This window comes from Thermobia domestica, chromosome 15 (assembly GCF_964235325.1).
Source record: "Thermobia domestica chromosome 15, izTheDome1.hap1.1, whole genome shotgun sequence".
NCBI lineage: Eukaryota > Metazoa > Arthropoda > Insecta > Zygentoma > Lepismatidae > Thermobia > Thermobia domestica.
This window is the reverse complement of record NC_137468.1, coordinates 28,181,714-28,253,802: the sequence shown is the minus strand read 5'-3', so window position 1 is coordinate 28,253,802 and position 72,089 is coordinate 28,181,714. Positions and strand designations below refer to the sequence as shown.

General features: G+C 36.3%; 1 protein-coding gene and 1 non-coding gene across 2 annotated transcripts; one reads left to right on the top strand and one right to left on the bottom strand.

Annotated features, from left to right (window-relative positions):
* Window positions 1-47,539: 47,539 nt before the first annotated feature.
* Window positions 47,540-47,860, bottom strand: LOC145671447 (uncharacterized). The gene has a single exon (XM_081740636.1). It carries the CDS (start codon window positions 47,858-47,860, stop codon window positions 47,540-47,542), a length of 321 nt encoding a protein of 106 aa, XP_081596762.1.
* A 3,944-nt stretch (window positions 47,861-51,804) lies between these two features.
* Window positions 51,805-51,877, top strand: TRNAR-UCG (transfer RNA arginine (anticodon UCG)). The gene has a single exon. It is a non-coding gene; the product is annotated as a tRNA-Arg (tRNA).
* The last annotated feature ends 20,212 nt before the right edge of the window (window positions 51,878-72,089 follow it).

Here is a 72,089-nt window from a genome sequence, read left to right as displayed (position 1 = left end):
TGAGTTTACAATAAACTTTCAAAAATATATAAACAATACCTCCAATTATTTTTGTCACTCGAAAAAACTGCGGGACTAGGCCCCGAGCTACATTTGCCACTGAGACTATATACAGATTGATTCTGAATTTGTTCACCTATTTGGATAATGTTAATTGTCCCATTTCTACTTACGGGGTGAGCTGTAAAACTTAAACTATCATACTCACTGGCAGTGGCGTATTTACGATTTTGCTTGGGGAGGGGCTTTGCTAACTTTCGGGAGGGGCTTTGCCTGGAAATGTGAAAATTCTGCACGATATTTCATTTACTTTACTATACTAAAGTAAGATTTCGGGGGGGGGGCTTAAGCCCGGAAGACACCCCCCTAAATACGCCACTGCTCACCGGCATACCTTAATAAAATTTGATAGTGGATTAAATATTTACAGGAGGCACTTTAAAAATCCGGCACTTTGGAACCACGGCCGTGCCCAACTTGTGATTTTGCCGAATTATTGAACATGAGTATTTTTTAAAACGGAAATACCAAAGATAAATCTCTCTATATAAAATTACAAACAATTTTTTTTAAATCATGCATTTGATTTAATTTGAATTTAATTTCAGCAGCAAGTCTACATGAGACGTGGAACTACAGCTTAACGTGGAATTCGAACCACATGAGCTTCCGTCGAGAATCGAACTCGTCTCTCCCATGCAAAAGGCGAGAACTCTAACCACTTAGCCACGAGGGAGATCAAGATGCATTTAATGTATTTACCAGTGGCGTATTTACGATTTTCTTTCGGGAGGGGCTTTGCTAACTTTCGGGGAGGGCTTTGCCTGAAAATGTGAAAATTCTGCAAGATATTTCATATACTTTACTATAGTAAGTAAGATTTCGGGGGGGGGGCTTAAGCCCGGAAGCCCCCCCCTAAATACGCCACTGGTATTTACGCATGCTCTGAATGTGTGCAGACAATATAAATACCTTATTGTACAAATTATATTATAAACTATCGAAGAACCAATATTGAGTTGAGTTGATTTTGAATTTAACGCCCCTTTCAGCAGCGAAGCTATATGAAACGGGATCTACTGATTAACGTGGAATCCGAACCAAGTGAGCTCCCGCCGGGAATCGAACCCAAAGGCGAAGAACCAATATTGAAACCACGCATTATGGAGTTCCTGCTTTCGCCTTTCTCAACACAATTAGTTATCTGTAGTTTTTGCTATATGCTGAGAGTCACATGTTTACACTTGTTAGGTTCATTAGCACTTGAAGAACTCGAGGTGGGTTTCGAGGGCATTTTACAGCACAGTACGCTGTATGCATAAAGTTTTAATATTGCATAAACTTGACATGTAACCCGGCAGAAAAGAGGAAACATTGTAGTGCCTACTGGAATAAACACTAAGCAAACTAAAAATCCGGGCACCGTAGTCGACCTGACGCCCAGGGTCAACAAACGATTTAAAAAAAAAAAAAAACACGCGAGTGATTCAATCGGTGTTGTGCAAAATGTTCATTCAGAACCGTAGAATGGCGGATTAACGATCGTATATAGTGTACTTGAAATATTGGTGTCAAATCTAATATGGGATGCATGAAACTATATCTATGAAGCATTTTAAAAGCCATTAGAGACGAGTTTTTCATTCTCTCGGCGAAGAAAATAGGAACAGTTTGTAAATTAACTAATTAAACTACGTTTGTAATATTTCTTATTTGAATTCATTTCTCATATGTGGTTAATTAAAGTGCACGCTAGAGTCTAGACCGTAATCTAGTGGTTAGTGCGTTGGATTCATGTCCGCGTGGTCCCGGATTCGATTCCAGGCAGGCACTTCCCAATTCTCGGCGTCCACCCAGCGTCGTGAGGGAAACTGGGGAGCCACGTGAAAATAAGACGTGACGGCCACTAGGTCTAGAAAGCTCCTGATGCGCCTGTTAGAAACAGGGCGTCGCTGCGTGCTGACTACGTTCTCGCCACTAGGATGGACGTAGTTCAGCCGGTGGCTAGCAGATGGCGCTGGAGCAGGCTTAGGCCCATAAAATGTGCTGTTACGTCAAGTGCTTTGGGGTTTTCTTCCTAGGACATCTGTTGAATTGAAAAATTGCCTTTTTCATCACCATATAGTGAATATTCAAAACTGGAAATGTTCATTTCACATCCGATGTACTGTAACATTAACTATTTTTGTTGAATATTTCATGGTTAAAAAATACATCTCATGATAACGGTGTACATATGGCACACCTAAAAAAAAAAAAAAAAAGCAGTATCTTACTATATACCACGTGAAGAAGTTTGATTTGTTTTTTTTTGGTAAACAAAGTTATTAACAAGATAAATTTTACCAAAATAGACATAAATAAATAGTTAACTTCAAATTAAAGGAAGTGCACTCTAAGATAAATGAATAGAAGATAACTGAATCTTTAGATTTGTCTAGTGGAAAGTAATTTAGTTGCATTTTCATATTGTACCTACTCCACGGACAGATTAGTATTTTGCATCTTCAGCATTATACTAACCCGCTAATCTCAATAACATTGCGGGTAGTCTATCAAGTAAGGATGATATCCATAATTATTCCCAAAGAAATACGCGGGGAACTGATTTTTCTTGGTTGTTGTCCATTTGTTGGGATGAACTGGATGGATCACCTCCATTAACGGTGTCGATTCCTGACTTTCGATCAACTACATCCTGACTAAAATTCATGGTGATCCATCAAGTAATCTTTGAGATTTTGTATCTCCCGGACGGACACATTAAGTAATCTTGAGATTTTGTGTCTTCCGGACGGACACATTAAGTAATCTTGAGATTTTGAATCTCCCGGACGGACACATTAAGTAATCTTGAGATTTTGTGTCTTCCGGACGGACACATTAAGTAATCTTGAGATTTTGAATCTCCCGGACGGACACATTAAGTAATCTTGAGATTTTGTGTCTTCCGGACGGACACATTAAGTAATCTTGAGATTTTGTGTCTTCCGGACGGACACATTAAGTAATCTTGAGATTTTGTATCTTCTTCTCGACGGACACATCAAGTATATCTTGAGATTTTGTATCCTTTCCCGGACGGATACATCAAGTAATCTTGAGATTTTGTATCTTCTTCCGGACGACACATCAAGTAGTCTTGAGATTTTGTATCTCCCGAACGGATGCATTAAGTAATCTTGAGATTTTGTATCTCCCGGACGGATACATTGAGTAATCTTGAGATTTTGTATCTCCCGGACGGACACGTTAGGTAATCCTGAGATTTTCTAACTTCTTCCGGACTTACACATCAAGTAGTCTTGAGATTTTGTATCTTTTTTTCTGGACGGACACATAAAGTAGTCTTGAAATTTTGTATCTCCCACACGGACACATTAAGTAATCTTGAGATTTTGTATCTTCCGGACGGACAGAGTATGTTTAAAGGAACTTATGGTAAATCAAACCTATTAAAAATCAGTGTTGCCAGGTCAATAGCTCGAAAATTCGCTACTGTGCCGTCGAAATTCTGCCACGTTCCACTACCCTTTCTGAAATTCCCCTATTTTCCCTTGCATTATAAAATCAAACTTTAGAGCTTAAATAATACCACTTTTAACAAAACTTCAAAAAATTTAACACATTAATAATAGGCCTAAATTCCGAATGGAAAGCCCTGGTTTAGTGCTTCACTAAATGTTATGAATTGAAGAAAAGAATTTCAATCTTCATTGCATTGATATTATTAAAGTAAAAGTCACGGTCAATGCTTATCATTCTTTCATTATAATGGTCTTTATGAACATAAATTACAATTGTGTAACATTAGTTGTAATTGTAAACATTTTTTCTTTTAAAAATAATGATTAATGAATCACACATTCCCCTTCCTATTTAAAAATATTTGCAATATCCAATACGACAGAATCCAAAATGGCTGTCATGATGACGACACCCCCAATAAACAGTTTTTACATCAATACTCTCTTGCAACATTTGCTTTTCTTCCAGGCGTGCGTTTCGCATATAATGTCTCGATCTTGTAGTTGCAAGTCTTTTAGTTATTGGTATGACTATTTTGTACTAGTGCGTTATTTTATTTGACTGTTAGTAATCAGAGAGATACCAGGATATTGCGAAACAGGCTCTTAGAGTGATGACGACGATGATGATAATAATGATGTGTTGTCCTACAGCTTAACGTGAAATCCAATCCATCTGTGTCCCCACCGTGAATCGAACACGGCCCCTTGATTACAAGGCAACGGGTTTATCCGGATATTATAGGACTGGCCCTTAGTAGTCAGGGAGATAAGAGAACACTTTATAATTGGCCCTTATTAGTACTCAAAGAGATATGGTGAAATTTTAGGTTTGGCCCTAACATTTTAAAATTTCTATGACAGGAAATATTTATTATTTTTTATGACAGAAAATATTTATTAGATTTAATCTAAGTAGATTTTTAAAATTTTTATTAGAAATATCTCATGAATGCAACCCACCTTAAGATAATCCTTAAACATGGCTACGAACCACCTGCCAGCACATAATCTTCTTTTCAGAAGCACATTTCTTGAAAACAAGTATTAGCACATTGTTTCTCAAATACATATCCACTCTTGGGAAACTATTGTATGGAGTTAAATGTAAATAATTTAGGTCGATAGATATGGTAACTTCCATACAGGCGCGTATCCAGGAATTTTATTGGGAGTGATCTCTAAGTTCTTCAAATTAATTTAAATTCAGCCTGAACATACTGCAAATTGTATATTAACTCTATAAAAAACTCATGAAGTTATAGATAAAATTTTCATAGCAGTTTGAATTCCGGGTTATCTCTTGTCCTCGTACAGTGCGTACGTACATGTTTGCATAGTGCCTTGCATTTTTATAACATTTGACTTAAATAACTTAGGATTTAAATTAGAAAACTCTAAAGAACTTTAGCTTACTTCGTTGATTATATGGCTTCTTGTAGATGCTGTCTGCCAGTTACAACAACAAAAGGTGCACCTTATAGGTCAATTGCACTACCAAGTTTGAATGAAATTAGCAGCAGGAGGAGCAGGCGTGGACACTTCTGCAATTCTCCTTTTCTCCTACATACAGCGTTCTCGAAAATAGGACACCGTCGTTTATTGAAATTTCTATACTTTTCTTCTACAAAACTATAAGCATTTTAGAAAGAAATAAATGTTTTCTAACCTGATTTGTTCACTTCTTGAAAGCTATGGAGAAAAATTGGAAGGGTTAAGATCAGGGACGTAGTGTCCATTAAGGCTATAAGATTTAGCCTATCCATTTATTTATACATTAACCTCAAATGTTGCTTTTGGATACTGATACAATTAATTTTATTAAAATGGATATATTTTATAATACGCTGTTTAAACATCAAGCGAGTTGAAGCGAAGCTTCTGCAAGAACGCATTGAAGGCTATCGGCCGCTAGCCTTCCGCTTCTGTCATGGAATTAGGAGAATGGGGCGGTGACAATCACTTTCCCGCCACCCTTAGCAGACGAAAACTACTTAAGCTATACATAAATTCAACATGATGCAACGAAAGTGGACGAATGTTGACGAAAGGCTAGCCGTTGAAGTTAATGCACTGTACCGACATTAACAACTGTTGTAGTCTAAATGGCAATAAGATCCTAATGGAAGCTATAATTCGAGATTCCGGATGGTTTGGATTTAGTGATCTTAACTCATGATATGTAGATACTACAAATTCAGTAATACTCCGGTGTAATTTTGGATTGTAATGCTTCGTTCGCAAAACAGCATCTCTATTCGCTACCATAAAATCGTTTTCATAATTTGATAGAAGAGCATTCTTAAAATCTGAATATGTATGAAGACTACCCCTAATAGCTTTAAACCATGTTAAGCAGGGTGGTAACAAGATGTGCGGTAATAATTTTAAAAACTGAGACTCATCTACACCCATGAGCTCACATTCATCCTGAAATTTTTCGAGAAAAGCCCTAGCGGGTATATCTTCTGGCACACCACTAAATTTTGTAAGCGACTTAACTTCGCTGAATCGCAACTGTTTACCTGTGTACGTCTTCATACCTCTACTGGAGACGTGTTTGCGCCTGGATGTTTGCCTCACTCTTCTTTCTCTTTCACTACTCTCTGCACCACTCGAAGATCCATCATGTTCTAAAGTTGTTCTGGGAGAACGATCTGGTACCCAACCTGTGGCTGTAGGATGATTCGTGCATTCGTTATCCTGAAATGCAGTTCCTGGAATACATCTTTCCTTGATGAAATTTACTTCGTCTCGCAGTAATTTAATATGATTTTCATTGGCATTAATCGTTGATTCTAGAACATCCATTGACTTGAATTTCCGTGTTCCTTTGTACTACTTTTTCCATTTTCTCATCGTACTTCTCGAATTTTTCCACTACATGATGGTTCATCTGATTTAATTGATGTTGAACACGATCCCATCTGTCTTCATTGCATTGATTCAACTTCACTATTTTTCGTCAAAATCATTAGCTAACTGTATTATCTTCTGGTCCAATTTTTCTTCAAAGTGTTGAATTGGCTCTGACTGGTTTCTTATTTGTTGGGCCAAGTCTTTTAAAATGTCAGTCAAATTTTCACTAGGAGTCAATTCAGGATACACACTCTGTTCACCAATTATATTATTACTTGTTGTATTCATAGCTATATAGCTATATTTGATATCTTTATTTATCCATTATATGGGGATCTTTATTCATCAATTGATTAATAATCGTCACTCAACGTATGTTCATTATTTGTCATTGTGTATGTATGATGGGATGAAAGATGCAGGGCAAGTCAGACGCCACAACACAGTGATATTGGTTAGTTAGACAGATGAATGGTTACCTTCTTGTGCCGGGGCGACTCGACACATAATGAGAAACAATATGAAGCCCTTGTTAGTGCGAATTTAGGTGCAAACGATGGATAAATGTTGGGTGATAAATCTGGTGGTTGATATGCTAGTAGAAAGTCGTCTATGTGTTCGTCAGGATGTGTAAGAACATACATTGTAATTAAGTGCTGAAGTGGCGTAGGTTGTAGACGAGGTGGAACGTCTTGTTCAGCATCGATACGTATACTACTGCGAAGGATGGGATGGCCTTGCCTCCAAAGGGTAGTGATGTACCTGGTACGCAATTTTTCTAAATGAAGAAGGAGATGAGGAAATGGAATACGATCATAGAGTAGCCGCGTAGGACTAGGCAGTTTGATGCGATATGCCAGTCGTAATGCATGTCTTTCAATTAACTGGAGGCGGGTGTAGAATTTGTTATTGGCATTAAGCCATGCAATGTGTCCATGGAGTATAGATGGTCGTAAGAAGACTTTGTAAGTATTTAACACCGTATCTTGATGAAGGCCCCATGAAGTGCCGACTAATCGCTTTAGAAGATTTAGTTTATTTTGCGCCAGAGTTATGAGATGCTGAAGGTGTCCACGCCATGAAAGATGGTCATCAAAGATAACATCCAAATATCTCGCTGTACGTGTGACAGAAATGCGTGTGCCAGCTATAGTTAGATGTAAAAGAGACCTATTTCGTCGAACCCGACTGGTATGTCCAGATGGTATGATGACAAGTGCCTGTGTTTTAGTGGAGTTGATTCGGAGTCGCCAAGTATTACACCAGTCACAGAACTTATTTATTGCCTCTTGAAGTATAGCATTGATATGCTGAATAGATTTCCCACAGGCAAGGTAAGCAGCATCATCTGCAAAGGTAAAGGTGTGGATAGGGTCAGGAGGAACAGGCAAATCTCGAACATATAGTATATATAAGAGTGGCGATAACGCTTACAACGATAACGTTGTATGTAATATTAACAATCTGTGCCAATTTACAGAAAGGGATCAGAGGCGAATTTTTTGAGCAGTATTGTGTATAAAGAAAAGAAAGACATATAGAGATTTCGAGATATTTTTTGTAATCGGTAACTAAAAAGAGAGTTGTTACTATAGCAACGTCGTAAATAAATGTACATGTACGTAGATATCTTGTCGAGAAAATAAGTGTATGTATAAAGGTGTAGACATCTTGTTGTATATGCAGAAAGTTGATTATGTACGCTTCTCATGGTTTAGTATTAAAAACCAGCTAAGAAAGTGTTAAAACGTTTTGAATTATTTTGAAGATTACTAAATACCGTACGAACCAGGACAGACCCTTACACGCTGACCCTTGGGGTACACCACTAAGTGGGAAGATAGGAAAATATAAAGAATAATTAATGCAGACATATGCTATGCGATTGGTGAGGTAGTGATAAATTAATCTGATATATGCGAATGATAGTCGTAGAAGATGAAGTTTGTAAAGTAACCCATCATGCCAAACTAAATCGAAAGCCTTTTCCAAATCAAATAATAATAAACAGGAAGGTTTGATGCTATTGAAGTGGTTGGTAAGAATAGTGGTAAGTTTGAGTAGATTATCATTGAGACTGCAGTTAGGACGAAAACCAGTTTGGTGTAGAGGAATTTGATTATGGAAGAAGTGAGTATGTAGACGCCGAACTAAGATACGTTCGAGTATCTTTCCCAGTGTAGACGTAAGTTGTATTGGACGGTAAGACTCTGCCTTGGTGTTATCTTTATGCGGTTTCAGAAACATTAAGACTTTTGAAGTTTTCCAAGAAGCCGGATAGTCACCAGTTCGAAGTATAAGATTATAAATAGCAGAGAGTAAGAGCAGAACCACCAGTGGAGCTTCTTTAATATGGCGATAAGTTACACCATCAAACCCAGGAGCTGTATTCTTCTTGTTGGCTAAGACTGCGGTGATCTCCAAAGGTGTAATTGGACTAGTAAGAGGATGATCCAAATCTAAGTCGTGACTAGAACTAATACGAAGATGTGGTTGATGAGGATCTGTTACGTTGCTTATTCTAGTGCGTAAACGTTCAGGAGTGTAGGTGATGAGTGGTGGAGTAAAAATGCTTTGAAGTGATTGAGCAAACACATTAGCCTTCTCTGTATCAGTTTGTACTGAGGTCTGGTTGACGATGAGAGGATAAGAGAGAGAAGAGCGTGTCGCACAGAGCCTGTGAAAGGCATTCCAGAATTTGGTAGGATTATGTTCTTGATCAAGATGGTTAACTGTTTGGACCTACTTACGTCTTTTATAGGCAATGATATAATTATGAACTTGCCGTAAATATTGGCGCTGTAGTTGTAAAAGCCCTGGATCACGTGTGCGAATATATTCATGGTATGCCTGCCGTGCAAGAGCAACTAGAGTGCGATATTGTGGAGGAAGTGCGGGTCGAGTCTTAATCATGGGTATATGTTGATGGCTACTATGTTGTATAGCAGTAGTAAGTGCATCAAGCGTGTTATGTAAGTCAGAGTGATGTAACGGAGTAGGCACGTTAGATAAGGTAGTAGTGAAATCTTCTCGATATTTGTTCCAGTCGGCACGGTCATAACAGAGAGCGGTACGTGGTGGCGTGTCAAGAGCTTGACGGTGGTTTGGAAAATGTAATGTCAATTTAACTGGGTCGTGGTCACTACCAATGGAAGATAGAACATGACAGTTTACGAATGGTTGTAATGTAGAGGAGACAATGACTGCGTCAGGTGTTGTATTCGAGGAAGGCCGAGTATGTCTTGGTAATGCGCATAGTTCGGCATTTGTGTGCAGCATAAGAAATTGATAGAAATTCCGTCGTTGCGTAAGAGTGCGACTGGATAGATAGAGATCAGTCATAATAATATAATGACGAAACGAGGTGTCCATGTATTGGAAGAATGTCAAGGGAATTTGCACATTGGGTCTAACATATATAGCAGCAAAGGCAATAGTACGTGAGGGAAAATAAATCAGAGTGATGTAACTCAGATCTATTTCATTGAAATTTTATTTACAAATTTATATATTCATCCGTAACATCAACCGTGTGGTTATCATGCATTTAAGATATATGTCTTGGAGTAGAACATAGCTACCTGAGCTTACCCAAGTATTTTTTGAGTAAGAGAGGCAAGCAGCAATTTACATTAAATAAACATGACTTATGCATTTCCAAAGGTCAATTTTCAAAACAAATTACTAATTACCATCTAGTGAACATTTTTTCTAACTATAAAAATCCCGAAACAGTTTCTTCCAGGAATATCCCGTAACATTTTCTCTTGACACAGCGCAAAACACACTCACTTTAGGGAAGTTCCGAACTAATTCAACAAATTATGTGCATTTTCCATTCCCCAAATACTCACATAGTGTTTGTGTTTACTTTTCCACTTGAATGGAATGTCGCCTTGTCTGCAAGAACGAAGTTCGAGGAAAACTGACATTCTCAACCTTGAGTACTCAGCAGTGGCGTATATAAGGAGACTACTTCCGGGCTTAAGCCCAGCGCCGTAACTTAATTTTTTTTTTCTGGGGAGAAAGCATTAATACGCAGTATTTTGGGCCTCTAGAAAATGTTGTTTTTCTAATTCTTGGGAGCCCTCTTTCCATCTTTCTCTTACTCTTTATGGGCCCCCGGAGCCTGTGGGCCCTCCCGCACAGCAAGGTCTGCGGGGCCGTTATTTACGCCCCTGGCCCGTTCCATACATGATAAATTAATTAAGGGGACAATGTTGACAAATCTCAAAGCCATACGAATAAATATTATTTCTAGGGACCCTAATAGTAGACATTTTTTACTGAAATGGGTCCACGACTCATGTTTGTTTTATTTTCCTGTGTGCTGTTTTGTTTACGTAATGTAGTGAACCTCTTTGATACTTCATTTATAATTTCATGTTCGTATCGTATATGGAGTAAGAACATTTTGTCTTAAAGTGGGCCCCCCGAACGGCGGGGAACTCCCCTGGTGAGAAGTTGCTCCCTGCCCCCACAAGTTACGGCCCTGCTTAAGCCCCCCTCGAAATTTTATTTACTAAAGTAAATTAAATATCTTGCAGAATTTTCACATTTCCAGGACTAAAGTTAGCAAAGCCTTCCCCCGAAACAAAATCGTAAATACGCCACTGTGCATCAGTGTAGAACTTATCCCGTACACAACAGTCGTCGGATGTTAGCATCTGAATGGGACTTATTTGATATAGTGTCATAGACAGACATTCACATAGAATACACCATAATGTTGTGGATGGAGTTTCAAATTCTCAGGAACCATCATAATCGAATTCTTAGGACTCTGTAAGTGGTTACATGAACTCGCTCTAAAATATCTTCAAACATAGAAGGCCTACCACTGCATTTACCTTTGAAAATTAACCCCTTTCCTTGAACTGTGCCTACCACCTTGTAGTGGAATGGTCAGAGGTATTTCTCCCATAACTCGTACGAGAATGTTATAGTACAACTATAACGGACCTCGTTGTATGATTTTCAAGAACACAAAAGGGTTTCCCACGAATATCAGCCATAGCACACTACTGCAAAACTGTCGCCTAGCAGCCAGGGGCGGATCCAGGACCGACTTCTGGGGGGGGCGGTAGGTGGTCATACTGCTACTTTTAAGAGCTCCCAACTTTGGGATGAGTTTTATTTATATATATAAAATAAGAAAATTTCCTCTTCTGGGGGGGGGGAGAGCGATTGCCCCGATCGCCACTCCTGGATCGCCCCTGCAGCAGCAGAATCGGGTAAACTGCTGCAGATGGTGGCCCGAAAATACAAAATTTACGGAGAAATGAACAAAATCAGTCGAAATATGTGAATGAGAGTAACAAATGTAAGAAACGTCATCACTGTATAGTGATTAATAAGGGAGGAAACTTAAGTTAAATGGTGGACTATATATGTTCTCGGATTGATGCGATATGAGGTAAGGGGGCAGTACAGCATAATCTGACAGTGCTTCAAACCCACTGTCTTATTAACTAATTTAGAATGTGTGTATGCTGCTGTAATGGAGGTAAATACATAAATGCAGAGCGGGAAAACGTGTAATAAGTTAGAAGTAGAAAATAAAGTTTTCGTACACAACATTTTCGGAAATTAAAACTTGAAATTCAATACTCTGTATGGAAAAACATATTTATGAGAGAGAAATTTTTCTAGGCGAGAGAATAAAATACAAAGTAGCACACTTGTATTTTACGTTTACAAACTTTGGGTTACTAGTGTAAAATCATTACAAGTGTGTTATGGCGGAGAAAATAAGTGAGTACATATGAAAGATAAAGGTATTACATGCTATTTCCCACTGGCGGTGTATTTTAGCACAGTACCGGTATGCAGAAACCATATTTTGTTTACGAGTGCAGCGTTACTAATACCAAAGATGACAAGTGCTACTGAATCTCGTATCATTGCCCAAACCCATTCCTTTTCACTACCCTCGCTTACCCGTGTACCCACCGTGGCAGATGCACGCGCTCCCTAAGAACGCACCACCTCACTCCGCTCGAGCCACCCTGCTGCGGTCCTGCCCTGACACGGTTATATAGCATTCATGCTTTAGTGGCCACCTAGCACAGGTTGGTTTGTGTTTAAGGCACAGTAGTTCTTAAGCGAAGTGGATTTGTAACTAGTAAAGGAACTTCTCGGTAAAGATACACTTTTAAAGGCAATAAGGCAATATGTTATGCTGAAAGAAAATCATTGTTCAGGAATGGAAATATGCCTCCATTGAGTGCGTAGCACACAAGAATACGCAGTATTTCATTTCGCGTTTTGTAACTTGTAATGTGTAAGGAACCTGTCGCCTCTAAATAAAAGTTTAGATTCGTAATGCAGTATGAAGTAGAGCGTTTTTGTAGTGTTGGTTGGAAACATTGAAAGAAGGAGGAAAGAAGTGCAAACTGGCGGGAAAGTAAAGAGAGAAATGACTACTTGTGGAGGATGTTCTATTTCTATTTGGACATTTTACACTGAAATTTACGGAAGGGAAAGAAGACAATTAAGGTTTCTGGAGGAGCACGGAGTAATAAATTGTGCAACGAATTACAAAAGGTATAGTAAAGAAGTGAAGAAGCAGAAGAGGGTAATCATATACATTTAATTGCAACGGGAAAACGCTTGGGAAGAAGTGTCGGAAAAGAGTCTCAGCAGTGAAGGGTACATTTTTGGAAGGAACAAAATTGTCTGTGGAAAACGTGTTGAGTTTTATTGTGTATTGGTGTATGCTGAACAAGGACAGATGCAACGTAATTCAACACGAGCTGATGTGTTCTGGCGAAACGGTGTACGACTGGAGTAGCTATTGCCGTGAAGTTTGTATTTCATGGGTCATATGGAACTCCAGCCGAATCGGAAGCGTAGGGAAAATAGTAGAAATCGAGGAATCAAAGTTTGGAAAAAGGAAGTATAACAGGGAAAAACGTGCACAAGCATAGTGGGTTTTGGGGGATGTGCAGAGAGACGACAAAACGAAGTTCTTTTTTAGTTCCAGTGCAATGTCGAAGTAAAGAGCGTTTACTGCGTATTATAAAGGAGCGAATATTACCAGGAACAACAATAATTTCCGACTGCTGGAGGTCATATGACTTTTTAAATAACGAAGGATTTAAACACAGAGTGAAACATTCGCTAAAATTTCTGTGTACGGAAGGAAGTGGAGACATTCATTTTCAAAATCAGAGTGTGATGGGACAGAATGTGATACCAGTGAATACTCAATGAATTGAATTAACGAAGAGAACAGTTCGTAATTACATATCCACACAGGGCAAGAAGACGGAACACTTCAATGGATATTTAGAAGAGTATCTATTGAAACACGCAACAAAGAGGACAGATATTCATTAATTTTTATTAGCAGTTTCAAAGCTATATCCTCCATCGCAGTAAGAAGGTAAGGATACAGTTTTCTAGTAATATCTGAGTAGTGCGTAGTTTGTAACACTGAAAAGTTCAAGGGTACTAATTTTCCGCAGTAGTACTATATAGATGCATACGTATGTAAGAAAGAGCGAAGGAAGTATGCAAATAGGAAATATTTTAGATAAACAGTGAATAATGAAGGCTTGAAAGAAGACACGGCACACGTGTTATTGTAGGTAAGGTATATTAAAATAAGAAGAGAAAAGAACTAATAGAACTTTGAAAATAGGTTGCTGTATTTTCCGGGGCCGCCATCTGCAGCAGTTTAGCCACAGAATCTGAAACAGAAGTATCCTAACAAATGACGAAGAAAAAGCCTGTTCAGTCATGCTACATGCTTTGCGTCAGTTAATTGGTTGCGATTCAGTCAATCATCTAGATCTAATACAATAATGATGATACCCCGACAATAATTTTGAGAAAAAACTAAGTAGTGGTGGTTTTACAAATTGAGGAACGGCAATGATTTTCTCCAGGAAGCTCTGCATACATCCATGAGCAATACACAACGCGGCACTCCTTGTGGCTATTAAGATTGCCATTGACAAAATATGGGCGGCATTAAAAGAAGCATTTAATTTCAGTTCAGAAACTATTCGCCAACTAGGGTTGTCAAATTTTACGTTTCAGGCTTCCAAACTATGGTATGCACAAGTATTGAAAAGTCTTATAGAACGGGTATGTCCGTCGTCTGTCAACAAGTATCAGAGTAAAAATGGAAAGAGATATCGAGAAGCGCTCTTTCCGAATTGATTCATTGTCCCAGGTATAGGTTGTATCTCCTACGCAATCCTCTATTTAAATCAGGATTAGTAGAAGTTATCCATTTCCGGTTTCAACTTAATAATCATAGAACAAAAACGGAAACAGAAAGCAACAAGTGGATTTTAAAATCGATTCTACGTCTCAAGGAAATCTAATACCTTCAATTGCATACTAAAAACGGAAATGGCGAAATTTACTACTACAACTTCCGATTTCAATATTGATTTGCATAGAGCAAAAACGGTCAAGAGACAGCGACAAGAAGTTTTCTGCAATCGGTTAAGTGTACGAAGAATATGTTCCATTTCCGACTTCAGGGAGTTGCATAAATGGAGTTGGGTCATTGTTTGGACAATGAAAAAAGGTGCAAACTAGATCGTACTAAGCTTAACACTTCATCGCTAAAGGTGAAGCCTGAAGGTAGATCGTCAAGCAAGGCGAAACGTTCAGCATCAAAGAGAAAGAAGCTTTCGAAGACGCCAGCGGCTAAACGTCTAAAGAACATTGGCAAAAAGTAGGCTGCTACTTCCAAAGCTAAGAAATCACCATCTAAAGTGAAGAAGGCAAAAACTGCGAAGTAGCAAAAGACTCCAAAGCAAAAGAAGACTGGAACAAAACCGCAAAGTGCAAAACTGTATCAAAGAAGAAGTAAACGTATCAGTAAATCAATTGGAGGTTGTAGAAATCTACTCGCACTTTAGGTTTGAATATTAAAATCTTAGTCTTGTATCATAACTGCAAGATATAGATCATGTACGACCACTTTTAGTACAGAATTCGTATAGTTTGGAAGTTTACAGTAGTTTCACAATGCGAAACGAATACCATTTGTTTCTTGGACGTATTTATATGTGAAACTATATATAAATATCATTGTACATTGCTAAAAATATTCTTTTTTAAAATCTGAGTAACGTAGCAACCCTATCTCGCAAACTTCTGCACCAGCTTGATAATTGGTAAAATGTCGGACGATCGCTAAAGGGCCTTAGATTCAAGACCATACGATGTATCTGACTTGAGTTCGAGAAATTATAAATAATAAAGTAAGTTCTATCTATTGTAAATGTCGGTGTTTGAGGCTCTTAGCAGGCACACATAACGGGTTATTAGGAGAATAAGTTGGGAAACTGCCCTCCGTTTTGTCTTTTCAGTGTGTTCTAAAATGTGGCTAAATGTTCACTAAGATGAAAATTTACATAGAACTTCGTAAAATCTAAACCAAAAGTGTTTATTTCCATATGGGACATTTCTTTTATCTACAACTTCGGACCAAATTATGTAATTTGAAAACAGTTATGGGCCTAGTACCAAATATTCCTATCAAGTAAGCTTGTAACTAATTAATTTATTTATTGCAGAATCAATAGGAAAACATTTGTGTTTCAAATGTAGTATTTGTTCATGTGTAATTTCTCGAATCGCATACTTGTCAAACTAGGGTATTTCAATTAAAAAAAAAAAAGCTTTTAGTAGATTTTAGACGAAGTTTTTGTAATGCGGCCAGTGTTGCAAAACGATTAGAATTCTTATGTTTAATGACGGAAGTGACGTCTGCTCAGTCACTACAGGAAAGGCGAAAATTCAGCATTAGAGGATATGCAACACTCAATAGACTTAACTAATTTATCACGAGTTGAAGCTTGTAGTCGAACAAATGCAACAAAGTCCATTGATCAAATTGTGCAAGAGCGGCATTAATAGGTTTCAGCTAAATGTTCACCCCACCGGGCATATAGCCAGGATTTAGTGAAGGGGGGGTCCGTGACATGAAATACTGTGGTCATCACACCAGGGGATCAATCATTCTAAACAATTTTACTGGAACATATATTGGTTCGTTTAGGAGCGGGGGGGGGGGTAACTTGAAATTCTGAAGGCCCAGGAGCTCGATCAATCTAAACTACTTATATTGATTTGTGAGGATAAGTTGGTAAATATTTTAATAAACTATAAAGAAATCTCGAGCAAAATAATTAAAAAAGTATTGAAAAAGATTATACAATATTTACATCCTTCCTCTGTTTATTCAAGTGTAACAATTTTCCTTTCATTATGACCTCAACTATTATAAAAAGTATATACGGTATTCACTATTATAAAAAGTACATACTCAATAATGTCTTGTAAAATATTTTACAATATCTGCGTTCCTTTTCCTGTTGAATCAAATGTTAACAGAATTTTCTTTCCACATAAATTTTTGTTTATATTATTCCGCCAACTATTGTCTGTTTCAAATGACAGGTTAAAGGAGCAGTAGAAAATTATTTTTGAAATAACATGTTTGATATTGCAAGGATGCGATGATTAAAAATGTCCACTCTGTTACACAACGGCACTATGCTTTCGGAAGCTTGAAATCTCCCTGACTAGTAGCAGAAATTCTGAGAATTCCGTAACTTTTCTAGAAATTTCAAGTTCCCTTCCTCTTCTAGGATATATCGCTCACCTCGCAACCATGTAGGGCCTATGGCAAATAATACAAATTTCCTCATAAGAAAGAGTAACCAAGAGCTTCCTGTAGTTTATTTTTAACGCTGATCCTTCTTTTTCTCATTTCATTTCTGGTCTCGGAGGAAGGGAGGGTCCGGACCCCTTCCTTGGCTACGTGCCTGACCCCACCTAGGACAACAGTGAAGACCATTTAAAAGGCTTCAAATCCTTCTGCACCCACCTAGGACGACAGGAGAGGACATTTAAAAGGTTCAGTTCATTTCTTATCCATCTAGGATGACAAGAGAGGCCGTTTAAAAAGCTTTAGCTCACTTCTCACCTACCTAGGACGACAGGATAGCCAATGTTAAAAGTCTACAACTGATTTTGCACCTATCTAGGACGGTCTGTGTATATATCCCATTGTTTCGTTTAATTCCACACAAACAAAAAAGCTACATAATTGAAGACCTCGGGGGAAGGGGGGGGGGGAAGTGATATCCCACACTGATATTATTTTGGGATACACGGCTTTGAATGTTTGGGTACGTAGTGAACACTATTGAGAAACCTGTAAGAAATTCCCCATATCTCTGTCATCTGTTGAGCAAACTCGGTAATTCTTCCAGGGAAAAACAGACCCACCGGCGCCAAGCAGCATGGGCTGTTTTACTCATTTTTCACGATTTTGAGGCTTATCATTATTTTCCCCCGATGTCTTCATGTACTGACATTAGAATCTCTTATTTTTTTTCACCAATATTTCCAAGTTCCACTCACAATCCAAAGTTTTGTTGAAGTTGGCACTCATACAGTTGTTTGTCCGAAGGTTTCAAATGTTAATTATAATCTTACCTTTCACAACACACTTATGTTTAAATTATTCCATATTACAGTCTGGCATTTATGAAGAGAAATACAATTTTGCTACCTTATTACGGAATTTTGTTCCAAATTTGAAGGAAGATATCTTGGTTCCACTAACGTCATTTCAGGCAGTGGCGTACACAAGGGATGTTTTGGGGTTTAACGCTATCTTGAACAAGATATGGAAAATAAATATTTACTATGTTGTCCTTGCAGGATAAGAGATTGAATGCTTGAACCCCTCTTGTTGAAACTCTGCCTACGCCACTGATTTCAGGTTTTGCTTTTGCTAAAGATTCTTCGATAATAGTAGATTATCATGTTTTCTTTTCATTACTATATCTTAAGCTCAGGGGTAAGGAGCAATTTCTCCCTCCTGAGAGCCCCAACAACGTCACTATTTGGACTCTCGATGTTTCTATGTCAAATGTTTCAGTAACTTGCATATGCTTATAGTGAGAGATAATGCTACTCTGCATTTCACATATTTTTTTTTTCTTGTTTGAAGTATATTTCCAAGTATTTTCTTTCTAAGCACTATGTAAAGTGAGACATCCATTTCAGGGAACACATTATGATCTACGAACACTGAGTAGGCGGGATCTATGCTTTCTGTCTTTGTCACTTGCAATCTAAACCACATTTATACATTAACACACTTGCACATTAGCTCTTTCAAATTCTAAAGACAAAAGACAAAAAAAAAAAAAAAGTGAAAGATGCATTAGAGATGGATATGGTTGGCATTCTTAGCAATGTTTCTACCACACATATATAACATTAGGGTAATGTGTCGTTGCCGTCGAATACACGGATATATTCTTGAAGGAATAAATTACATATATCTAGTAAAATACTTATGATAATTTATGATCACACACATGTGTCATCCACGTACCTTTCATCTCTTAATTTGTCCATCTTTTGTACAGTCAGCAACAAAACTTCTTTTCGTTTGATGAAATTTGTTTCGTAAATAACTTCAGAATGGAAGAACAATTTGAGTACAGTTTTCAGTAAATTAAAAAGAATGGGATTTTATGTACGTTCCAACCATACTACAGTTGTACAGTCAGCGACAAAAATTCTTACAGTTTGGTAAAAATTTGTTTTGGGAATAACAATAGTATGCCTTGTACGCTGTTGGAACGTACAGAAAAGTACATTCTTTTTACTTTACTGAAAATTGTACTTAAATTGTCCATCCATTTTGAAGTTATTTACGTAACCAATTTCACCAAACGGAAGAAAAAACTTTTGTCGCTGACTGTACATTGCAGTCATACTACCATTATTCTCAAAATAAATTGTACCAACGGAAAGAAATTTTGTTGCTGAATGTACAGTGAATTGTTCAATCTGGATACATATCGAAGAGAGTGAGCACGTATATAATAGCAACTGTACATATCTTACTCAAAATCTTATTAAAAAAATTAATAAAACAAAAATTCAATTAGACAACCTATTCATTCATTCAGTAAAGAATTTTTTTTAAAAAAATTAAGAAACTAAAATAATTAAAAAATAAAATCAAAATTTCATAAAAGGTGTGAGTCACCGCAATTCCTTAAACTAAATCATGTTATGCTGAATTATGAACAAAATATTATAAGGCGCTGTCGGAAAACTTCCCTCGAAGAATACTTTTCCTCCCACCTAAAGTAAACTGCTCCTTGTTATTGAGGAAATAATGGAGCGAAAAATACTGAAATTGGGTTCATTATTCCTTCCCATAACCAAATCAGAATATCTTACTCTTGCTTGCAATGAAATGAGCTATAAGAATTTCTTATAAAGAAATGAATACTAGCGTGACAGACCTTCGCGAACCTGAACCTACTCCAATGCCCTCTGTTACTGATCATCGGAACTACGTTCAATCTAATGACGTACACGTGGTCAACATGCCGCATTTCCTTGCCTGTAATAACTATCAGGAGCTTTCTCAATCTAGTGGCTGTTACGTCTTTTATTCACATGACTGACCAATTTGGTTCATGACGATGGGTGGACGCCGAAAATTGTTGGTGCACAGGCTTGGAATCGAACTGTAGACCACGCGGACGTTAGTTCAACGCTCTAACAAGTACACTACCCAGCAAAAAACTGAGGTGTTCAAACAACACAAAATGACTGCCACTTTAGCGTGTTACTTGTGTGTCAATTCAACACCAAGACATCGGCTTCAGAGCATATCAAAAATACCTCGTTACTGGCTGTGAGTATTTGCATCGTTTTTTACTGTTTGGTATGAGTAAAGCTTTGCGAAATACATTTCGCATTTATGGTAAGTGACTAATAACATTCTATGTTTTCTGTAATCGGTCACAATAATATTGTAAACCTGTGAATCATTTGACAGCAGTTACAAAGAAAGCAGTGCTTCCATCCATTTCCTTTATTTGTTATTCTTGTGTCTTAGCACGTATGAACAGACGATAGCAGAACAGAAGATGTTTATGTAACTGTTTATTATATAATATTGTGATCGATAACAGGAAACATAGAACATTATTCGTTACTTGGCATAAGTGCCAAATATATTTCGCAAAGCTTTGCTCATATTAAACGATAAATACCAATGCAAATTCTCTCAGGTAGTAATGAGTTATTTCTGATATGCTCAGAAGGCGATGTGCTTGGTGCTGAATTAACACACAAGTAACACGCTAAAGTGGTAGGCATTTTGTGTTGTTTCAACACCTTATTTTTTTACAGTATATGGAGCCCGTCATAAGAATCCCTTAATTGGTTGTGTTGGTTTTTGACAATATATTTATCTAGACAAATAGTTGAAAGTTTTAGGGAGGGCTGGCAGTGTTTAAAAGGGGGGGCTCAGACCCCTGATCATGTCCTACTTACGGGTTCTAGTGTATATTGCCATTAAAGGAAACGCACCTGAAATTATTCAAGGATTGAATTGGGATGTAAGGTTCTCTTGACAGAATCTTCTGTCTATCGTATTATGGAACTAAATACTAAGTGCTATTCTGTCAGACACAGTGTGTGCCATATTATATTATTCTTGAAGTGAAATGTTGAAAATATATCCAACAACATTTACCTACTAATCAAAGAGTTATTTTTCATGGTAAAAATAAACTTGTTGGTGTTAATGAGAAAAAACAAAAGACGGGAAGAGTTGTAAGAAACTTGGAAGATGTATAGGGTTCGAAGGGTAAGAGCAAAGTTGCTTCTTTTCTCTCCAGAAGGAGCAAATAACAATGTTACCCCAGAGGACGAGTTCATCATAACTCATCTATCGAGAACTACAACAAGAAAAGGGAGAAAGTAGCTCTTGACATATGGGAGTCTGAACTAATCTCAAGTAAAGTACTAACAACTTTGGAAGATTTATAGCTGTTTCCTGCTACTTCAGGTTAGTTACTGAAGACAAACAATATTGAACCAACTCTTTCTGCTCCATTTGGTGTTCAATCTGATGTCTTTATTTCTGAGGTTTACTCGGCGACTAATCCAGTAGCAAAATGAAGCTTTAGGTGTTAGTTATGAACTGGAGTGGAGAAGTTCGTAAGTATTCTTCACCTTCAACGATATTACACTCTTAAAGTTAATTATGACAAGAAATACGTTTTATTTTACGATACAAATAATGCCTGTTTCTAATAGGAATAGGAAAAAAAAACTGTTTATATATATAACAGAAACAGGTATCTAGAAAACACAATATTTCGGTTTTCTCCAAAACCGGTTTCGTTTTCTAAAAAAAGGTTCTGTTTTCCTCCAAAAGTGGTTTCATTTTTTTAAAATAATAATTTAGTTTTCTCCGAAACCGATTTGATAGCAAAACTAGTTTTTTTTTTAAATAGAAAAGCTAACCAGTTTTTGGTAAAATAATAATAATAAAACGAATCAGTTTTAGGAAAAAACGAACTAGGTTAGAGAAACTAGTTTCGGCTTTTCTACAAAATAAATAAACAAATAAATAAACTGAAAAATCAATTTTTGTGTCCAACACTAATTTCGGCATTTGAAATTTCCAACTATGTTAAGCAAAGTCTTGAAAGTGTTACAGAATGGCTTTACTCATCTGTCCGTGAACAGTTACCAGAGCAAAAGGAGTAACAGATAACGAGAAACAGTTCCTGATATGAATTCAGAGTATTGAAGTACAGGTTCCACGTCCGTCCTTACTCCTCTGTTACAACTCGAAATTATGTAAATTAGAATTTCTGATTACATTATCAATCGCAATTAACAAATATGGTTAAAGATATCAAGACGCGGTTTATGATATGGATAGTGATGAGCAAATGCAAGACCATGACCAAAACCAGGTTGGTCTTGGTCTTGGTCTTGCACATCCAGTCTTGGTCTTGGTCTTGGTCTTGTAATGCAAGAGTCTTGCAAGTATTGCATTTAAGAAATCTCAAGCTTTTCATAGGTAAATTTTACTATGGATATAAGGGATAATAAACTCTGCAATGCGCCAATAGTAACGGAAATATAATGCATGTTTCTAAATGTAATATAGCTTAACTTTGTGTATCATGATAGTGTACAACATAGGTGATGACCTTTCCTTTTTTTTAAATGGCTGCCCACGCTTTACTACTTGTAAGATATGCCTAAATCACAACATTTCGTAATCTGTTTATATTTTTTAACAGATCTAACACTCCACTGGTTCCCAAACTAGGGAGGCTACCCCTAAGACGCATGAAAGAAAATCAAGGCGGCACAGATTATTAAAATACCATGAACTGCAAAATTATTTTTACACTCAAAAGGCGTCAGAGTTTTCTTTTCAACCACGATTAGCTAATTCTTGTTTTAATCATATTTCCAATTAAATATTGAGATTTTGTTTTACAGATTCCAATATGTACTCTATGAGGCAGAAACATTGACATTACGCAAAAGTGATTTTTAAAAAATTGCAGGCTTTCGATAAGAAAAACGGAGAGAATTAGCTGTGTTGAACGGACAATGAATGAGGTGTTAAAAAAATTAGCAGTAAGGAGAAAAAGAAGAATTTTAGATATTGTTAAAAGGAGGAAGAGGAACTGGTTAGAATGTTGGCTGAGGAGGAACTGTATTATGAGGGACTTGCTGGAGGGTACTGTGGGAGGAAAGAGAGGGAGGGAGCGAAGGAGACTAGTTGAAGGAAGGTATTAAAACATAAAATTGCACGTCAAGACGAAGAGACTAGCTGAGGACCACCGAACGTCGAAGCTTCTCAGTTGCAGCAAGTAACCTGACAATAATGACAGAATAGCTATTATGAAGATGACATATTTAGCAAAATTGACTAAAAAAAAGAGAGAAAATTAAAATAATAATTATTATAATCAAACTTCTTCATATTTTAGAATAATTTGAGTGAAAACTGAAAGCGATTCAACTGTCTATGTCTTTTGTGTAAATTCAATCTATATAAATACTTTTGATCTGTATTGGAAATACAAAATAACGGCATCAAACTCGAAGTTATTTGAAGTCTCACTTGTGAATATGGATTACTAGCATCAATTACCCACTTCGTTGGGTTAAACTTAATAATAATAATAATAATAATAATAATAATAATAATAATAATAATAATAATAATAATAATAATAATAATAATAATAATAATAATAATATATTTCGTTAGTCAGTCAGTTTTTACTATTAGTAAAGTGATCTCTGATATCGGTCATTTTCAATTATTTTTATATTTCTCTCCCCTCTTCCTCCACAAGTTGCGAGGCTGAATTTGAATTTAAACGGCATCAGAAGTGTCACTGTTCGTCTCAAAGACCCCCAAAACTAATAATTCGGCACTAATATCGGTCATTTTCAATAAACTTATGTATCTCCTTCACCCCCATGTTGCGAGGTACGGCATTCGAAGTGTCATTGTTCATCTCAATGACCTCGAAAACCATGAGTTCGACATTGATAATGGTAATTTTTGATAATTTTATATATCTTGTTCCTCCCACAAGTTGCAGTGCTGAATTTGCATTTAAACGGGATCGGAAGTATCACTGTTCACCTTAGCGACGCCGAAAACTATGGATTCGAAACTAATATTTGGTCATTTTTGATTATTAATATGTATCTCCCCCTCCCCAAATTACGAGGCTGAATTTGGTCGTAAACGGTATCGGAAGTGTCAGTATTCAACTCAGCGAACTGGAAAACTATGGATTCGACAATAATATTTGTCATTTTCGATCATTATATATCTTCTCTTGGCTGAACTTGGATTTAAATAGCATCGGAAGTGTCACTGTTTATATCGCGAGAAAACCCCTGAAAGGCATGAAATGAATTTCGGAATATAGTTATCATCTAATATGAAACTGGCTTTTCATCATTCAATTTGATTGAAATGTGTATATTAAGAGACGGTGGAACAGTAAGGAAGAGTTCATACGAAAAATTGAGTATGTCATGAGTCCGTCAAGATAAGAAAATGAAACTCCGTACATAAGATTTTTATTACAAATACGTTTCCCATGGAGTAACGACGCCATAGAGGTGCAAGGAGCGTTGGGTGCCCTCTAGTAGCTACGTCTGCCGTGAACTGTCCTTAGACATATTATAATGTAGGTCAAGTGGTGTAAAACTATTCTTTTTGTAATATTTTCCATAAGTAGAAGCTCTGCTTAGTATATAATTAAACACAAACAAACTATTTCCTGAGCAAAACAATATATTCACATTTAAAAAATACATACATGTGACAGTTCGCCAGCACTTTGGCTTCATCAGAAAGTGTCTGATGAAGCCAAAGTATTAGTTAGCGAAACTGTCACACGTATGTGTTTTTTAAATGTGAATATATTGTTTTGCTCAGCGAATTGTTGGTGCTTAACTATTCTTTTGGTATAGAAGAAAAAGCTGCTCCCTTTCTCAGCCCCTCCGATTACTCCCCGCCCAAAAAAAATTAATACTGGAGTCGTCACTTGGTACCATGTTTTCGAAAATCCGTGTTTTAGAGAAAGTGGGAGAAGAGAGGCTATTTATATTATACGCTTTTTTCACCACATTCAAAGAGAAGTTGTCTGTTGTTTGTGATCACATCACGTGAAAACGGGTAAACAGTTTGAAATGAACTTTGGAACATAGTGCCTACCTCGGGCAGGGTTTCTATCTTGTCAATTTGATTAAAATGTATTTTATAAGGGGAAAGCCGGAGCCACAATTTATTTAAAAAATTGAGTATGTCTTGAGTCCAAGACATGTTACGAAGTTGAAATTCAGTATATAATATTCTTACTACAAATAAATGGGGAAGTTTTCAAGCATCTTAAAAAGTTTCGGTTTTAAGTGTGTGTGTGTGTGCATGTGGAATGGTTCAATTTTCTATATTATTCGGCGTATTAAAATTGTTATTATCTCCTGTTTGTGATCGCATTACAGGAAAATTCCTGATTCTTTTGAAATGAATTTTGGAACGTAGCTACTATGAGGGTTACATTTTATAAAGGCCCGATTGTAAACTAGTAAAGATAATGGCATACATTTTTGGTTATTTCCTTTATAGACATTATGCGATCTTTCTACGTAGTTACCATGTTTGTTTATACAGTTATCATAGCGTTCGACAAATTTTTGTATGCCCACGTTGTCGTAGAAATCACCCGCCCATGACCAAAGCTAATCTTCAACCCTTTTCCACTACGGCTATTAGAATCTGTCTATTTTACCTGTGCCTTCGGAAAATATGTGAAACATACTTCTGCCCCACCCCCGCCGCCCTCTGACGGATGAAAACCCCCCATTGCTAGAGAAAAGAAGTGAATGACCTCAGCTGTGTTGCCAATTTGTCATTCATCCGTTTGGTCTTGCCGAGTGAAGATCGTAGTCTACTTAGAATGACTAACAAGACAGAGCACAGCAAAGTATGTGAAATAATTCATTATGGCAAGCTTTCGCATCCAACAATTGAAAGACCTTGGCCGCAGCAACTCCTCTTTCGAGGGAGGTACGGAAAATAACATATCGACATCAGCGCCAGAAGGGGCACAGTTGAAATATAAAGGCTCTAGTTATATTCGTTTCTGTTCAAATGCTAACGTGCACTGTCTCCTAGCATGCCTTGGACATGAAGCGACAACAGTTCCAGTTGTAAAGTCAGTGTGTGTAGTTGAAATTTTTCCTCATATTGAGCATCCCGCGATGTAGGCAATAAGGTCTGTGAGTAATTTTTGACAGCAAGGAACGTGGCAACAATGGAAATTCATCGCCAGATATGTGAGGTACGACCCGAAAGCAGTTACACATAGTAACAGCGTGCTTACGTAAATAGGTTGTAATGTGCTATTGCAATCAAAGTAATGAAATTTTTGTTTGGAGGTACCCAATACTATTTAAACGTATCGTGTACTGTAAATTCTTCAACACATAATTTTCGGTTCATGTAGTAAATTTATTTGTTCTTTACTTAAACCAAAATTATTCTGGGAGCTTCGGAATAATCTAGGAAATTATATTTCCGGAAATAATTTCTTTATCTGTATATTATTTAATTATAAACTCAGTATATGGGCATTTCAAATGGATTATTAATGAAATTATACATCTTAATGCGATCCAAAAACATAGGTCAGCAATTGGACGGAAATTTCTGAAATTATCCACCAATCTGTCAGAATAATTTAGACCCCTTCATCCCTCTGAGATGCCCATATCCTCCCAAAATCTGGTTTCATCCAATTTTTACTATTTTCTATTTGTTTTATACTCTTTGCCGCCAAAATTATTTGCTCTGATTGGAAACTATAATCTACCTCAGTATTCTAGGGCGAATGACTTCGTCTTTGGCTGGTAGCCGTTCCCGAAACAACATACATATCGAAGTGGTGCAGTAAAATTTATTAAAGGACTGGATTTTCCATGAGATAACCAAGTAAAATTAGTTCCAGATAAGAAATAAGTAATCCGAAAGCTGATGGAAGTCTTAGAATTTTGAAAGTATATCCAAAAACAGACAAAAACAGTGAGATAGGGATGTGCAAGTCGGGATCGCCATGTTTGATGCTGATATTGTTCTAAGACAGGCCTGAAGTACTAGTGATTCAATTTCTGAATTGTGTGATTTTTCAAACAAATGTTTAGTGATTTTGAACGTTTAGAATATCCTTTCACCCATAAAAAAAATTCCTGTTAGTTTACGATAGGCCTATCCTAATATAGCTTTTTCTGTATAAATTACGTAGTAAATGTGATTTTTTATACATAGCGATATTCATAGGTTCTGGTATAGTTAGGTTAGTTTTCACTATGTCAGTGTAAATTTCAACAGGGACTCACATTTACTACTAAATTGACCAAAGCTACAACAGAAATGGGTTGAATGACTTTTTTCGTGAGGGTTCTTTTCCCTTCAGGAAAGGGACCTTTTTCGTTAATAGTTTAAATATGTCCCTCCCGGGGCATTAATATAATCTTAAAATTGAAGAACCATAATTTAGTTAACAGAAGGGCCATTGGGCTCTGATTATTACATCTCCTTTTCCCAGTTCATAGAGCCGGTTTAGGATGTTGAAATTTAGTGATTGTTTGATTTACCTATAGTTGAGTTGTGTGAGAATATGATTTAACAAGTGTAGTGATATGTATTGATGTTTGTTTTCTTGGTTTATGTGGGATATAACATGTGTGTGTGTGTGTGTGTGTGTGTGTGTGTGTGTGTGTGTGTGTGTGTATAATTTAGTACATATATAGTAGGACTAATGTGTGAGTGAAAGTATGATTGATTTATTTACGGACAGTGAATTACTTGATTATTCATCTCTTTTGGTCCGTTGTAATAAGTACATTGATTCGTAATGAAAATTTATAGTAATTCCGTACTGTTATTCCATAGTATACTATTTATAACTAAACTATAACAGAGTACAAGGCGCGTTTAGTAGTGCAAAGTTTATTTTGATACTATCAATGCCATCTCATGTCGGGCGGGAGAACTATTTGCCGCTAAGTTTTTGTTAATCCGAGACTTAAGGATCTGGTCAACACGAAAATTACCCTTCTTTTGTAATTATTGGTGGTTAGATATTAATTCTGGTCCATATGAATAAATATGTAGACAAATTACATTATAAATTAACTTTCCTGAAAAGCACAATCATTTATATAGTCCAATATAATCAAATTATTATTAATAGTAAACTTCGCGCTTTTCTTTAAACTGAAGTTCGTCTATATGGCATTATTCTGCTGTCAGACTGTGGTTTCAAATTCTCTCTCTCTTCGTTGCTTTCCGTGAACGATCGCATTGTTGTCACTTTCAAAATATAATTGCACTGAGTTAAGAGGATGGTCAATGATATAGAATTCTCATTATATATAAAATTAATACGAAGCCGTAAAGTGAAATGTACTGTAGTCTGTACTGAAAGAATCTAGTATCAGTTCATACCAATTCGCACGTGTTGATTAGTGTACTATAGTATTTTGTTGATTTTAATATATATAATGGGACTGCTTCGAACAGTCTTGGGCATAATTGTAGAGCATAGGGTGTCTGAAAATAAGTCGATGTTATGAAAATGAATAGATATACAAATGAGTACTTCTGTAATAATAATGGTATATATATATATATACTATGTGATCAAAAGTATCCGGACACCCACAAAAACATATTTTTTCATATTAGGTGCATTGTGCTGCCACCTACTGCCAGGTACTCATTATCAGCGACCTCAGTAGTCATTAGACATCGCGAGAAAGCAGAATCGGGCGCTCTGCGAAACTCACTGACTTCGAACGTGGTCAGGTGATTGGGTGTCACTTGTGTCAGAAGTCTATACTCAAGATTTTCACACTCCTAAACATCCCTACGTCCACTGTGCCTGATGTGATAGTGAAGTGGAAACGTGAAGGGACACATACAACACAAAAGCGTACAGGCCGACCTCGTCTGTTGACTGACAGAGACCGCCGACTGTTATAGAGGGTCGTAAAGTGTAATAGGCAGACATCTATCCAGACCATCACACAGGAATTCCAAACTGTATCAGGAGGGGGCGCGGTGACTCAGTGGTAGAGCGTTCACCTACGGTGCTTGGGGGCCCAGGTTCGATCCCAGCTTGCGCTGTGTGCACTTTGTGGTGTACAAACATCGTACCAGTGGGTTTTCTCGGGGTTCTCCCGTTTCCTCCCACTTTCTTCATTCCACCGTTTTCACTCATCTCTCATCATCACCGTCTCCTTTAGCCTAACCAGCATAACAGTGGGACACAAAACTTAAATATTTCATTTCACTTTTCCAAACTGCATCAGGATCCACTTTAAGTACTATGACAGTAAGGCGTGAGCTGAGAAAACTTTGATTTCATGGTCGAGCGGCTGCTCATAAGCCACACATCACACAGGTACATTCTAAACGACGCTGCGCTTGGTGTAAGGAGCGTAAAGGTTGGACGATTGAACAGTGGAAAAACGTTGTGTGGAGTGACGAATCACGGTACACAATGTGGCGATCATATGGTAGGGTGTGGGTATGGCGAATGCCCGGTGAACGTCATCTGTCAGCGTGTGTAATGCCAACAGTAAAATTCGGAGGGGCACTCTCACAGCGCAGGCCTACATTGGTGTTTTAGCACCTTCTTGCTTCCCACTGTTGAAGAGAAATTCGGGGATGGCGATTGTCTTTCAACACGATCGATCACCTGTTCATACTGCACGCCCCATGGCGAAGTGATTACACGACCATAACATACCTGTAATGAACTGGCCTGCACAGAGTCCTGGTTTGAATCCTATAGTACACCTTTGGGATGTTTTGAAACGCCGACTTCGTGCCAGGCCTCATCGACTATATCGATACTTTTTCTGAGTTTAGCACTCCGTGAAGAATGGGCTGCCATTCTCCAAGAAACCTTCCAGCACCTGATTGAAAGTATGCCTGCGAGAATGGAAGCTGTCATCAAGGCTAAGGGTGGGCCAACACCGTATTGAATTCCAGCAGTACCGATGGAGGGTGCCACGAAGTTGTAAGTCATTTTCAGTCAGGTATCCGGATACTTTTGACCAAATAGTATATATATATATATATATATATTGTAATGAGTGTGAATAAATAATAGGACACCCGTGCATAGTGCCCAGTTGTAAATTTTGCTACAAGGTATTGATTGTATTTATATAATAATAAATATTTAGTACACTAACCATTACTTCAGATTTTTGTGTGAGGATAGTGTGTCTTGTAAAAATGAGGGATTGTCTTTTTACTTTGTGGCTTGACATTTAATAGTAAACATACATTCTGACTGCTCATCCTGCCTGACGATGAGAATAGTCGTCATGTAGCAAATGATTCCGGATAGTTTCCGATTAATTACAGAACATAATAACTGTTTGCAGAATTGGTACAGTTTAAATATTTGCGTTCAGCTTACATTGGCGGTACTACTCTGCAACTTTGAAATTTTTTCCACGTCACCTGATTAAGCTAAGTTGATTTCTGTTCGCTGAGGTGATGAAGTGGATAGGGTTGAATAATATAGAAAATTTATTACAGTAGAATCACGTCATACCGTACCAGAGCGTCCAAAAACCCCAATGTACATGAATTTTTATTTCTTATACTTCTAGTAGATATAGTGTTTTGAAATTAGTTGACGCCTCAAGAAGTAGACGGACCGGGAGGGACTAGTAAGGATTTGGCAGACAACTTACTAGTGTAAAATTTATTTTATTTATTTTTTTAATTTTGGAAGTCCCTGTTGATTTTAGTCTAGTCTGTTCCATACTTTACTCGCAACTTCTCTCAGTTTCTGAAGGGTCGGATATACATATTTTTTTGAAATTCTAAATTAAGAGATCACACTGACCTTCCGGTAGGGCCGGGTTCTTCAATGGCGTTTTGACAGAATACAGTGAGGAGTGGGATTTCCTTAAAGCCTCTGTCTTTATGAAAATCCCATTGAGGGCACAGACTTGTCACGCACTTGGAGATATATTTTTAGGCCACATATTTAGTAGGCCACCTGTTTCGGCACATATGAAAGTGTATTTGGCTGTGGATTGTCATATATCTAAATTCGACCACTTATCTTTGTAGTTTTAGTGTTCTTCTAGCTTATTCCTTTGGCGCACCGCTTTTTTTCTTTCTCTTCTCTATCTATCCCTCTATTCTCTTCTTCAAGATTTTTTTTTATTTTTTAACCTTCCTCCCAGTTTTGAACTTGACAAATAGCAACTATTTAACCTGAATTACCAACTGAGATATCGCGAGACACGATTCGTAGAGGTATTTGTTGATGTTGAATATTAAGGGACCATTTTCCATCACATTTCGACCCACTGCGATAGCGAATGATAGTTCAGTATACGATTAAATTGTGCTTTCGTTTATTTTTATCATTATCCGTTTGGAATTCTCTGTTGGATTATCAGTTATTTCTACTTTCGTTTCCATTGGTAACCATAAATGTGAATGTTGTCGTAGTTGTTTGGGCCCAAAAGCATTATTAACATTTTTATATATATTCTGTGTTTACGTGCCTGCCTCGGACATTAAATATCCACTATTTAAACAGAATGCTAGCGAATATGAATTTTATCATTATGTGCGGTTGACTAGTTAAATTTGTGAAATAGTCGGATTTTCTTATGTGAAGTGTTGCAACCTGAAACATTTATTTGTTGGGGTTATTGATTTGAAGATTAAATGATGATTTAGTATCTGTATGTTGAGATATAAATGCGAATTGGATATAAATATGATATTAAACTGAAATGTATAATGTTTAATTGAGTAGATAAATATGTGTAAAGGGTCTTGGTACCTTACCCCAAACGATTGTTGGTTACCATAGTTTCAAAATATCCGGCGAATGTCAAATGTAAGTCTTAAAATACTGCCGCATGTTAGATAATTTCCTTCTAGTATCGTAATTATTAAGTAATGTATGTAACGGTTAACATCTTCTGTCATTATCCTAACTGCATGTAGCATGGAAATAAGGCAGGTCATCGTAACCCTAATGTATTATTAAATCTAGCCTCAAGTTCCTAAACCTGAAATTCTTCTGTGAAAGTACATTTCAATTCCATCCCTCATACACGAATCCTCAAACCTGAAGAGGATTTCCACCTCAGTAATCGTGCTCTCGATGCAAAATAAAAATCCCTTTGGAACTGAAAAATTCTCATTTCTCTATACATTGTGCTAATATAACGACAAATGTGTACACCTTGTGATACAAGGTGATAGTGATTTCAAGATAATCAGTGAGTTGAATAATAAATGGAATGACCAGATAAGTGACGTAGTCACCGTGATATTAGTGACGAAACTTTGTTCCCTTAATCCCGGAAATGGGAAAAATGTGTAGATAAATACTTCAACAGACCGAATATGTGTCGTTTAAAATTCATAAACATGATCTCATGTGTGAAAAGTTGGATAAAATGAAGTTAGAGCATGGACATCGAAAAGGTGCTTTGATAATACGTGTTACTTCACATATCATCTGAAAGTACGAGCGAGAACTCGTTGGATTTTTTCCCTTTCTTTGAGTTTTTTTTTACGTGAGATACAGACTCATTCTAACCACCATTGTAAGTTTTTTTAAAAAAATTAATATTGTAGAAAAAATACCTCTTATTTAATCATTTAAATAATTATTTTTTCTTTAGTCTATCTGTTACTAACTGTTAAGCTGTACATAGCTGTCTACATAGCTGTAATTCAATATTATATGTGAAATGATTTATTTATATGTATACTCATTTGCATGTTCACAACATTTTTGCGTTTAATTTTTCAGTAGATGTAATAAATCTCCACAAATTGTAGTTAGATGATAGTTTCTTTAAAACCGATTCACCTATAACAATACATTGTCCTTTATGTATGTGCGTGTGTGTGAATGAATGACAATTTAGTCTTAAGTAATAACATTTAATCTCGATTTATGACGATAGTGTTTATAATAAGTGTGTAATAGCATGTTATATATATTGGTGTATGACGGAGGTCATGAAAGAACTAATTCTAAATTAGTCTAAATCGGCTCTGGGAGGAAAGCCGAAATAACAGGATAAGCCTCAATAACGACAGTCTTTTCAAGAATCTCAAAACTTCTATTTGTGAAAAATGTGTACATCACTTTGACTTTTTTTCTTTTCCTTGGCTAATTCAAATGTGTGTTTGATCTCTACCATGGATATTAAGACACTGGATAAAGGTTATTTAACGTGTGGAAATAACAGGCAAACGATCAAATTAAAACTTCTCGTCACCTGGGCTGGGTCAGGACAACTCCCACTTATGCAGTTGCCTGGATCCAGGTCGGGGTAGTATGAGGAACATATGTCTCTTCAGGATCATTTCAGAAATGTTCTTCAAGTAATAACATTTAAGTATGAATCACCTTTTCAATAACTATTCAAGGTCTTTTACCATATTTCCACAATTATCCAGTAATCCTTTATCTCTAGTTCCTTCTTCCTTTCTCCTTTTCCTCTTCCTCTTTTCCTCCTTTCTCCTACCTTCTTCTCTTCCTTCTCACTCTTTCTTTTCCACTTTGTAATAAAACTGAAGAGGGGTCGTGACTGGGAGTCGTCGCTATAGACACGGTCATTACATTGATGTTTCTCTTCGGAAGTCCGATGTGAATTAGTTAATCCTAAAACATACTCGTACATATGAAGCAAGAATTCCAAAATTCATTAATTTTTTATTTCATACTTACTAAATTTTCAAATTGAAGATTAAAATATAGCGACTATCACGTTCCCCACTCACGACGATACTATTTCAGTGGCAACAGTGGAAATTCATCGCCAGATATGTGAGGTGCAACCCAAAAGAAGTTACACGTAATAACAACGTGCGTACGTAAATAGGTTCAACGGTTGAAGAAGTCAAAACAACGGTTGAAAATTGGCTTCTGTCACTGGTGGGTGATTTGCACGGTGTGAACATATAAAAAATTGTTGAACAGTATGGTAAATGTTTAAGCAAACATGGTAAGTATAGAAAAATAATGTGTACAGGGGACAGAATCAAAATAATATGGCACTATCTTTAGTACTTGTGTTTCTATTGAAAATGGGCCTTACAAAATAGCCCTCGTAAAACCTTCGTTGCAGTCCAAAAGTATTGATTATCAAAATCGGAAAACGTAATTACATATATGAAATGATAATAGGATCTAACATACAAACGATCTTCACAGATACCTATTTTATTTGTCTTTACGTAGGTAAGGTTACTTACACCATTTTTATTGAGCAGTTCACTTAAATCTTAAGCTCGTAGCTAGATCTATTAACATACCATACGAAACTCTTTTACATTTTAATATATCTAATACAAACTTTTTGCAGCATCCATTAACTATAAAGAAAGCTGTGTACAGGAATGTCGATTATGAGTTTTGTGCTTGAAAATTACGTACCTAAATACTGTCTTAACACACTGTCACCTGTACTTCTTTCATACAACTGCATAGGCATTCAAAATTTGACGGATTATGTGTTAAAGGTCTAGTATTAAAGTTATATCTTATACCAGGGTTTTTCAACGTATTTAACATGCTCTTGATAGTTATCTCCGCCCGTTAGTAATTTCTAGTTTGTTTATAATACGGTTTTAAACTATTGTTGCTTACCGTTTGTGAAGCGTAGTGAAATCCCACTAGGCTCATGTGTCACACTACCTTTTTTTTTTTTTTGAATTGTAGTCCAATATGCACCTTTTGCTCCAGTTGTATTTTTCTTGTATTTTAAAATGGAGTTTTTCATCAATTTCATTATCCTTTATTACAATTGCTTTTTAGACTACTTATTATTTGTTTAATCTTCTCTGTTGTATTTGGCAATAAGTGTGGAAATAAAAAATAAGTAATTCAAAATAATTTTTAAAGAAAACTTTCTTTACTAAAGCCTAGTTAAATTTATATTTCCAATCTCTCTTTTGGCCCTCCAATATTCCTCTCGCGACCCTCCTAGGTGTTTCCAACCTAAGGTTGAGAAACTCCGCTTACGTAATATCTAAAGTTTCCAGATTTTGAGAATTATGGATTTCATGCACGGGAAGTAATTATACTTTTATAGACGTTAATAGATAACTAAGGTTCATATTATAGATGTTTCCTTTGTTGTAGCTCTGGATTTAAATAAACATTGGATAGCAGCGTGGTCTGAAACACATTATACAAAGCTAATAATTGCCATGTTGAAAAATCACACACACATATATACTAAGGGGTTCGTGGTGACTTAGTGATAAGGCGTTTACCTAAGATGTGTGAGGTTTTTAGTTCGATCCCAGTTCGCCCCAAGTAGGCTTTGTGGTGAACGACAAACACCCTGAGCACGAGTTTCCTCGGAGTTTTCCTGTTTTGTCCCACTTTCTTTGTCCCCCATTTCACTCATTCTCATCACCACCGGTCTCCTTTAGCCGTTACGTTATAATCATGGAACATAAAGTTGAGCGACTTTTAGTTTTACACTCACATACAGGCAGTGGCGGCGATTGGATGTTAAAAGTGGGGGAGCGGGTAACACGTGATCCGAATATTTTTGTATCAATGTTAGTTTCCCTACTTGCTTCTAACACTTTTTTGACGAAAGTTGTATAATTAATAGAATACTATGTTGTAAGGTTCCGCATGTCTTCACATCATGCTGTAACCATGTGTGTACTACAAGTGTTGACAGTAAACAAATACTGTGCAGACGACAGTACTGAAGAGGAGTCGCCCACAATCGCCAACAGTCAGCAAGACGGAGACCACCGAAGGTAGCCGACAATTTAGGATAAAAGACAGGAGCACGCCTCAACAAGCATCCAGGTTGATCTATCCAGGTTGATCAAACCACCTAAAGCCCCAAGGCACCCGGCCATTGAGTTCACCTTACTCTCTCACGACGCTCGGTCAGTTGATAGATACCTTTCCTTAAGCCCTACGACGCTCGGTCATTGGGTTCCTTTTCTCTCTCACGACGCCCGGTAAAGAGAGGAACCTCACCTACAAAAGCCCTACGATGCTTGATCATTGGGTTCCTTCCAATTTCTTACCTAAAATTATTAGAGGAACTACTTACTGTAATATATTTCTGTATTTAAGAATATCTTTTATAATAAAAGGCGATGGGAAAGTCCAAATTCCCGTGTACGATAATTGCTCTACCTTACATAAACTGAGAGAATTTTACATGGTAGGTGCGTCGGCATCTATTTACTGACATTTCTTAAGGACTTTCCTACGGGACGCTCTTTTTATTAACGGAAACGGACTTAGAAACTTTTTAAAGTACAGTGTATTAGTGTTGGTGTTAATAAGACAGGATTATATAAAAATAATATCCATGTTGTTCAGTTAAAATACCGTATACCGTATTTCATATTTTATTAAGTAAATTGACAAGAGCAACGGAAGTAAGTACTAGCTCTTTGTACTCTTAAACAACGAAGGTGTAAGAAGAGTTTTGATTCCTTGCTCATGAACATCTTAAAATTCTGTTTGGAAAATTGTGTGATAAGATCATTTAATAACAAATTTGCAAAACAAATAAATAGAAAGGATAATATTAATCATAGTAATGAATAATGAGGCTTGTTTTGCAAAAGTTATGTTGAAACTAGGGATTAATGAACGGTTTGGGTACAAAACCTCGCGGACCAAAACCTCGCCTGTCCAAAACCTCGCCGCCCAAAACCTTGTGGGTCAAAATCTCGCCGGGCCAAAACCTCGCCGCCTAAAACCTCGCGGGCCAAAATCTCGCCGGGCAGAAACCTCGCGGGTCAAAACCTCGCCCGGCCAAAACCTCGCCTTGGCAAAACCTCGCGTCCCAAAATCTCGCCTGCCAAAACCTCGCTGTCCTTATCTCTGGACACAGAATCTCGCCTGGTCAGTATAAATCCTCGTCACGACGATTTCTTCGATGTAGATTGCTCTATATATTGCTATATGTATATATTTTGTAATAACTCATAATTGCATTAAAATAATGAGAAGAAAATTCTAACGCTTGCTTTGAAAATCTGTATATATAAAAATGAAAATTACTATGTTTGTGACATCATACCTCTTGAGCCACCCGAACGATCTTGATCAAATTTTCAACATAGATATTGTTCGTGCCTGCGATGTCTCTTGTAATTTTACTTTGACGGCATAATGAAATGGAGGGGGAGATATATAAAAAATAAATAAAACTTAATAACTCTTGAACCAAGAGAATAATATCGATCGAATTTGCCAGAGAGATCAGATTACCGCCTGGGATGGTTTTTGTTATTTCCCTTTGATGGGAAGGCGGAGGGAAAGGGGGAAACATATAGAAATACATAAAAATTAAATTAAATAATGGCTTAAATTAAATAATAAATTAAATACATAAAAATACATAATAATTAAATTAAATTAAATTGAACCACCAGACCTGTCTCGATTAAACTTTCAATATAGATGGAGTTTGAGCCTGGGATGGTTTTTATTTCATTTTGACGGTGACCTTATGAAATTCTAACAAAATCGAATAATATTTATGAAAGTATGAAATAATATCTAAGTTTTTACGTACCCCGATTATGTCTTGTAGGTTAAAGGAGATGTAGGTGATCAGGATAAAGGAAATGATGGAATGAAGAAAGTGGGAGGAAACGGGAATACCCAAGGAAGCCCCCACACGTGATGTTTTGTATATTATTATTATTATTATTATTATTATTAGTAGTAGTAGTAGTAGTAGTAGTAGTAGTAGTAGTAGAAGTAGTAGTAGTAGTAGTAGTAGTAGTAGTAATAATAATATGGAATTGCATATTAAGAAACTCATTAGGTAAATTTTAAGAAAAGGTTTCATTTAGCAAATTTTTGGCCAAGCGAGATTTTGGTCTGCGAGGTTTTGGACGGCGAGGTTTTGAACAGGCGAGATTTTGGCTCACGGGGTTTTGGGCGGCGAAGTTTTGGTCACGCGAGAACGGCGAGATTTTGTTCACGCGAGGTTTTGGCCCGGACAGATTTTAGCCCGCGATGTTTCGAGCGGCGAGGTTTTGGCAACGCGAGGTTTTGGGCGGCGATGTTTCGGCCGCGAGATTTTGTCCGTATCCCTTAGTGAACAACCTTGGTCCGCGTCATCCGAATTGGCGTGTGGCATCAGCCAATAAGCTCGCAGTGCGCTGTCAGGTAAGAATCTAATCATTCATAATTGATTTTGTTCGTATTTTTGGACGATTATGAATGATTAGGTTCATCCCTGAAGGTTTAGTAACAACACACTGCTGTAAGCTTATTGGCTGATGCCACACGCCAATCCGAGTGACGCGGACTGTTATATTTTAAATTCCACGCATGCTATTATACGTATGTTATTATTCTTAGAAATACAGTAAATACCACAAGCAAATGCTACGACATAAAAAAAAAAATACTTTTGTAGTTTCCCGAAACATGTTCGTTGCCATTAGATACAGTTTTCACTTTCTATTCCTAAAACCTAGAATTATGTTGAATTCACTAAATTTAATTGTATATAAACTCGTAAACCCTAAACACAGCACTTCGCTCGTATATTATACTGCAAAACAATGGAAAGGGTGTAACTTGTTTCTTATTATTCTATTTTTAGTTAATACTCCTTACTAAGCTCTTTCGTGGTTAAGCGGTTAGCGTACGCGCCTTTGGCGTGGAAGACCGGGGTTCGATTCCCGGCGGGAGCTCATGTGATTCGGATTCCATGTTAAGCAGTAGATTCACGTCTCATATAGCCTTGCTACTGAACTTGATGTTAAACTCAAAAAAGCAAATCAAAGTATTCCTTACTAGTAGAAAGAAGAAAAGACATTTTAACAGCTGTGAATTTTTGTGCAATTAAAGAATAACTTGTGAAAGACATTTATTTTTGCGAAATGTTATGTCAATTAGTTTCAAAGCGGCAGACTAATGTATCGAGCACTTGTAAGAACAAATGAAAATACGCTCGAATTGTGGCGCTCCAATAGGTTAATTTTTGGCCCATTTTTCGTGGCAATTAACACGCGATTCCTGTAGCTTTCCTAACTCCACGGAAGACAACCAATACGTACACATGCAACGGCAAATATTATATAGCACCATTTTTTCTATGAACCATTAATACATACAAAAGCTTTACATTTCCAAATGAAACTATATATTTTATTGGATTATTTAAAAAATGTGGGGGGACAACTGCCCCCTTTGCCCCCTAATCACCGCCCATACATACAGATATTATACATATATATGGTAATATATTTTCAACCTGGGTTGTTACTTCTTTAAAACCTCAGTGGAATGTAGCCTTAATTTTGGTAGAGCGAATTTGAGCGAACCCAGATTGGTGACATTAACCTAAAGTAATCCTAAATTACCTTATCTTGTTACTGTTTTTTAAGAACGCACCTATAATGTGCTTATGACGTAGAGCTTGGGGTTTCTCCACCACTGTTTTGAGACGGCAAAACAGAATCGTCAAAAATGACACGTATTCTGTTAAAATTTAATGTGTAAAGTGTGTGTTTGTGTAGCGAAATCCAAGTTATGTAAATTTAAGTGGGTGATCAATTCTCAATGTATAAGTAGGAAAAGGTATATGGGTTCATACTTGCAACCTGATGAATTTTACCTCCAACTCACGAAAGATCCACTCTGCTTAATGCTGCAGTCTTTGGAGTATTTCAACACTAAATCCAGTTTACTAATTGTCGACGATACAGTTGTTAAACATTTCGCGGAGTTGCAATATCTCACCCCGTAATGCTATTTGTTGGCTTATTACGGTTATCTCTGTTGTCTCTTCTAACTCTTAAGGCGGCAAACTACTAAATATTTTTGAGAAACTAATATTTTTTTCTTTTGCTGTTTTTCGTAAGTGGAAAGAGATAATAAAATGTAATTTACCACAATAATAGATAATGTTATTCTACACCCGAAAATACGAATCGGAAAAATTTTCAGTGTTATCCATAGAAATTACAGCGTGACCAGAATTTGAATTACTCAAAAATCTAGGTTAAGGCAGCGACTAGAAAAATGAACTCAACGGTAATTGATGACTCATCATGCTACCTATGTTCCTTGTTTACTACTTTTTAAATAATATTTCTATTTATTTTATGAAACTTACACAAATTATTACAAAATAAATAAGTTAGTACAAAATAAATACAAATATTATTTAAAAAGTAGTAAACAAGGAACATAGGTAGCATGATAAGTCATCAATTACCGTTGAGTTCATTTTTCTAGTCATTGCATTTACCTAGATTTTTGAGTAATTCAAATTCTGGTCACATTGTAATTTCTACGGAGGGCAACACTTAAAATTCTTCCTATTCGTTTTTTCTGGTGCAGAATAACGTTATCTATTATTATGGAAAGTTACATTTTATTACCTCTTTCCACTTAAGAGAAACGACCAAAAGAATAATAATTATTTTTTTCAAAAATATTTAGTAGTCTTCCCAATTAACTTCTCACTCTTCACTGACTCTTGACCAAAAAGACTGGATTATTTATGCAACCAAAGATGCGTGCATTACAGCAGATGGCTTTCAAAATTCGGGTCAAAATCATACACGTGCATATGAGATTTCTCTGAAGACATTTGCGTTAACCAATTCCTCTTAAAATGGAGCGTCCTGTCAGCATTTACATAACTTACACAACGCTGTCCGATGCAATGTGTTGCTGTTAAACATGAATTTACCAAAAAAAAAAAAAAAAAAAAAAAATGCTTACAATCACATAGACAATTTACATTCTTTACATTCGCAGACTATGTTTTCAGACATCATACATACCATAACCAAAGCAAATAATCTTTGAGAATTACACTGTTCAACACATTTTGATCGGAAGTATGTAAATTCTTTGAAATTGCGATTTTTATGAAAGGAAATGATAATAGAAGAATTTTCTTAGCTCAGGTTGTGAAAAAAAACGCCCTTGTATAACAGTAGCTGTATATATACAAATGTATTAATATTTATAGAACATTTAAGCAAAATCCTTGTATAAACCTACATTTCACTTTTTTTTATCTATTTCACTGTGATGTGATAAGCTGGGGAGTTAAGAAGTACCCTAACCTATAGCTTTCTATACCCTTGTACTTCCTTTTTCAAAATTGCGCAAATACCAGTTTCATAGCGATACAGAAAATAAAGTAACCGTGGTCAAGTTAAACATTAACAATTTCGTATTAAAAATCAGTATTAACATCAAAACATGAAAAATATGTACAAATACCATTTTGTGCAAGAACTACACTGCAATGTAGACAAAAGTTTCAAGTGATCCCTTGTACAGGGTTCTGTTTATTTTATTTTGAGCGTCTTCGCTTGGCTTGCCTTTTGTAGGTTACATCTGGAGCATCCCTTGCAATAGTCCAACAGTAGTCGGCCAATATGTTAGAACTCCACTTTCCCTCATATCTCTTCTCCATGGCTGCAATATCTTGATGGAAACGCTCACCATGTACGTCACTTACTGCTCCACAATCTTCGGGAAAGAAGTCTAGATGTGAATGAAGAAAGTGGAGTTTCACAGACATATTGCAACCAAGATTTTCGTAGCACAATAACAACTTTGCTACCAGTTGTTTGTAATTTGTTGCTTGGTGTCTTCCCAAGAACTGTGAACAAACACTCTTCAAGCTTTCCCACGCAGCTTTCTCCTCACCTTGGAGAATTTCATCGAACTTGTGATCTTTGAATAGTTGCCTAATCTGTGGCCCTATGAAAACACCCTCTTGTGATGCTCCAGCTTTCGCTTTTACATCACAATTTTTCAGGTTATTTGTGTTTCAATGTTATTTGTTAGTTTAAATATATTTTGTATTAGTTGAGGTAATCTGAACCTGCACCGAAGGTTACAGAATAGTGATTGGCAATGTGAAATAATTTTGGTGCCAATGTATATTTATTAAAAGAAGAAGAAATTGTAATTATTAATAGAATATATGTGAAGTCTCCTACATGAAAAGGAAATTTAATAATTTAATTTTCAATCAAATTTCCTGGATTTTGAGAAGTTTCTTCCAGCCAGAAAACGAAAAAACTGTGAATAAGTATTTAAGATAATTAAAGTGACATTACTTTAATATTAGTTGGTACAAATAGAGTAATAATGAAACAGGAATAACTAGCTAATTCCGGCAGGATTATCCTGCCACAGCTTTCTCCCAAATGTTCTTCATAATGCATTAAGTTAAATCTTGAAGCCAAATCTAAATTTCTGTATACGTAAACTAATACTAATAATTCTCAAATGTGGGACATTTAATTGTGTTTACTAGTAATAAAAATGTCTAAATTTTGATATCAGTATTTCGTAAAAAAACATAGATATTTGTGTCTGACGTTACTTATAATTTTAGTCATGAAATGACGATTAAGGTAATTGTTGATTGGAGAATAAACGCCAAACCTTCTGAAGCGATGAGGATTTTTATAAATATGGATTTTATGAATTTTCATGAAAGGAAGTGCAATTCTAATTGTGTAATTGTAATCTGTAGCGATGAATAAAAATAAGTAATATGAAAATTGAGGTTAACGAATAAATATGAAGAATAAGATAAGAAAATAATAAATAAATAATTTATAAATAAATAATGAAGCTACGTACGAAGAAATGAATGTATAAATAATTGAAATGATAAAATAATTAAGAAATCTAAATAACACATATAATTGTTTTATATATATTAAGCTACAAGATAACAAACACAATTATTTTAATTTATAATTCATGAAAGTTAACTAACTGAAGTCAATACATCTGAAAAGTCATCGAAGAAAGAAGTCTAACCAATTATTTATGATCATGACCAACATCTATAGTTGAAGATTAATGACGATGATGGAAAATAATGAAATTATGACATAGTTTGAAATACGTTTGTCAGTTCAGGAAATGTTTTAGTTATTGTAATTGATCATTATTGGATCTTACTATTTTGGAAACAAAATATAAACCATAAAATTTGAAACTACTTTGTTGCTTGTTTTCAGTAGTTAAGTATGTTTGCATATAGAGAGTTCAGGTTTCATGTCATAATCCTTTAAATCAACTACAATTTTAAATCTATTACCTTCATATGCAAAGGTCTGGAAAATCTTAAGTTACGTCGACTCTCTGGGGTAAGGTCAACTCGTTCCACGAATCTGGATGCGTTAAAGTATATTTTTCTAGAACAATGTTTCTAGTGGCGACTCAAGGGCTTTAGTAAGTGTCACCTATCGATAGCGTGGCATTACAAATACTATCAAACCGTTGCATGAACAAAAGGGACTTTTCATAAGATCTAATTTAATATGTAGAGGGAGAAGCAAAATTCGGTTACGATCTACCAGTGGTTCATGCTGCACATTTTTCACTCCCGGCTGAAGAGTTTCTCTGGTACTCCAATCACTTTTGCGGTAATGAGATTTACGATCTCTACTGCCCCATTCACATATAAAGCAACAATACTTTGTATACCTTAACTGCATACCTAGCAACAGTAAGGTCACCACAAATGAGCCACTGAAAATCGTAATATTTAATGGCTTGAAATAAACGTTTCAAGTTTTCATAAGATTCCTTCATATGAACTGCGTAACCTACAGGAATTGAAGGAAGTTCATTTCCAATATGTAAAAGCACTGCCTTTAAACTCACCTTGGACGAATCTATAAAGAGCCTCCATTCCGTAGGTTCGTAATTAATTTTAAGTGCCCTCATGAGACCATTTACATCTGTACATGCCACAAGTGTGTCTTCCATAGTAAAAAATGAAGTGAACATCTCCTCCCTATTCCGATACACTGAAATATTTACTTTTTCCTGCAATAAATTCCATTGCTTTAAGCGTGACGCTAAAATTTCGGCTTTGCTTTTCGAGAGCTCCAAGTCTCTGATTAGATCACTTAGTTCCTCTTGAGTAAGTCTATGTGGTTCACATGGAGGTTCTTCTACAACAAACGTAGGGTACTTCGAAGTACTTGATTCAGGAGCTTCAACTTCTTGATCATCATCAGAAAAAAGATCATATTCTTTAGGTGGGTCAGGAACAGGTAGTCCTTCTCCATGTGGAACAGGGCGCATTGCAGAAGAAATGTTAGGATTGATCAAGGCCCGCTTCTTCTTCGTGGGAATTCCCTTCTTGACGGAAGGAACCATACAAAAATAACAGTCTCTGATGTGGTCGCTTGGCTCTTTCCAAATCATGGTCACTGCAAAAGGCATTGAGCGCCCCTTCCCATTTTAATTCAATTTCTTAGTTTGCTGGCACAAGTGTTACACACAATGTGGGGTCCCCAAGATTTATCTTGGTCTCCAATTTTACAACCAAAGTAATATTGATAGGCTTTTCTTATTAATGGTGTTATAGTTTGCTTTTGTGAGGAAAATGCCACTTCCCCACACACGTAGCAGAAGGTATCCGCACTGTTTACACAATTTCGCGGCATTTTTGTTTATTGAAATCCTCAAAATGTCACTTGAAATCGAAATACCAGTATTTTTGCGTACTTGTAGTTGTATTATTATGTCCTGCACTACACAAACGTCACACCCAAAACGCTGATAACTGCACTAAACCTGTCTTTTCTAACAATAGCAGAACACTACTGAGATAAGGAACACAATGAAACCAAGCGTTCATATAGTTTCTCCAGTGTTGCCGGATCAGTGTAACATTTTACCCCAAACGAAGCGAATATATTTATTTTTAAAGCGTTATTATTAGACATGCCTGTAAAACGAAAAGTAGAGCTAATATTCGAAAATAACTTTCAAATTCGTGATCAGCACCACAAAATCAATAAGAATTAGCTGATTTTGTTCAATTTACATTTTCGTTGTTTAACAGTGTTATTACAATTTAAAATTAAAATGAACAATGTTTTAAATTAAGAAAATGAATTACCAAGATCCCTTGACAATATATATTATATTATACATGTTGGTTTGTGTATGACAATTAGATTTTCTGTATTATTTATGTATTATTATTAGAATCTGTTAAGCCTTGTATTTTTTCCCTCATGGTCTTAGCCTTCATATATTCTTGTTCTTTTCACTTATTCACTAGTTTTCTGTACACATTATTGTCATTCTTTAATTATGATTATAATTAAACAATCTTTCTAATTGTTGAGCGTATTTATGTTTATACGTGTAAAAACATTTTAGAAGTCAACAGGAAATATATATGACCGCCTATGGTCGGCCAAGGTTAGTAATCAAGTGCTTGGATAAGTTTCTTGAGATCAGTGCTATACATTGGTGAATTACATTGAATGACTTGGTAAAAACTTTAGACATTACCTAATATCACTGCAAACTTGTATTGGTTGATTCATCACCGTTCGAAAGGATCGCGGCAATGTGTGAGACAACAGCAGGAGGCTGAAGAATTAAAGAAGAATCAAAATTTTCCATAATGCTGACGAAAGATGAGGAAAATGTAATTATAAAAAATGAAGTCATAACTTATTCAAACTTAGTGGTACAAGAAGCTTCTGTGGGATTAGTGGTTTAGTAGAATATTCGAAAATAAGGACATTCGTTTCTCTTGAGGCGAACAATGGGGTGGTCGATTACTGTATTCTTGCAAATGACCATTTTTTCTATAGTCAACCAGGGTGGTCGACTACTATCATTTTGTAGGTTTATTACAAATCAATTAGGCAGGTACATGTCTTTGAATGCCTGCAGTCAATATGCTGTTTACATCGTACGTAAAGTTAAAGCAAAAGAAACACTCTGCAGTTGCTGTCCTCAATCTGTTTCTACCTTGTGCCGTATCCGCTGTGACACCACACTGTACCATATCGTTCAAAGCATACTCTTCCCTACTTTTTCTTCTAGCCGGCATCGGGCACGTTTCCCACTCACTTCTATAGTATCTAATCTACTCGGCGCGATACGTATTCCAAACGTCTTCTTCTTACATGCCCAAACCATCTCAGTCTAATTTCTTGTAGTTTTTCTATCATTGGTCTTACCTTTACTGTTTCCCGGATCACTTCATTCTTAATTTTGCCCTTCCGCGTCACTCCACATATCCATCGCTACATCTTCATCTCCGCAACATACAACTTTTGTTTCTCTCTCTTCTTCGTCATCCAACATTCCGCTTTGTACAATATAGCAGGTCTCACACTAGTTATTACCCTACAGTCACACAATATTCCTGCTGCTTCTCTCCATTTCGTCCTAACGTTGCTAATTCTGCTGTGTACATCTTCTTCTCCTCCTGTATTTTCCTCCAAAATTGATCCCAAGTACTTGAATTTCTTCGTCCTTACCACCTCTTTTTCGCCAAGTTGTATTCTTGTATTCCTTTATTACATTTTTCGTGAAAGGACAATGTAAATATTCTGTCTTAGTTCTACTAATTCAAAGCCCTTTGCTCTTCAATGCTCCTCTCGAGGCTTCTAATTTCTCTTTCAGAGCCGCTTGGTCTTACTTATCTGTACGATATCATCTCAAAATAGCATATTCCAAGGTGCCAACCCTTGGATATCCTTTGTAAGCTCGCCCTTCACAATTGCAAAAAAAAGTATGTGCTAAGACTAGATCCCTAATGAAATCCCACTTTAACTGCGAACTCTTCTGTTATTTCGCACGCGATTTTCATTCCTGTCCTACAACCATTATACATATCTTGAATTCTACAAATGTATGCGTTCGGAATACATTTTTCTTCGTTGCACACCAAATAAGATCCCATGGCACTCTATAGCACGTTTTCTCTAGATCGATGAAAACCATATGAAGAATCCTCTGATATTCTCTGTACTTTTCCATTATCATACTAAGTACTGGCATGAAACCAAATTGGTTCTCTCTAATTCCGGTCTCTTCTCTCAATCTTGCTTCTATCTCTCTTCCAGAGCTCCATTGCATGGCTCGTAATTTTTATCCCTCTGTAGTTGCCGTATTCTTGCACTTCTCCTTTGTTTTTTTTTTAAAAACGACACAATGTGCTACTTCTCCACGATGCAATGAACCGTACATGCAATATATTTTTCTTTTGCCTCTTTCTTACCTTTGAAAGCTTGTATATAATCTTTTCTTCCTGTTTTGTTTTCAGGGTATCGTACAACTCATCGTAAACTTTGCTTTCGCTACACTACCTGCCTTCTTGGCATTCTTCTTCGCTTCTTTGTAATCGTTCAGGTCTAGTTGATTGCCAGAGTTATGCCATTTTTGTATCGTTCCTTCTTCTTCTTCTTATTCCTCTTCACAGCTGCCTGAACTTTGTCCCGGCGGGAGCTCATGTGGTTCGGATTCCACGTTAATCAGTATGTCCCGTTTCATTAGCCCCGCTGCTGAAAAGGATGTTAAACTCAAAATCAACTTAGCTCATTAACTGAACTTCTTCATTCCACCACCATGTTTCCTTGTTACTAAAGCCTCTTCTTTTTGTTTCTCCCATAATTTTTCTTGCTGTTTCCCTGAGTGCTACCGATGCTCAGCCCCATTTCTCTTCCACGAGCAATTCTTCTTCCTTTATTTGCAATACCTGAGAAGTGGTGAAATCTTTTCGAATCTTTTAAGCACTTGTCACATCTAATTTCCACCACTTCGTTTGAACAGGAACATTTTGCCGCCTTCTTTCCCCTTTTCTTTCATGAAGATATCAGGGACTACAAAGCAGTGTTAGGCAGTTATATTCTCACCTGGTATTACTTTGCAGTTCTTTGCAACTTGTAGGTTTTGTCTCCTTCATAAGATGAAGTCGACCTGAGACCTTGCGGTGCTACTCTTATGTGTGATAAGGTATTCTTCTTTCTTCTTGTGGAAGGTATTCAGGGTAGCCAGATCATATGTTTCTGCCACTTGTATGTTCTCGCCTTCCTTATTTTTCTTTTCCAATCCATATCCTCCATGTATTCTTTCATATCCTGATCTTGATCGTCCTACATGTCCATTTAGATCTCCTGCTTGAACAAGCTTCTCATGTAATGAACAATTCTGCGAAGTACTATCTAGTTCCATCCAAAAGTCTTGCTTCGTCTCTTCATCACAACCCAACTTGCGAGGCATAGGTGCTGATTGTATTCAGGGTTTCTCCTTATTCTAGCACAAGCTTGACTATAATAATTCAGTCGTTTACCCAGTTTACGCCTACAAATTTCTTCTTCATATTCTTATCCAAGACAAATTCAACGCCATTCTTTCTGTTGTTGTTTCCCGTATATATAATTTTGTGTTCATTTCTACTTCCTTTGGTCTTGAACTCTTCATTTAGTCTCTTGGATATATGCTATGTTCATTTTTTCCCGGTAATTCATAGCAACTACCTGTTAAGGTTCCAGCGTTCTACCTTCCTATTCTGATATTCTACTGTTCTTTGACTCGCTTCTTTAGCCATTTACGTCCATTGATAAGGGGTAGCTCTTGCTCACTCACGACCTTAAGACAATCGGTCGCTTCCGGGATACGCCCTAGTCTTTTTCTCACTCACATTCCTTTCTAGATCCGTGTTTGATTTAGCAAAATGTATTTACAATTGGCTGCTTACCTCACGTCAACCCCCAACCTGGAGCACCAGGATTTTGTGCCAGGGGTTTGTCCCCTAATTTAAAAGTACTACTATTACTAAAATTTACTTGATTACTGTTAAAATTACCAAGAATTATTAAAAGATACATATCTGCTAAAAGATAATTACTAAAACTACTACTAATAACACTAACATATAATTACTAAAAGATACTACTACTACTACTAATAATAATAATAATAAATCTAAAAATAAAATAATTATGTATCATCTTCAAGCCCCTACCTCTTTCTTTTTATCTATTTCACTTTCTCCGTGCACATTCTTTATCGTAGAATCTAGGTTTTCTTTGTGAATAAAATAACACAATGTGGTGTTCAATTTTATCTGTAAATTTTGCAAAATTTGGTGTTATTAAACTTCAGCTGCACCCTTGTAGATACAACATGCAAGCACTAACCTAACATAATCTACTCTACTCTAACATCGCAGAATTTATACCCAACTTTACTAACCTAACATACCCTATCCTACCCTACACTATTTTACTCTACTCTACTGTACCCTAGCACACGTTGGTGCCCGTTTATCGCATAAAAAATTGTTTTCATGGTGCCTCAGTTTGCACGCAATTATTTGAGCATGCGCCAGAAAAATTAATGTCTAGAATGTCTTAGAGCAGTGGTTCTTAACCTAATTTCTATCAGGACCCTCTAATTCCTATCACGTCTTCTTGCTAGCGATCCTCTCGTAATTTCTGGTTTGTAATAAGCTTGTGTGGGATTTTTAATATACCGGTATTATAGGGAGCTAGCTTTAATGCGAGGCTGAGGAATTCAGAGTTGATTGGCAGGTTCCCCACCCCGTCGCCAAGAAACGGCCACTCGACGATCCTGGGCAGGGTTGCCAGTGCGTTGTCATAAAATTCAGCTAATACTCACTTAATTTAAAGAGTTTATGCAATTATGAAATCCCTATCGAAGATCTCTGTATACGTGGACACACGCAAATTAGGCCGTGATAACAAATGCTTCAGTTTTTTCTCCCTCGCTTCTTCGTCGCACTGCACTATGGCCTTCCTTATTACTTCTCTAGTTTCGCTGTGCATAGTTTGCCCTCTCTTACGCAGTGAAGCCATTGTCAAGCAACAAAACCGCAACCACAACAGTACACAACAAATAACCAACTCCACTAACTCTTCAGAATGACATTCGTGTGACAAATTTTTAACCCTGGCAACGCTGACATATAGAAGGAAGGTAAGGGAGTATTGCAAGAGTCAGGCAGAAAACTTGTTGAAATTTTCCCCCCTTTACCTCAGCCCCCGCTGGTAAACAAGCTAGCTCCCTATATTACCTAGTGAGGAACTTTCACGATATCCATCTATTTCTGCAATAGTAGAATCCATTTCTTGTATATAGTGGATACAGTAACTTCCCTAAAAGCGAATGGATTAAAACCAAATTTGGTCAGTTCATTCATATTACAAATATCAAATCCGATACGTCATACTGTTTCAAAATGGAGGCCGTTAAAAAATTTTAAAACTTCATAACTCCCTTAATGTTGTGTCATATGATAAGAAAATAAAGTTTATTTCTAATTTTGGTTTAAAACTTCGACAGTTGTTAAGAAAAAAGTTATTGAATATTTTAATTTTCGAGATGCCGCCACTTTCAGTTACTTCATATTGTTGTGAATTTGGTACATTGTTGTGTATGTGTTCAGTATCACCAAAAAGTGTTAAAATTGATTTTTCAACAACTCTGCACCTGTTAGTAATGTTTAGTAGACCTATTTTTTGTTGTTCTTAACAGTATATATAAAAATAAAAATATGCTTATCAGAACAAAATTCAAAATAATAATTAAACATATATTCTGGTAATAGATTCTATTTATACTTATATCTTCCGCCAGTGGCGTATTTACGATTTTGTTTCTGGGAGGGCTTTGCTAACTTTCGGGGGAGGGCTTTGCCTGAAAATGTGAAAATTATGCAAGATATTTCATATACTTTACAATAGTAAGTAAGATTTCGGGTGGGCTTAAACCCGGAAGCCTCCCTAAATACGCCACTGTCTTCCGTTTATCTTCGCGATCCCCCTAATGTTCGCGACCTCGAGGTTGAGATACCCTGTCCTAGAGAATCATTCAAAGGAAGAAAAGTGAAGTATTTCATTATTTTTTATTACTTTGACGAACTATTGTAAACCTGCACGATAGTAGCTATAATAATGCTAATAAAAACATCAATTAACAATAATGACAGAAGATAAACTAACACCGTTTATGTAACGTTTTACATGTTGCATACCTGCTAATGCTGTTAATATTATTTGAATATTTTTTATTTTTATTCGAATTTTAACAGCAGTAATATCTGCTTCAGCACCCCAAACATAATATTTTCAAATATCTTGATACTTTGGCCCATCCAAAACAGTTTGAGATCCATTAAACATTTTGAGGACCCACCACTCTGTGATGACTAACTGATAATCGCCAATCTGTAGTGTATAACAGAGGACTGTCGATTCAGGGTTTGTGCTCTCTTTTTTCCCCAGGATAATTTGCGGTCGATGATATCACGTGGAAGTATCGCCAAGAATGTTATAAAATAGAGGATCTGCCCATACCACAAAATCGTTTACGTTACAGCCATACGTAACATAAATGATTGGTGATTTTTCTTATCTGTGAAAGTTATTCTGGGTTACTCTTGTTTGTACACCCATACGTGTATCATGGAACCATTGTATAATATCAATCTGAAGCAACAACTTAAATAAAAATAAACGACAGACACACTACATGTCTACATATGAAGATTGCAATGTTTTGAGCTAACATATATGGCGGAAACGAGAGTAGCCAATCAGACGTGCTAATGCTAGGTTGTTTTTTGGCTTCATTTTGTTATAGTACGGAAGGTATAACGTCGTTAGCTTCCCGCGAAAAGTTTTTGGGGAGTGGCCAGCTTGGTTACTTGTGGCTTGCTGAGCGCAGTAGATGGTTGGTGGTGATTGGTTACCCTCTTACCACACCCCCAGTAACGAGCAGGTCCAAACGCGGGAAGTCAACGACGTTATACCTTCTGGAGTATAATAGGATGAAAATATATATGGGCTGTTCCTCTATTTTATAACATACTTGATTATCTCTAGGTGTCGTTCAGGATGAACAAGTGAAATACTGCATACGCAATTACGCTAGTTAGTATACTGTTTCAAGATGGGCAAACGTCCCTCCCTCCATATGACGTCACGGACAGGGAGCCAATCAGAACGCTATTGAAAAATAGTGCTTACATGTTAACTTCACTTGTAAAACATCAGTCGACTGAAATTCATCTCACGGTCCACATCAACTAAACGAAACGAAATATGAACGGGTCATAAATCAATAATATGTCTGGGTATCTCGCTTCACGAAGTTTGGTGCATTCCTAATATGTATTGATTTGAGCCATATTTCACCTTCGAGACCGTGTGGCCTAATGGATAAGGCGTCGGACTTCGGATCCGAAGATTGCAGGTTCGAATCCTGTCACGGTCGGTCAACACTTTTTTTTCTTAAATATCATCATTATGTGTATTCTACGGTGGAAGAACTATGGACCCTAATAGTTCTTATATTTAACGTTTCGGTCAGTCCTACCTGCGCACCGAAACTTACTTTATTCTATACAGTTGGGCGTTTTAAACACGGTACACGTATTGATAGTGGAAGAAAGTGTAGGTGACTTGGCTGAATAAAAGATATGGAATCTACTAGTTGTTATAACTGCTGATTGCAATAACCAAGTTATCATTTCCGATGCAAGCACATGTGTAACTTATGATGATATAGATATAACATTATTAATACATAGCTTTACGAAGTGTATGTGTTACCAGAAGAGATATTACTTTGTAGTGATACTGGCTTTAATAAGTTGGACATGAACAAGGGATATTTTGCCTAAAATAATAATTTATCCCGACTAGAAACACTGGCGTCGTTAGCTTTTTAAATCTGGGGGGAAGAGTTGGATGAATGAAAATCAAAATCCTCTTTCCGACAAAAGTTTTATATATACAAAGTAGTATATTTTCAAAAAAAATATATTTGACTAAAATCTGGGGGACGCGTCTCCCCCGACCCCTCCGCTAACGACGCCCGAGCTACAAATACTATCCAAAATCGCTGTATCATGGTTAGTAGCCAATAATCTTTGGAATATCGAAAACTAGAACATTCTTCACTGTCATCATGGGTGTCGATCTTAGGGAAGCCGAGGGAGGCTGGTGATCCTAGAGTTTCCTTCGGCACCCCAGGACCTGGATACATTTACTCGGATATCCAACAACGAAACATGCATACTGATGGCCCTTTCCCTCCCGAAAAAAAAAGAAGTTATACAGAAATCAACGTCACTGTTCACAGTTGAAGATTACATGGAATTGTTGATAAGATCAACATGGAAAACAAGACAACATGTGGAGGAATCTATAACATTTGCTAACTTTCTTACGGTGTTGTTGGTAAAGTAGAATAACATTATGGCTATGTGAAATTAGCATTGTTGTAAAGACATGTTTATGTATTCCAAATTAATGAAGTTTAAATTTTTTATAAAGCTGTTACGGACGTTCGGCTTTGAACCAAGAAGCTCAATCTTTAAGTTTTACGTCCCACGATTATGCCGGTTAGACTAAAGGAGACGGTGATGAGAGATGAGTGAAATGGTGGAATGAAGAAAGTGGGAGGAAATGGGAGAACCCGAGGAAACCCACGAGCACGGTGTTTGTCCACCACAAAGTACACACGGCGCGAGGTGGGATCGAACCAGGGACCCCAAGCACCGGAGGTGAACGCTCTGCCACTGAGCCACTGCGTATGGTGGGATATGAAAGGTGTGGTGTACTATGAGCTGCTGCAACCGGGTGAAACTATGAATGGAGAACGTTATCGACGACAATTAATGCGTTTGAAGCAAGCTCTGGCCAGAACACGACCAGAATGGGAGAACAGACATGATAAACTTATTGTTAAACATGATAACGCTCGCCCACATGTCGCAAAACCGGTCAAAACCTATTTAGAAAATGTCGGATGGGAAGTTTTACCCCACCCGCCGTATTCACCAGACGTTTCTCCTTCGGACTACTACTTGTTCGATTGCATGAACAACGATTTGATTGGACAGCGGTTTACTTCTTCAGAAGATATCGAAACATGGGTCTCTGACTGGATCGCTTCCAAGGATGAGGACTTCTTTCGCCACGGAATCCGTACATTGCCTGACAGATGGGCGAAAGTGGTGGCTAGCGATGGACAATATTTTTCTTAAGGTATTTATGTATTTTGTGTTTGTACTACAGCTTCAATGTGTGCGTACCAACCGCACGAATTAATTCCTAGACCAAATACATATACCTATAGCAGTATCAAATTTTGGTGGGACCCAGGGCTAAATTTTGGAAAGGGGTATCTAATTTTAAGATTAAAAGGTCTAGATCAAAATGTTTAGTAGGAAAAATCTTCATCCAGAACTAACCTCTCTAGGCATCTGGTTCCATTTTATGAGTATAAAATCGCGAAAATATTCAAATTTGGTAGAATTTTCTATTCTATACGATATATGGATTAATTGTCAGGTGTTTGAATATGAAGGTTCAAAGGTCAAAGTCAGTAATATATGTCTTTTAGACTAATTGGGGAATTTTAATAGGATCAATTAGTATCCTTAGACCAATATACCCTTGGAACAGGATATTGGAAGATAACTTTAATTCTCAGACATCATAAAGTCACCTAGCTTGTTTCAAATAACGAACATTTCCTCTTTGCTATATTCTGATTTGTGGGAGAAGCTATTTGATCAGATTTGTTAATTGCAATAATGGCAAATCATTCTCACTGAATGAGACAACAATGAGTTATGATTTCGAAATATTGTTAACAGTTTGAGCGATTTTTTAAATAACGCCCAGCGTTTAGTTGTTCAGTTCAATCCAATCAGCGTTTAATTGATGGACAACTTAATACAGTGTTGCCAGATTCCCTTTTAAAAAAAATCTAAACTGCTTCTATTCGTTTAGCGTTGTCCCGGGTCATGCTACTTTTCCATTTTTCTGGTTCGAGTCGATATACAGGGTTCCTACTACTAACATTCACCCCGCTTGGACAAGGGTAGAAGAAATTCTGCGGTGCTGATTAGAAACACCTTGCTTTAATTGAAATAGCTAGCGTATTCAGACAATCAGAAACTACAGCAGACCAAATTGCTGAAGCAGTTGTAAGATTCTTTTGTTACTTTGCGGTGGAGAGACAAAGACGCAGATACTGGACGATCTTCGCTGCCAACTATTTACAAACTCAAATGTTAGTGGCAAAATCTAAGTTTCACCTTGCTAGACCGTTACCTACGCGAAGCGGCGCCCGGTATGATGCATTTCACACTTACCATTAAGTCCAAACATGATAAGGAAGAGAAATGAATTCTTAGAATTACGGCTAGATGTTTAGGAAACAAAGGCTGACTCCAATTACAACAATACAACATGCAGCTTCATACTTTTGCTGCAAATTTTTTTTTTCTTACGCGTACACATGTAAGTAACGGTGTACCAAGGCATGCAGGAATAAAAGGGCTCAATTGAAGTACTCAGTTAATTGCAAGCATTGTTCTTAACGTGAGTCAAGCCCGTAGCCAGCCCAAAAATTTAGGGGGGCCGCTAGAAGTTAGGGGGGGCCCGATCCAATCATATTATACTTCATCACCATATTATAGTTCCTTTGCAAGCCTACCGTGAAATTTTATGGGGGGCATCCAAAATTAAGGGGGGGCCTCTTGCCCCCCCCCTGTGGATACGGGCCTGGCATGAGTATGAAGATTCTCTTGAGACTGATTTGAATGAAAATGACGCTGGGGATGAATATAATTTCTTAATCGATTCAATTTTATCTCAAGACGATGGCGGAGTCGAAAACTTTACTTCTGTTGTAGAAAGTCATGATGCGTCATTTGAAACCAGAAGATTGAAGTTGTATTTTTTAAAAAAAGAAAATCCGCATTATTTCTTCATAGAAAATGAAAAAAAAGTTGTGAAATAATCATAAAATCTAAAACTTGTTCATTTTTTAGTTTTCCCTGAATTAAGAAAATCACAATTTAGCATTTTCCCTTTCTATATTTCGGTACCTAAAACGTTTATTTAAACTAAAATATAACATGGAAAATTTAGGGAACTTGATGCTCAACAAAAAAAGTTCAGAATTATTGGTTTGACATACTATGAAGATAAACCCATACCTCAAAACTTGACTAATGTCAGAAACAATAGCTGTTTTCCAGGTTCCCCGGAGCTAGCACAAGATACTATGAAGGTGGAAAACGCAGCTTTTTTTTTTTTGTTTGTTTGTTATTAATTGGTAAGTGCACTATGTACAACATACCCAAAAGGAAATATTTAATGATTTTACACAAGATAAAATATGTATGCAGACTCTGAAATGTGTTGAAAATTATATATTATCTAAACACTTGAATGATTTTAGATGACGGAAGAGACTTTCAAAACCTTTGGTGACTCAATCTTCGTGTATCTATTTAAATCAGAAATCTACATTTGTTGTATTTTTTCTACAGTCATCAGATAGCAAAGAAAATAAACATTTATAAAATTCCTTGAACATTGTTCTTATAACTTGGCAATTAATTTGAATTGTGGGAAAATTTTTGATACAAGTTATGAGTGCTATCTCTTGAGTGTAATTGGTGTTGTTTTTGACTTTAAAACACTACCGTTCGAAGTTTCCCAAAAAATTATTTTTTTCTTTTTTGATTTTCTTTAATGAAGAGGTGACGGTATAAAGTAAAGTAGACAATGCAATTCATATAAAGTAGGAGTTTCCAAACTTTTTGGCATTAGAGTCACACTAATTTCTCCACTAAATCCCAAGGGCCAAGACAGCTAGCTCATAATACCAACATACTGTAGCACGAGTGCTATCTTGTGTGCAGCAGATGAATTACGCATAGCGTCAATTAGGCTTGGTTATTTGACAATGCAGAGCCATCTTGTAGCAAGTAGGAAAACTAGAGCATATTCTCGAAAAGATCTGTGTGATCGCTCGTCTCGAGGATTCGAGTACTTCCCAGTATTCTACGCATTGAGGATGTGGAGGTGGGGACAACCGAACCGAAAGTTGAAGACTTCCAAATTTTGACTTCAGAGTAACAAGGAGTTCGGAAAAGTGAAATATCGTGCGACTAATGCATTTTGTGACTATAGCTTCTTAGTGAAACTATAATCCGCCTTTATGCGAAGTCGTTTGGACGTATGATTAGCGTCATACTAAAGGTCTTGAAATTGCAGGAAACGTGTTAGTATAGTATAGCACTAATCACGTGTCAGAACTATTCTGCATAAGGTCAAATGTGTTTAATTCAGCCAATACTTTCTGTTTATTCAGAACCACGTCTTGTAGTGGTATTCATTATTGTGGATATTCGTATAAATATGAAAAACTAATGAAAGATAAATGGTGAGTGTAGAACATTCAATACTTCGTGATTGAGTCAAGTGCTAACAATATCTAAGCGCAAGGCAATGTGTGTTATTTACAATGAAACAATATCAGTCCTCAAATAATACAATATAAGACGCCATTATGAGAGTAAACATTCTCAGAATCACTGGCGCAAATTCCAAGGAAATGAGGGGGACATGTCCCCTCTAATGATTAGGCTAATCTTCAAACTTGGGGACTGTCCCCCCAATAATCCGATTTGAAATTTGGTTTTTGGGGGAAAAAATGTGATGAGTTGTGTAAGATTGCCACAAAGGAAAGTGAGATGAAATTGATGTCCCCCCAGAATAAGCCTCAAATCTGTCCGCCTCCCAATGTTCAAGAGAACTGTGCTAACTGCTCCTCCACAGGAACTTCTCAATTATTTTGAGCATCGCTTAATAATAATAATAATAATAATAATAATAATAATAATAATAATAATAATAATAATAATAATAATAATAATAATAATAATAATTGTGATCGTTATTTACGTCGTGGTTCGGAGTAAATTTTTATTTCTCATACCTTCCTCGTTTCTTAGTTATGTTTCCCAGTTACGCCATGACGTAAACGACCACTGCCCATGCCTACAGTTCCACTTACGATAACTGGGGGTATGGTAGGTGAAAATGTAAGCAACATAAGGTTTGTTGTTTAGCTACACGTATAAATAAAAATTAAGTATTAAACATGTAACAAATGATAAAGTCACTTTTCGATAAAAGAAATATAATGTTACTATAAGAGCACAAATATTACATGCTTTTATATTTACAATATATTCACCATTGACAATTTAACACTATTGACACGATGGTGGCGTGGCTTTAATAATAAATGACGATGTTAGTAAACTCACGTGTTTCTTCGGCTAGCCTGTTGAAGTTGCTCCCTCGTTGTCCCGCATTTGAGGATATGCGCTGTTTCTGAAGTTGAATTTCCCAGGTTAACTTCCAACCACTGCTTCTTCAATAAGAGTTCCAAATAGGAACTATGAGTTCTGTTCCATAGGGTCGTTATTGACGTACTGTTAAACAAGTGCACTTATATAAAAATCACTGTGAAAATGTACACTGTCACTTTCGTGTATATATCAAACTTTATACGCGTCACCACTTAGTAGCACTATAATTATAAACAGCCTGAATGCTGACTATAAAAGAAAAGGCGCGTTTACGCGCGGAGCGGCGTCGACGGGTTTCTCGTCGACCATACACGGGGCAACTGCCTGCTTTTTTCAATTTACTATTGCGTATATGTCCTCGAGGCTGAGAGCCTCCGGTGATGACGTATGATAACAAGTTCACACTCTTTGGCTGAAGAAGTGCGGCCATTTCAAATAATCAAATCAGCGTCGAGCAATGACAAGAAGTAAAGTGTTTTTGCGACTTTCCCGATCTTCCGGAATTAGAGAACGTTCACAAAGGAAATCACTGTCTCTGCAATATATGCCCATATATGGTTACGAAATCTGACGGAAGTCTACTAACACAGATGAAAAGGCATTCCAAAGCGATGACAAAAGAGTTTCTAGAACAGTTGGATCTATACGAGGGTTGGTTATTAAAATTCAGGATAGGTTTATTTTTCCTATATTTCTTTTAAATTCGACAAAAATGAGCTGTAGGACGGTGACAACCTATTGGGGCCCGAGCAGTGTCCAAGCAAATTGTTTCAATTTGTGAAGAGAACCCTGGCCGTTGAAGGGTTAACGGTCCATACTGGTATATCACTCAAGGGTTATTGCATTTTGGAACGTCCTGTATATAAGTCAACTGTCACTAAGAGTTCACCATAAAGACTCGATATATCGGAGTGTACTGTAGATAACGTACTTCACTAGTGTACTGAAGTGTTACTAAAAATCACTATATTATGGAACACACTGTATAGGAATCGAAGATCATTGGGGACTCACTGTGAAAATTCGGTATTGGGACTGCACTATATATATATTGCATTTGCATTCACCCTGTATGACAACAAGCCACCTTTGTTAAAGCCACCTATTGTGTTCTTTAAAGCCACCTTTAAGTCCGAATAAAGCCACTTTTAAGTTCTAATTAAGCCACCTTTTGTTTGGATAAAGCCACCTTTATGCCACCATTAGTAAATTGTTCATCATTAATTCGTTTGTTTATATTTTCAGTTTATAGTTCCTTTTAGTTGTTTATCTTTTAAGTATTAATTTTTCACCGTAATTAAATATACTTTAGCGTACTTTTCAATCATCTTTTACTAAACACATAATATACTTAAACATGTTAAACCAAACAAACATACAAATGAACATTAATATTGAAAATACTTAACTACTAAACAATAGTAAAATGTGTATACCGATTTCGAAAGTGTAGCCTAACAACGAAATAAACAATAATATCGGAATTCCTAATATGTAATTTGTGTAGTATAGTATGCGTATATATGCACCTTTTACAACAAACTTAATTAATACTCAAATTTTCTAAAGTAACATCAAAATGATTATATCAACTAATATATATTCTTAAATGCCAAATATTAATAATCCAAAAGAAATTTCAAAACAAGGTATACAAGTTTTCGTAAAATAGGTATACTATAATTCACATACTAATTATTCAAAATACTGTATTCTCGATTCACTAAAATCAAAAGTACTAAAAGAATGCAAAATCAAATATACTACCAAGTCTCAATAATCGTATTGCTCAAACAACAAACAAGAGATTCATCAAATTGTTTCAAATAAATTTGGATTCACATGTCAACTCACTTTTTTTTTTTTTTTTTAAATTATCAACTTTACTCACAGCAAACGTAAATTCTTATTTTCCTTATTTATCAATTGCAATAAGTATACGGGCGTCAATACTAGTGCACGGATCTCGTATAACATTGGCGAACATACGACTTTTGGCTGATACAATCATTTCCTAATCTCATTTTCAACAAGCATCTTACTGGCAAAGGCAAACTACAATTCCATTTTGCGGGCATTAAACACAAACACATATCGCATAATAAGAGGGATTTATAATCCACCTCTAAAACATTAAAGACTTAAAATAAACTCTCTCTACTTTTCTAGCATTCCCAAGCTAGGTATTCAAGGAGTGACGAGGAGCATATATCTCCGAACGTGAACCGCCCTTTAATGGCCTTTGGTTTCACGTTAAAATACGCATACAACAATAAATCCATTTAAGGATGCCGCTCTATACAGCCTTTGGCATCTCGAGAATAGCCCTAACTCACTCGTAATGCTCAATTGCCATTCGGTTGAAAGACGTATACAGCTCAAAATACTTTGCACACAATCATTTTGTTCGCTCGATGACCATTATCAATATCAACGTGACTATCAAATTTAAACTTAATTACCTCAACATACTATAAGCAATGGAATCTATCAGTTACTATTAAATCGTACAACAAACCAATTTCTTTCCATTATTATTATTATTATTTTTTCAAATTCCCAACTCTCAAAATTCTCAAATTCAATTTAAATTTTTGTTATAATCGTGTGAGTTTTATAGACAAGTGCTAATTCGAAACGATATTCTCTCCTTTCAAACTTTTGAACATAAAAATAATCGGATAAACAACAAAGTAAATCGTTAATTCTGATCATTCTATTCCAACGAACTGTGTAGCGAAAGCTTCAATTAACATTTTCCTCATATTGACAGATAAAAACTCTTAATAAAGTGAATTAAACCAAATTTTTTCACCTGTATGAATTATTTAACACAGAACGAAACTAACGATTAGGTATTCTCTCCTTTATGTGAGTCGTTGAGCAATCGATAAACTTGTAAAAACTGTGAAAACGAACTTCTCTTTTTTTTTAATATGTTTTCCACATCAAGATTACTTATTCATTTCTAAATATTTGTTTTCCAGAATAATACTTGAAATTATACGAATATATTATGTAAATGTGATACGATATATGAACAAAGTTCAAATTCTAGTTATATTTTCCCACTAAATATGCAAAATCTATTCGTAAACTAATAAAATTCAAAACTAAACAAAATTTGTCTATATACTAACATTTTTCACGTATTATAACGTAATGTGCAAAACAATTAACATGTTTATTTATATATTTGCATGACATCACCTAACTAGTAGACTTTCAAACATTTCATTATATACATGGGTTAAACGGCGGTTAAGCCTTTCGAAGCGCCATCCTGTGTACCATTCATTAACAACACAGGTTGTAAGTCATAACTTAAACAAAAATGTAGGTTAATGAGTTGATCCCGAAGATCAATGAGCGCTGACTTACGATTTTCTTACAGCTCGAAGTGTGCGGGATCGCCAACCTTCCCGACGATTTGGATAAAATCGCTTCTGCACGAAATCCTAGTCCCTCCCAGCTGAATGCTTCAAGCATTACAGCTATGTCATAATCGGGTAAATTGTTCCAACCCCAATTGGGCTGTCAGTATCTAGACCTAAAGAAGGTATTTTAAGAAAATAAACATATGAAAAGGACGAAAAGAATATCCTGGAGGGGGGGAAGTTCGATACTACAGCCCTGCATCTCAATATCATCAACCATTCAATAAGTATTAATTACTTTAGGCCCGCTCATACCTACAAAATTAGTAGGTTTACAAAGTATTTTATTAAAAAGCGCTAGCCGATCCGAAATGTGCGGCCTCCTGGCAAGAATGCACTTATCATTATCAGGATTATCGTCATATCCGGGATTAAGTCACAATCGAGAATAAATCATTACACTTGACCATATCACTTACGATCAGAATGTCATATTCGTTATTCAATTAATTTTACTTTAATAATTATTATTTACATTCCCTCAATTTGTAAAATATGCTCATTTCAAAATTTAAAACAATATTTATCGAATTTTGTCTAAAATCAAACCGATAATGTTGATGAATTCAAAGCTAATGATAAATTCAATTATCAAATTTCCATAATGTTTTATAACCTGTTCATTAAACATTAATACAGTTTAGCATCTGCTGTTACGTAATAAAGTTGATGTATTCTCATAACTTTAATTCTAAAAAACATTGCCTGAAATCCAAGTTAACATCTTAAGTTTTTATTTATTTACTTTAACTTGGCTGTAATAATTTATCAACAACAATTTTTGTGATGGACGTTTAATGGCAACTAACTGGGTTATGGGCACGTGTAGAACTGAGCTAGAATAATTCATATTGCGGTTGTCTTTAAAAAGACAATTTACACAACATAAGAGGGATAAATTCACCTCAAAACATGGGCGTTCTTTAGAAATATTTCCTACGCATTCACAACATCGCACATAAAGGGATATACATATCAACCTTATGGACTCATTTAATAGCATAAGCGCACAAAAATAGAGACTTCTTGCCTCCTCCAGCCCCCTTAGCTGGGAACTTAACAACAACGAGGGAAAAATCAACCTCGACAAACACAGATGCGGCCTTTCATTGCCCTTTGCATCGTGTACACTTCGCAATATATAATACATGGTCCTCAATATAAACGTCTGCCTCCCTATAGGCCTCATGCGCAATAATCGCCCTCTATGCGAATAATATCGCTAAAATCCTGAAACGCAACATCGGTGTCGCTCTTCAATTAGCCTTTGACACCGGCATTAACCCGCAACATAGAAACTACTTATTAGCTCCTTTTAATCCATTCTTGCCCAATTATAGTTCTTAAATTATAACTGGCCTGTTGCCTTGCATGTCTCAGTTACTTACTGCCACTATACGTCCTTTTTTTTCAGAACGTTTCAAACTGAACAAAACTAATTTCTAAAACATTTCACTAAGCTGAAACAAGTTTCTGATACAAACTTAAACAAATAACGAGAATACTTCAACATTGAATTCTTTACGATGCGAAAGTATTCATTTTTTTTTCATTTCCGAGAATTAATTTATTTTCAAAATTAAAACAACACTTATCAAATTTCGTTCAAATTTACCGACATTAATGAATTTCAAGGTTGATAATGCTTTTGATTATTCAGTTTCCATAATATTTTACGGCCAATATATATATATATATATATATATATATATATTGGCCGTAAAATATTATGGAAACTGAATAATCAAAAGCATTATATATATATATATATATATATATATATATATATATTCCCTTTTTATAAGCCAATTTTATCACAATTCCAATTTTACAATCCAAATTTATTATAGGTAATTGCTACCTAATTAAAATAAACACTTTACACGTCGATACCAAATTATATCGGTGATCATTGGTAGTGCAATTTTCACGAAACATTATTATAAATATACGTAATATTCCGTGAAAAGAGTACTACAGGAAGGAAAAAGGAGAAAAAATGGTTTATCAAAATCTAACCAAATACAATTTATCATTTCCTTAAAGTCAATAAAAAAAATGAATATCTAATAAAAACATAAAATTTTTAAGCGTCAAGTAACTATCTTGTTCTTAGATAAATATCCTTAAAATGTCACAAGCCGAAATGGAATTTAGAAGTGTGTGTGTCTAAAGGCCAAATTCACACACTAGCTGAGGCCCAACCGGACGCTACCCCGATTTCGTCACTGTAATTTTGAAATAAAATAGTGACGCCTCTAAGGTTTGAGTTATATTTTTCAACCTTTTGCCTCTTCTTAACTTGTAGAACAGTTTTTGTAATTAAATTGAATTCAGTTCAAAACTTCATTAGTGTCGTAACAAATACCCACTGACTTTACATAACAAACAAATTTATTAAATCCAGCATTATTTTCCATTACTTTCAAAACCATACTAAGTATTATTTAATTTTCAATGTTCCGACGCCGAACCAGTCTTATATTACAAGTTCAATATGCTTGTACACATGCTTTTAATGACAAAGTTGGATGAAAAGATTCATTAACCAAGGAACACATTTTTTTTAATTATCCAAAAAGCCAAATCTCATAATTAATTACGATATTCATAAATATTTCTCTAATTGCCTAACATTTCTCTAAATGCATAATGGTATGGGGACAGCTAAATGTTTATATAAACATAAAGGTGAGTAAATAAAAAAACTCAAAAGAAAATGGAATAGTAAAATTTTATTAATGGCATTTGGTTCCCAAAACTGGAAGCACCTGAAAAGAAATAAAACATACAAAACATAAACATTCTAACAAAATTCGATACAGAAATTCGATATCCAAAACGGGATAACCATAATTTTCAAAAGGTGATGGGGCATTATTAAAATTTTCAAAATCCGAAATCGCGATCTAAGTTAATTACCTATTTAAAGTTTCCAATGCTGTCCTTCCTCTGCTTTTCCCATTCATCTTTCATCTCCAAAAACTGTAACGAAACAATAAAACATGGCATCTAAATGAACGTACCTGGTTGTAGGCAAATACTGGTGGTTCCTTGGGACGGGCGCGTCGGTGACGGCGTGCACACACTTGAAGCTGAAAAACAAATTCCTAACTTTCGAGATTCGATGGGGAATAATTGAAATAAGAGAGTAATAATCTTTATCTTCATTCTCTATAAAAGCTTAAGTCTTATTCGGTATTTAGTTTCTCGTCTTTTCCGGGATTCAGTTCAAGTTCGGGCAAAGTTCGCGCTAAAATTTTAATTTTCCACCGATGTCGATTACACTTGTACGCCTGCAATTTTATGCGCTTACGAGTACTCTTCCAGTTAGTTTTTCTGATTCGCGGAACTTTTTCCCTTTCTACAACGTGTTTACCAAACTTCCACGCAATGACGCGTCTTCGTTTACGACGGTTGGATTTGCGATGCATCACGATGCATTGCACGAATTGCTCTTCGCGCTTGCGTTTCTTAAAATTTCTCTGGGTTGTTTTTAGAATTTGCATGATTAGTCCAAAATGAGCTCGCCTACAATTTGACTTTGATTCATATCTAGTTCGTCTGCGATTACGTTTAGTTTGTTTCGGATTACGCCTACTAGAGCACTTTTCATTTATTCTCAACTCGCTGTCTAGCATATGTTTGGCATTTGTTCGCTTGCATTGCGCGTACATTCTAAGATTAGGTTGACGAATATTATTGTTACCAAGAACGATCAGCTGTTTCGCCTTCCGACTACTTGCACAATCAAGTTTTTCCTTTCTACACATTTGCTGTGGTGGGACATTAATTTTAAAATTTGCATGCGCGAATGAATCAAATTTACTACGCTTATGACCCACTTGTCTAGCGCTACTTTTACATCTATGAACCTTGATTTTACTAGCTATACGCCGTGACATCCTTTTATTTCGAGCTAATATACTAGGGAAAATCGGCTGACCATTTCGTACTACCTTGTCTTTCCTTTGTGCCTTATTCTTACATTTCAATCTCTTCGCTAGTGTATACTTATTTTTTGGCCTACATTCTTGTCTGGTTACGGGTAATAGTCCTGGCCAATTTATCACACAAGAGCTATTGACTACGTAAAACACAACTCTCTTTGCGGGCTTACATTTTAAACTCTTCACTTGAAGTCGTTGACCTATGCCACTATGCTCAAAGTCGATAAGGACAGAATCGAATCGCAATATAAAGACGTAACTAATAATGAACGACCTGTACGGTACTACAGACGAATACGTAGTTGTGAAATCGCGCAAAACAATTTGCTCGCGATACAAATGCAACAACATCAAATTCTCAATATCGCACAGAAATAATAACTCAACTCTCAAGCCTTCCCTGGCTTCTCCGAGAGGAGGGGTACGCGCTACCACTGCGCTACCATTCATTTCATATAATTCATCGGCATCTCTCGCCGGCACTGCAACTACATCTAAAACCTGTCTGTCTACGGATATTCGCATCAAGCCGTGTTTAATTACTGCCTCTGTATTGCCTATTTCTTTTCTCTGAACGCTAACATCCTCTTGGTTTGCTCTACATGTATTTACCATCGACTTTCCTTCAAGCATTTTACGATACACTTCAAGTTCCTGTTCGAACTTACAAAACAATTCATCCGCCACTGCGCAAAGTTGTTTACCAAAATCATAGTCAATAGTCTCACTAACGTTGTTTTTCTTTGCTACTATTTCCGGTGAAAACAAACAAATATCTTCAAATTCGACATGATTATCAAGTAACTCAAAATTTCCCTCCGTAACCTGCGCTTGTGCGTACTCAAGGGTTTTTTCGATTTCTAATGAGCCTTGCACTTCGTATGCCACACTTGGAACTACGCTGACACTAGCCTGATGTACTATTAAAGGTGGTAATTCGCAACTAACACATTCAAAACGGATGTTATTGACGCAAGTTTTCTTCGTTTCATAGCTAATCAAAGGTGTCGCTGCTTCGAACGTTTCCTGTTTGATGTCAACTATGCTTACTTCTTGAAATTCTACTTTGATCTCACTAACACTAGACTGATGTAAAAGTAATGGTGGTGGTTCAATAACTACAGGTGTAGAAATCTGACATCGTTTTATACATTCATTTTCTACAAGGGTGACGTTAGCTCGTGCCTGCTCTACCTGATTTTCCACTAAATTATTTTTACTTTCTAAGCATTCAAATTCGATTGGCCTAATTTCGCAGCTATCCGGCTGTTTGACTCTCAACGGTGGTAATTGAATTTCAACAGAAGGTAAAATTGTGTGTGTTTCCTGACATAAATTGTCTACTGTAACTATGCGTGCATACTGCGGTTCAACTTTCAACGATGATTTTAATTCCCAACATCTTTCAAAATCTGTGTATTCAAAATCATGAAACGCGTGTTTGTTCCAGGTTTTCAATTTACTTAAAGTTATGTAACAAGTAGGTGATGCTGACCTGCACAACAGCTGCTTGCCTGAATCTACTTCGGATGTATCAGCTGATTTCTTATTTTTAGCTTTGTGTCTCCTACGCTTACCGGGTTCACTTTCGAGTTCTCTTACAATTTGTTCATGCAAGTATTCATCATACCTCGAGTCTCCTATTTTCTGATACTGTTCTAAAATAAATTGCAATTCTTGCATCGTACGTCTACCTATGACTATAATTCGTCGTCTGTCATCTGTGCGCACTTCTGCCGTAACGTCAAATGTAAATGGCCAAGTTTTTACGGTGAAAGTAACTTCTTTCGGAATGTTCGAATTTTTGTCTCTATCTGTTGAATCAAAACATTCTAATTGACGAACCCTACGCCAAGTGATATAATTGATTTCTTCACTCTTATCTAAATATATGTCGAAAAAATGTCCGTCTATAGTTACTTTAAACGGCCTCATGATTTTTTTTTTTTTTTAAAAAAAAAACAAGAACTCGAAACTAAACTCTGGAATATTCTAAGTGTTTAACATTAATTTCCACTTTCTAAGTATTGTTTTCTAAGTTTGGTCTAATCTGTGCTAACTGGTCCTTTGACCATGTTTGAAGTTGTTCTAAATTACTAAAATCCATGTTTACTAAAGTCACAAGTATTCAACTCACAATATAAAACATGCAAAAATAAACACTTGAGTTCACCGACAAAATATAAACAAACACCTTTCTGAAACTATTTCATCATTTAAATTACACAAAATTGTTGTTTTGTTTTAAAATTTCATTTTGCAAAGTGTTTCGATAGACAATTAACATAAACAAACAAATTATTATTCATTCGTTACTCTCTAAGGTGCATATGGATACAATTATGTGTGTGTTTGTGTGTGTATCTGTGATCAGCTGTTCTGTGCTTTCGTACTATGAAAAGTTAGCGGAAGAAAAATTCGCGAACAAACAAAATGTTTTGATTTCTCACGAAGCAAATTATGCTAATTATATTTCTGTAATAATTATATTTACTCTCTGTTTTCAAACGCTACCTATTATTTTCTTTCCTTTTTCTCTTTTCTTTTCACGAGTTAGGACGATCTGCGCATGATTTTGTACTGAGTTAGCAATCTGTAACTACGTGATTCAAATGTTTACTATTTTCGTATTTTAATAAATGAACACTAAAATAATTGAATGCAGTTCTATCCGAAGATTAAAGTATGTCTTGTCACGGTTTAGCCATTTCGGGTGTGATCGTTATTTACATCGTGGTTCGGAGTAAATTTTTATTTCTCATACCTTCCTCGTTTCTTAGTTATGTTTCCCAGTTACGCCATGACGTAAACGACCACTGCCCATGCCTACAGTTCCACTTACGATAACTGGGGGTATGGTAGGTGAAAATGTAAGCAACATAAGGTTTGTTGTTTAGCTACACGTATAAATAAAAATTAAGTATTAAACATGTAACAAATGATAAAGTCACTTTTCTATAAAAGAAATATAATGTTACTATAAGAGCACAAATATTACATGCTTTTATATTTACAATATATTCACCATTGACAATTTAACACTATTGACACGATGGTGGCGTGGCTTTAATAATAAATGACGATGTTAGTAAACTCACGTGTTTCTTCGGCTAGTCTGTTGAAGTTGCTCCCTCGTTGTCCCGCATTTGAGGATATGCGCTGTTTCTGAAGTTGAAGTCCCCAGGTTAACTTCCAACCACTGCTTCTTCAATAAGAGTTCCAAATAGGAACTATGAGTTCTGTTCCATAGGGTCGTTATTGACGTACTGTTAAACAAGTGCACTTATATAAAAATCACTGTGAAAATGTACACTGTCACTTTCGTGTATATATCAAACTTTATACGCGTCACCACTTAGTAGCACTATAATTATAAACAGCCTGAATGCTGACTATAAAAGAAAAGGCGCGTTTACGCGCGGAGCGGCGTCGACGGGTTTCTCGTCGACCATACACGGGGCAACTGCCTGCTTTTTTCAATTTACTATTGCGTATATGTCCTCGAGGCTGAGAGCCTCCGGTGATGACGTATGATAACAAGTTCACACTCTTTGGCTGAAGAAGTGCGGCCATTTTAAATAATCAAATCAGCGTCGAGCAATGACAAGAAGTAAAGTGTTTTTGCGACTTTCCCGATCTTCCGGAATTAGAGAACGTTCACAAAGGAAATCACTGTCTCTGCAATATATGCCCATATATGGTTACGAAATCTGACGGAAGTCTACTAACACAGATGAAAAGGCATTCCAAAGCGATGACAAAAGAGTTTCTAGAACAGTTGGATCTATACGAGGGTTGGTTATTAAAATTCAGGATAGGTTTATTTTTCCTATATTTCTTTTAAATTCGACAAAAATGAGCTGTAGGACGGTGACATAATAATAATAATAATAATAATAATAATAATAATAAACGGTCTTATCCCCCCCCCCCAATGTTGAAGACAGATTTGCGCCGCTGCTCAGAATTATTCCAAATTTACTGCAGTTAAACAAATATGAATCTTTGAAATGAAAGTCGAACTGTCAGAAAATTGTTATTTAAGAAAGTAAACGCTGAACAAGAAGCAGCAACTCGTGCTAGTTCGCGCGTGGCTGCTGATTCAATAGCGAAACATAAAAAACCGCTGGACGACTGCAAATTAATCAAAAATTGGCTAATTGCACCAGCAGAAAAAGAACTAATTTATTTAAAAAACATCAGTTTGTCGGCAAATACTGTAGATCAAAGAGTAGGTGATATTGCAGAAAATACATCGATTCAATAATTGTCTGACAAAAATCGATACTTAATAGTGGTTCTCTTTGGCCTTGGGTGAGTCAGTAGGTGTTTTAGATACTGTTCAGGTGTTTATTAGAGGATAGACAAAAATTATGAAGTGTATGAAGAGCTTCTTAACATTCATAGGATTCACGGCACGACCACTGGAGAAGATATTTTTTAAAGAATTTGAAAATGTTATTCAGAAACACAATATTCAACGAGAAAAAAAAATAAAGTGTGTCACTATTGATGAAGGTAAAAAGATGTGTGACCAAACAAAAAAGGTGTCGTTGCTTTCGTTTCAAAGGCTGTAGAAAATAACAGTGGTTCAAAACCATTAATTATATTGCATCATAGATCAACAGTTTTTGTGTGGAAAATGTTGGACATCAGGGCCGTGCCGTAGAAAATCAGCGCCCGGAGCGAGAGTATATGACGGCGCCCCCGCAATTTTTCCTATCTTTTTCCCTTTTTCTCCCGAAGTTTTATCCTCCCCTTACTTCGGCGCCCGCGGCCGTCGCCCCGCTCGCTCTCCCCACGGCACGGCCCTGTCAGAAGTTTTAAAACCAGTCGCGTCAGCTCAATGCCGAATTTATGTATAAGGTAAACAACCTATAGCTTAGGGCCCAGTCTCTTGCCCGCCCCCGAAAAAAAAATAAAGAAACAAATTGGCTGTGATGTAATTTCCAAATAATAAGCAAAAGGAAATAAAATAAAACGCATTTACAACAATGGTATTTTGTATTGTTATGTATCAGGCTTTTATGAAGCAAGTAATGAGGCCTCATTTGGAATGGGGCTCTATTTCTCAACCCTACTTATAAGAGGACCCTCTTTTCCAGCCCTGCTTATAATGGGGTCCTTATTTCCTAGACCTACTTGTGATCCAATTTCCTCCTGTTTCCCAATCCCGCTTTAATGGGTCCCCTGTTTGGAACCGAAATTAGAAATCAAGAATCAGGTGTCAGATCTTATCTTTCTAAAATAATATGTGATGAATTTATCCAAATGATAACATTAAAAGTAAAAGAATCAATTTTTGATGATTTAAAAGTACAGAATGTTTCAGTTTATACGTAGATTTCCCTCCTGACCTGTCCCATGTTGATAAACTTACTGATATTTAAGGTATGTCTCACCAGATGGGTTTCTTATTGAATATTTTCTAACTTTCCTAGAGAGAAAATTAGCCAGGACAAAGTGGGGCTAAGATAGTGATGATAATCTTACAAATAAAACTGATTTTAGTAAGTGTCGAGGCCAGTCATTATGACAAACTTGCCAATATATCACGAAAATACAATCAGAGCAGCAACTAAGTGTTGTTTAGATAGGCTACAATAAACTATTTCGGATTATTGAAAAGTATATGTAGGTTCTCTTCATCATCTGCACATAGATTGGCGGTGCTGCTGTCATTTTTCAAAGATGATTCAAAAATTCTAAGCCTTTGTCAGAGATTAGATGGGAAGCTCATTCAAAGCCCACAAGTGTAATACTCAACAGTTATGATGAAAAAATTTCTGCATTCCACTAGCTTTATATTGATACCACCGAGAACGAAGAAACAAGAAATCAAGCAAGAAACCTTTTGAATAAAATGGAGGAGTTTGAATTTACGGTAAATTATATGTTTTGAGTTATTTGCTGGATGAAGTTAGCAATGACTACAAGACTCCAAAATTAGGCTCGATGTATGCTTCACTTTCAGATTTTGTAACATTCCAGAGATCTTTTGACCATTTTGAAGAACAAGCAAAAAAAAAAAAAAAATACCCGATGTTGACAAGAAACGCATAAGATCTAGAAGGAGGCATATAAATGACAATGATGATGCTTCAAAGAACTTTGAGCCAAGAGACAAGTTCCATTTGTACCTGTGATAGATGCATTAGCATCTAATTTGGCATAAAGGACATCAATATACAATGGTGCTGTAAAAAAAATTTAGTTCCTAACCAAACTAGATAACGACAGAAGAATAAATTCGTCAAGTCAATGCTTTAGCCCCAAACGTATTCTGAAAATGTGGACCTGAACGTTGTTGGAGAGGTCAAACATTTTTCATCATTATGTTATATATAGACAAAGTAATGAACATGCAAATCTGACACATCAGGATGTGTATTAAGTAATATTTAATGACCATGTCCAATCAGCATTCCCTAATGCAGAAGCAATTCTAAGAATGATAATTTCCTTTCTGTGATGATTTCAAATTGCCGTGAAGAAAGATCTTTTCTTAGCTAAAGATGGTAAAAAATGAATTTAGAAAAACAACGTTTTATGACAAAGTTATGTAACCTAAGCCTCATGCGCATAGAAAGCAAAAAGTTCGATGATATAACCAATGGCAGGAAAGTGTTTTAATGTAGATAGTGTTTTTTCATTCTTTGCATATCTAGTATATAACGAATCATGATAAAATTATACAGTTGAATGAGTATTGGGCAGATAGTAATATAATTAGTAACATTAAACACTTTTTGTTATTGATATTTTATATGGATATGTAAAACTGAAAAGGGAAAGAAAAAGAAAAGAAAGAGCAATAAATAAAAAGGAAAGAAAGAAAGAAAGAAAGAAAGCTCGTAACAAAAGAGGGGCAAAGCCCTGTATTGTGCAACTGAGATGCATGGAGTAAGTTGTGA

Coding starts and splice junctions, on each gene's coding strand:
- LOC145671447 (XM_081740636.1), bottom strand. CDS start 47,860: ATGCCTCGCAAGTTGGGTTGTGATGAAGAGACGAAGCAAGACTTTTGG.